Here is a 72,089-nt window from a genome sequence, read left to right as displayed (position 1 = left end):
TTTTACTTGTTTTATACTCGACGAAGCTCAGAAGTTCATTCCACAAACACGGGGTCTCTCCTGTAAAAGACGGGTTCCTTGGTGGAACGAACAGTGCAGACTCGCACGAAAGAAACAAAACAAAGCGTGGGGTTTGCTGCGTCGCTCCCCGACTGCAGAAAACCTCATTGAATTTAAACTGGCCAATTCGCAAGGAAGGCGCACCCGGAGACAGGCAAGGAGGGCTATCTGGGAGAGGTTTCTCTCGAGCATCACATCCTACACACAAGAGTCTAAAGTTTGGAATGGTGTACGAAAGCTAAAGGGGCAGCACATCCACCCATTGCCCTTAGTTGACTCCCAAGGAACTACCTTGGAAGACCACGCCAACGCTTTGGGCGAACACTTCGAGTATGTATCAAGTTCCACACACTACACAAGATCCTTCCTGAAGTATAAACAAATAGCTGAACTTAAGACACCTGATCGTAAATGCCGTCCGGATGAACCATATAACCGTCCTTTTAATATTGCCGAGCTTAAAGCTGCATTGAGCACATGCAGAAGCTCTGCACCAGGAGCTGATAGAATCATCTATGACATGATTAAGAACTTACACGAAGACACAAAAATGACACTTCTGGCACTTTTCAACTCCACCTGGGCGGCCGGGTACCTTCCATCCTCATGGAAGGAAGCTATTGTTATTCCTGTCTTGAAGCTGGGTAATGACCCTTCCTTGGCGGCAAGTTATCGCCCGATAGCTCTTACAAGTTGTCTTTGTAGGCTATTCGAAAAAATGATTAATCGTAGACTAAGACATTTTCTTGAACTGGAAAAGTTGCTTGATCCCTATCAGTGTGGCTTTAGAGAAGGGCGGTCCACGACTGATCATCTTGTACGTATTGAAGCATTTGTGATGCATTTGTACATAAACAGTTCTTCTTACCGATATTCCTTGATATGGAAAAGGCATATGACACAACGTGGCGATATGGGATCCTGCGGGACTTATCGCGAATGGGCATCCGTGGAAATATGTTGAACATACTAGAAAGCTATCTGTCTGAACGTACATTCCGCGTGAAAATCGGCAATATATTGTCGCGACCTTTTATACAAGAAACTGGGGTACCCCAAGGAAGTGTGCTTAGCTGCACGCTCTTTATTGTGAAAATGAACACCCTTCGTGTTGCATTACCGCCAGCGATCTTCTATTCCGTTTACGTCGACGACGTACAAATAGGTTTCAAATCCTGCAACCTTGCAGTGTGTGAGAGGCAAGTACAACAGGGTCTAAACAAAGTGTCCAAATGGGCAGACGAAAACGGATTTAAAGTGAATCCGAACAAAAGTTATTGTGTGCTTTTCACAAGAAAGAGAGGGCTCGTTGCAGATCCCGATATCGAAATGTATGGCCAGCAAATCCCTGTGAACAAAGAGCACAAGTTCTTAGGTATCATACTTGACTATAAACTAACATTTATTCCACACATAAAGTATCTCAAGGTCAAATGCTCAAAAACAATGAACTTACTTAAAGTGTTATCCCACACAATATGGGGCAGCGACAGGAAATGTTTAATGAATCTTTACAAGAGCCTCATTCGATCACGATTGGACAATGGTGCCGTGGTCTATCATTCTGCCGCCCCAAGCGCGCTAAAGATGCTAGATCCGGTTCACCATCTAGGAATCCGACTGGCCACGGGCGCTTTCAGAACAAGTCCCATTGAAAGTCTATATGTAGAATCAAATGAGTGGCCACTCCATCTGCAGAGAACATACATCAGCCAAACATACTTTCTAAAGGTTCGCTCTAATCCTCAACATCCGTGCTTTAATACTGTTAATGATATAACAGATGCTACACTCTTTCGCAATCGTCCCACTATAAGACAGCCCTTTTCACTGCGTGTGAGGGAGTTTAGCGCTGAAATGGATGTCCCACTCCTCAGACATTGCCTAATGCCTCCAGCTAAGCTGCTACCTCCTTGGGAGTGGCAGATGATACAATGCGATATATCTTTCATGCAAGTTACAAAGCACGCTCCAGAGATTGAAATCCAAATGTATTTCCTGGAACTCCAGCATAAGCATTCCTGCACGGAATTCTACACAGACGCATCAAAGTCGCACGACGGGGTGGCCTATGCAGCCGTCGGTCCATCCTTCTCAGAATCCGATTTACTGCATCCGGAAACTAGTATCTTCACGGCTGAGGCCTACGCAATGTTGTCGACCATGAAGCATATAAGGAAATCAAAACTCAAGAAATCAGTTATATATACGGACTCCCTAAGTGTTGTGAAGTCATTGATATCGTTCTGTAAGCACAAAAATCCTATAATAATTGAACTTTATTCCGTCTTATGTAAAGCATATGTATCTAACCAGCATGTGATTATATGCTGGGTGCCTGGCCATAGGGGCATCCAAGGTAACGTTCTAGCGGACCAGATGGCCACATCAATTGCATCACACACTGTTAATTCTACCGCTGCAGTCCCTGTCACAGACCTCAAGCCTTTCTTAAGAAGGAAACTGCGAAACTACTGGCAACGCTTGTGGGACCAGGAAACAAATAATAAGCTGCATGTAATAAAGCCACAATTAGGTTTCTGGCCTCCTGTAACAATATCACGCCCGACAGATGTCCTATTCTGTCGTCTAAGAATAGGACACACACTTGGCACGCATAACTTTTTACTCACTGGAAATGAGCCTCCAACCTGTGGGAGATGTGGGGAGAGGCTGACCGTCGTCCACGTCCTCCTGGAGTGTCGGGAAGCCGAATATGAAAGAAAGAAACATTTTCCCTTAGCATACCGGCAGCACATCCCCCTTCATCCTGTTATGTTACTCGGTGCAGAACCGCTCTTTGATACCAGCGCAGTCCTAGGTTTCCTGAAAGATGTTGTATTACATGTAATTAGCCCATACGTTCGTAGCGCCTCCTCTCTATAGAGGATAGCGCTGTGATAGTTGTTTCGTATAGCACATGCCTCTCGTCCCTTGGGTTCAAGGGCTCTGGCGAGGTAGTAGTGCTCTTAGAAAATTTTAGCATGTTATATATTTTGGACATTGCATCATTTTTCCCAATTTATTCTAGTGTTCATAGTACACGTCATTAATCATTGCCATAATTTTATTACGCGTAGATTTTATGCCATCTGCAGCAACGTCTTTTAGGCCCCTTTACAGCCACGTCACACTAGCATCACAGATCCCATTAGACCACTACAAATTCATTAACACTATATTGGCGCTCTTTGGCCATACCTGGCCCTTGCGCCATTAAACATCAAACATTCATTCATTCTTACTGTTACTGTATATATTTATTGACGAAGGTTAATAAGCAGGTTGAAGAAAGCGAAAATCTGCATTCGAATTTCGGTAATAATAATGTACTTCTGGAAGACATCGACTATTGTCTGCTCACGCTCGGCCGTGGCCACCCGCCTAAGAATTAAACTTTCGCCACCCTGTTTACATTGACGTCGCAGCCATGGGGTCTCGCTAATTTCGACTAGTTTTGAACGCTCAACTAGCTTTGAACGAAGCGAAACTTATGCTCAGACTACACGCACGCCTGCAAGAGCGCTCTCACTCCGGACCGCTCCTGGTTAGACGCCTTGGCAGACTTGTTGATAGCGCTTCAAGATGCGCAAGGTGGATGTGGTTACTATCCGTCGGTCAAGCTGGCGGAGGACAAAGCGAGTCCTCACCATGTATCACGGTCAGACTGGAGTATTTGAGCGCAAGTACGCACTCAAGCCATGTCGTGTACAAAGAAAACGATGTGCATACGCACTAAGTTGCATGTAGCCGCAGTTTGCTACGTAGTATAGATACCGCGGCTACCACGGGGTGCCGCGACAAATCCAATCGTTAAGCGCAGTGCGGCTAGCTGAGGACAACCGCGTTTGATTTACGTTTAGCGCGCAATTGGAAGTAGTGGTGTCTGCCTTAACGTCCAAAATCAAATTTGAACGGTGCCCCACTGTGACGTTTAGTAAGTGAAGCGTTGGGGGCACGCCCCGCTCAACCGTAGCCTTCACAGCACAAGGCATTGAAGAAGGAGCGGAAGCACCGCGAAGGGCGTTTTTGATTGCCAATAACTCCTCTTTTGCAGAACGCATTGGAGTACTTTTTGCGAGAAAGCATTGCTAAAATAGCCTTTTTTACCTTCAAATTCATTTCTCCACTTCGATGAAAAGCGGTTCACGGCCACTTTAATGTGCAGAAAGTAAAGGTAATGTTGAATAGCCCAGCAAGGGAACAAGAATTCACAATCGCCAGTCGGCCTCTACAACATGTGCTAGAGTACGTTTATCTAGGTCCCCGAGGAGCCCTAGATAAACGCACACCAGAGGAGACCATCGCGTTATCGACCTGGGCAAGCTGTAGGTCCTAATGAGAGCTCTCTGGCTTTAATTTCGCACGTCCAGCAGAAGGTAGTTGAATCGGCATCGACAGATCTCTCCGAACCCTATTGCTTCAAGCGAGCCGCGCAAGCCCGGCACATCCGCGCAAGCGTTGATGTGTCACTTCTGACTGATGATTTCATTTTCAGGCGGTTTATAGAAAGAGCAATACTATTACTTGTTCCCCGGCGGGAGCAAAAATAGCAGATATTTTGTTTTTAAAAAAAATGATGGCCACTTTTGGTGACGTGCACCGGAAATTTGCACTGTGTAGGATAAAAAAATTTAATATGGGATTTTACGTGCCGAAACCACGACCTGATTATGAAGCACGCCGTAGGGGGGGACTTGAGAAATTTGGACCCCCTGGGGTTCCTTAACGTGCACCTAAATCTGAGTACACAGCTGCTCTCGCATTTCGCCCCCATCGAAACGCAGCCGCCGTGACAGGGATTCTATCCCGCGACCTCGTGCTTAGCAGCCCGACACCATAGCCACTAAGCTACCACGGCGGGTACTATTTAAGTTGCTTGTGGGCTCTGAAAAGTTACTGCATAGTCACTTTCTCTCAATTTGATGGCGAAAGCCTTCAGTGGCTCATACGCCCGACGGTCTATAAAACGCGGCGTGCGGCCCAGAAAGTCATGTGAGCTGGCCTCGCGCAGACACGAGCTCGTGCCCACTGCTCTCGTGTTCGTCGTCGTCTCTTCCCCTGCTGGCTCCGATGCTGCTCATCATGCCAAAAAGAGGCTAAGTTAATTGGGATATACTTAATTAAGTAACACCAATCCACGACCTTTGGTGCGAGTCGCACCCTCGACCTCTGGTGAGAGCGGAACCCACTACTTTTGGTGTTTATTAGGGCGAAGGTAAGTAATGTACAGTTAATTTATGCCGCCTTAATTAAGGCACTCAGACACACGACTTCTGGTGAGAGAGAGAAAGGAATAGGAAGTAACAACGCATCCACATGAGAATGTGAAGTAATGTAATGAATTTCTCTTGAGCGCGCAGGGTTTCCCCGTCTTTGGTATTGTTAAGAACGGCCAGCTGCAGTGCAAGTTTGCCAGCCAGTTACGCCTGCGGTGGTACACCTCATCTTGCAACGCCGCCGCCAACCTCTAGCCTCGTCGCTGTTGCGAGTGAAGGAGTTCGACGAAGCAGGCTTTGTGCTGAAACCGCCACCCGGGACGGTGCAGAGTTCTCCGAAGCCCCTCTGACGTCGGCTCCGGACCATTACACCTGTGTGTGTGTGCAACACGAGTATGTGAGCCCGCCTCTTCCAAAAGGGCGGGTCATCTACGGTGACGTCGAACGATGGCTGGACGAACGTTTCCGTCCGCTTGGAATCAAGGAGGGGACCAAGTTCTTATAAGCAGCGTATGCCGGCTGCTAGGGTGTGCTCGTCGTGTGCTCGTTGTCATGCTTGAAATGTACTCGTGAGCTGTGTGCTCGTAAGCTGTTTACTGCATGTTAGACTTGCGGGATCCAAATGGGAGTTACGCTAGGCTGTCGATATACGTCTTGTCTAAGATGTAAATAATGTAAATAAATCCTGCTCGCCTAGTCCTGTCGCCCCAAGGTCCTCCCAAGGTCCTCCCAGCGACTACGACCGCTCCAATCTCGACAACTGAATGGCAGCGGTGAGATCGGAATACGGCTCCTAAATCGGCCTACGGCTCCTAAATCGGCCTACGACTCGGAGACAGCAACTGCAGCTGACGGACGTTGGCAAATGGTGACCGACCGGTGTCCTGATCAAGTTGGAGGCGACTTGGAATTGACCACCTCTTGCAACTGACTGGATACGGCGGAGAAGGACTGACAATATGGTGTTGCTTCAGTGCGTAAGCGTTTGGTTTTGGCTGTGAGATTTACCAGGCTTCAATTTCTCTGTGTTTTTGGATTTGATTCGCTGGAATCTTTTACTTGTATTCTGATTTGCGTGGGTATCGCAACAAGTATTGTGTGACAGCAGAGCCAAAGCTTAAGATAGCGACCATGGTCCTAATGTGTTTGACGAGAGCTGACCTGTTGTGGTTGTGTGAAGAGATCGAGGTAAACGTAGAGGAGGACTTGACGGAAGCAGAGATTCGTAAAACCATTCTCGAAAGTAACAATGATTTGAAATTAATAGAACAAATTGGTAACCGAATTCTAAGCAAAAAACGGGAACTGGAAGCTATTAGGCAAGACCAGGAAGAATTTAGGCAAGCACAGAAAAAAGCTAGGCAGGAACTAAAAAGTATTTCGCAGGAAGAACGCCTAACAGAAGTAACAAGGCAGTACATTGATACATTGAACGAAGAGATTCAAGGTTTAGAGCAGGCAATCGAGCAAAGTCAACAACGGCTTGAGAAATCTGTAGGCTGGACGCAGCGAAAATGGCAGGAAGTAGACAGCAGATTTCAGTTGAAAGCCGAGAGAAGTAGCCGCACCTGCGAGATTAGAAGCACGTTCATAAGTGAACTCGAAGTGCTAGCAGCTAACAATGCCTTAGTGGCAGCAGAGGCCGTTAAAGGCCAGAGTGAGAGCGACGAGGTGCTGTGCCAACAGAGGACTGTAGAGACAGCTAGGCCAGCTGCGAACAAATTGGCACAGTTACCGCGCGTGTGCGTCGCTTGTAATGTTAGCGAGGTTGCTAGCGAATTGAAGAGTACTGTTGACCCGACAGGCGCGAGGACCCATGTCGAGCCAGATCTGCGTGCCGAAGAGAAGTGCCAGCTGGACGATGCGGCTGAGAGTAGTTCTCGGGATGGCGAGCTCCGTAGCTCACGAGAGAACAACTGCATTGTTCAGGGATCGGTGCGGCTCTCCGCCAGCCTAGGTAGCCAAGAGAGGTATGATTTAGTTCAGGATCATTCAGACTGTGCGGGTAAGAGACCGATCCGGGCCGACGAGATGTGTAACGGCCAGCACGAGGCGCGAGATGACGGCATGAAAGAGAGTTCGAAGAGAAAGCGCCGCAGAAAGAAGCGCGCTAAAGGTAGGAATGCGGTGACTATTGTAGCGCAGCCAGAGGCTGCGACAGTCGCAAGAAGGCCAGGCGCGAGGAAAAGAAAGATGCGGTCGTCGTTGACGATGTTGACGCATTAAACACGTTCGAGCCACCGGTCAAAGGGGGACAGAGAAGCATGTTCTGCACGGACGCGGACAAAGGGCACGGGGCAGTTAAATTCCTCGTCGTTCCGTCGTTCTTTTCGAAGCTCAGCGTGTAGTACAAAGAAGCGCAAGGTGGCAAGACGAGACCAGGTGGGGAGTAGCGATGCGGTCAATCGAGGTCGTGATGAAAGAGGGGCGCCTGGACGCAAATTGGCAGGCGACTGGAACGTCTTGGGGGAGCTGATAGTGAGTCAGCCTTTTTGTTGTTCCTCGGTAGCCAGAGTAGCTTTCGGACCGCGACCACCTCGAGTACGGCTCAAAGTATGAGTCAGACGTAGACGTTTGGCACGGGAGGCCAAGAGAGCTTCCGTAGAAGGAAAACGTGTTGGTTTTTCTTTTTGAGCATTTGAAAATTTTCGCGATTTGAGACTAGGATTTCTTTCAATAAGTAAAAGTATGAGCTTTGTTTGGGTTTTGTTTGAGAAGCTCGGAGATTTGAAAGACGCGTTTTTTGTAAACATGTAGTATCGCGAGGTGTTCATTAATAAGTAGATAGGCTTTCTTTTTTTTTGAGTGTGTGAGTAACCTGAGTGTCAAGGTTATCATTGAGAGGCCTATGGTAACGCGAGTGTGTTTTAGTTAACCTTCTTTTTTTATGTGTTTTTTTATTTTCTAAGGTTAAGCGCGTAGGTTTTCAGTGAGTTCCTGATTTGCACTAAGAGCTTTAGGTCCATTAGCGCGTGTCCTGTGTGGACGGAAGGAAGCAGATTTATGGCTGGGTTGCTCGTGTGTGTTGAGCGCAGCCGTATTCTGACTTCGGTAGTTAGCGTGCAGGGAACGAGTTATTAGAAGACACATTTGTTTGAAGTTTCCTTTGTGTTGCGTAAGTTACGCAACTTTGGTTGTTCGTTTAAGGAACGCGTCCTGTGTGGACTAAAGGAACAAATGTGAGTAAGCGTGATAAAAACTTTGTGTATGACGCAAGCCCGTGTTCGGAATAGGGACCACAAAGCTAGCGCGATTGTGATTACGTACCTGTGGAGTTGGCCAGACTGTTCAGTGGCAACAGTACGTGAGATAAGTACGCCACTGCGATAAGGTAAGAACAGGCTGTTCGTGAAGTTAGGCTGCTTACGTTATGTTCGGGTATTGGTGGTTAAGAGCCTTCAGTTTGATTCTGCGTAAACCTTTACTCTTGTGCAGCACGACAGTCAGATCTGGTTAAACTCAGGGGGAACGTGAACGCTCGCTTTGGCGGCACAAAATTTTGGGGCAAAATTTGGGGTTCCCAGTTGAGTGACTTGCATTGGAATTTTGATAGGAAGCCTGGCAGGTTAACAGCTAATTCCGGGCGTTTGAACGCTGAGTGGTATTGTGTTGCCGGGTCGACTCTTCTGTGCCAGTTGCTGTGAGTTGGTTGAAGGCATTCCAAGTGCGCAGGGGTTGCAGAGAGCAAAGCCATCGTCTTGCTCGCCAGCCATTCTCTTCCTGCCAAGCGGTTGCCAACACTGGACAGTCGAGATTTCCCGGGCCATGGAGGCGCTGTTAAGAACGGCCAGCTGCAGTGCAAGTTTGCCAACCAGTTACGCCCGCGGTGGTAACCTCATCTTGGAACGCCGCCGCCAACCTCTAGCCTCGTCGCCGTTGCGAGTGAAGGAGTTCGACGAAGCAGGCTTTGTGCTGAAACCGCCACCCGGGACGGAGCAGAGTTCTACGAAGCCCCTTTGACGTCGGCTCCGTACCATAACACCTGTGTGTGTGTGCACCACGAGTATGTGAGCCCGCCTCCTCCAAAAGGGCGGGTCATCTACGGTGACGTCGAACGGTGACGTCGAACGATGACTGGACGAACGTTTTCGTCCGCTTGGAATCAAGGGGGGGACCAAGTGCTTATAAGCAGCGTTTGCCGGCTGCTAGGGTGTGTTCGTCGTTGCTCGTTGTGTGCTCGTCGTAGTGAGCTGTGTGCTCGTCGTAGTGAGCTGAGTGCTCGTTGTCATGCTCGAAATGTACTAGTGAGCTGTGTGCTCGTAAGCTGTATGCTGTATGTTAGTCTTGCGGGCTCCATATGGGAGTCACGCTAGACTGTCGATATATGTCTTGTCTAAGATGCAAATAATGTAAATAAATGCTGCTCGCCTAGTCCTGTCGCCCCAAGGTCCTCCCAAGGTCCTCCCAACTACTACGACTGCTCCAATCTCGATAGTATACGCTAAAGTGACTGACAATTTTTATGTGTTTTACATGGCATTTTGTTTTTGTTTCGGTTTGTTTGCCGTAACCACGACCTGATTATGAGGCTCACCATAGTGGAGGACTCCGGAAATTTGAACCCCCTGCGGTTCTTTAACATGCACCTAAATCTAAGTACACGGGTGTTTTCGCATTTTACCCCCATCAAACTGCGGCCGCCGTGGCAGGGATTCAATCCCGCGACCTCGTGCATGGTATTTAGTCGTTTCCCCCGCATCCTCGGTACAATATGTGGTGCACGGTGCTTATATTTATTCGAAGTACGAAGCAACGTTCTGAGTGACCAGCGACATACGTTTATTCAGTGAAGGTTCATTACAGCCTTTTTAGAAAGTTACTCATTGAAGCGTTCCAGGGCGTCGTGCTGCCGCTAATCGAAATGTTTCCCAGACTGCTAAAACAAGAACACAAGAGACGGTTGAAATCCCGTGAAAGAAAGAAATTTTAAACGCGATGCGTTGCGAAACTTTCACTTTGCTGCTTTAAATGCAAGTGTTGCAGATAATTACTAAAGCACCCTTTTGCCATGTGTTTTCGTACATCATACGAGATTCGTAGTTTGTTTCACTGGTGTCTTCTGTGAGACAAACAAGGCATCGTGTTTATATGAAGGGAAAATTAAGGGAATGGTATGGTCAATGTCTAGGCAATGTTCCTGATGGGTGGGTTAAATGAGAAGTTTTCATTAGAATACGTTTGAAAATGGTCCATGGTGTTGTTAGTATGGTTTACGAGCGGTGTAAAAATTAGACGGTATCGCTGGCCTGATTACAACTACAACTGAGGTCACATTTTGCGAACCTAAGGGGAACAATACGCCAAGTTTATGTGCGATGGTAAATGCGTGTTGACCAAATACGGCATTAAAAATATCGTAAGCAAGTGTTCCGTAGTATCACGTTGCCGCTATTATATAGGTTTCCCAATAACTCTCCGTTTCTGTTATTTTACACTTTGAAAGATTAGCCAGCATTTTAAGTGCAATGTATCCTGTAATTTTAACGTTTATGCCGTATTTAGAAGCTATATGAATAATTAACTTTTTCATGCGTGATGTATTATATTCGCCTGGTGCCCTCATTGAACTAAAGGAGACCCGCCGTGGTTGCTCAGTGGCTATGGTGTTAGGCTGCTGAGCACGAGGTCGCGGGATCGAATCCCGGCCACGGCGGCCGCGTTTCGATGGGGGCGAAATGCGAAAACACCCGTGTACTTAGATTTAGGTGCACGTTAAAGAACCCCAGGTGGTCGAAATTTCCGGAGTCCTCCACTATGGTGAGCCTCATAATCAGGTCGTGGTTACGGCAAACAAACCAAAACAAGAACAAAATGCCATGTAAAACACATAAAAATTGTCAGTCACTTTAGCGTATATTGTCGAGATTGGAGCTGTCGAGATTACATGCGGGAAAGCTTCCAAACGGAACAGTTATAGATACGGGCAACTTTTTAACGCATGTGATCTAACTACAAAGAACTGAAATCTTTGCTACAACTGTTCGAAGGGAACAGCTTCGCTGGAAATTGGGTTGTAAGTCTCCAAGGTCACTCACATTTGCTGTCTTCCTTTCTTGTGAATATTGCAAGTAATTTATGTTGACTGTACTTCGTTGCTTGTAGCATCAACAATACTATTATGTAAGCTATCGATGCACTTAATTCTGTAGACGTAAACATCAAGTACAATTCTTTGTTTAATTATTAAAATTGTTTGTAACGAATATGCATTTCTTGTGTGTTGTACTGCTGTTACTGGGCGCGTGATACGGGGCCTCTGTGAGGCATTCATTGGATCTTGCCCCGGCATCATCTTGAAATTTTATAAAATTGCAATAAATCCCAATTCAAATAATTTTTCGGTCCCCCTAATGTTCGCCATGTGTGAATGATAAGTAGGTCTATGTCTGTTAAATACTGACAAGAGTAGTATATATATATATATATATATATGTATATATATATATAGAAGAGAGGAAGAGAGAGAGAGAGGTCAGATCGCTTGCGGTTTGCCCCCCACTCGAGAAATAGTTGGTACACTACTGGTTGCAGGCTTTTTTTCACGAGCCCACTGGCACAGATCCGCACACGATTGGATGGGCTACCCTTCATCAAAGGTTAAAGCACGAGACACGTATCTCGTTCAATGTCTTTCAGTTCAATACGTGGCTGCCACCGACGTCACAGATAGGAATCTTGCGATAGCAGTTCTCCATCGTGGTTTACCGTCACGGTACCGACTGCTGTTGCGCTTCATCTTTGATTGTCGGGACGGTCAAGGTTTTTTATGTGCCTCCGTTCCACACCATGGTTATGTGTGCTGTTGTTGACTGCCCAGTGGCAGTTCTAAAGGAAAGGCGAAATTGACGAATACCCGCCGTGGTTGCTCAGGGCCTATGGTGTTGGGCTGCTGAGCACGAGGTTGCGGGATCGAATCCCGGCCACGGCGGCCGCATTTCGATGGGGGCGAAATGCGAAAACACCCGTGTACTTAGATTTAGGTGCACGTTAAAGAACCCCAGGTGGTCGAAATTTCCGGAGTCCTCCACTACGGGGTGCCTCATAATCAGAAAGTGGTTTTGGCACGTAAAACCCCATAATTTTTTTAAATTGACGAACGCAAACTTGTTTCGTATCCCGAAGGGGATCAAGGGACAATGCGAGCGTACTTAGACGCTCAGCATGGATCGGTGCAGACTGTGGCCGACACTTATTAATCGCACTGATATCAACGCCGACAATCCGAACGTTCGTGTGTGCGGAGGTCACGTTACAGCAGGTAAGCTTACGGTGATTGCCACCATCGAAAATGTATACACGAACGCCGATAATACGAATTCCACTTTTTAACGTAATGCCTTTGCATTTGTAGGTATTACGTCGAAGTTGTTCGATAAGACGAATCGAAATATTGGTCCCAGAATCTTCTTTTGGGCCACGCCGCCAAGGGAGCTACTTCCGCTCACCACGACAGAACTAAGACTCTGCGCAATATAAAGCGGCTAGCTGAAACTGAAGGAGCAGCAGCAGCCGCGGCGACGCCGTAATACGAATTGATAAATCACGGCACCACGTGTTTGTTATGGGCCTGGTTAGTGCCGCGCAGCTCGGAGGTAAGTGAATAAAGCATCGTGAAGAAGCTAATGTGTTTTAACTCGCCTGTTTCTAGAGCTATGTAGCCCCTAGGTAAGCGCAGAAAGCTTCCTGGGTAGGCTATTCCTGTTTGTAATAACCTGTATAGAGGTGCGGTTGTGCGAATGGAAGCCCCGAAAGCTTTGCGAGCAGGCTACTTGGTATGCATATTGAGATTTAGGCAGGGCTGTGAAAACAAGGACTAGATTAGATGAAACTGCAATCCGCGGCATTGCAGGCTATCCGTGCCCCATCATGTTGATACTAAGCAAACTTTTCCTTTCTTTTTGCAGGAGTTTTTGCGCAGACCGAGAATACTGCAAAAGCCATAAAGACTGTGGAGGATGAATGTGCAAGGCCCAATGCCTTCCGGTACACTCTAAAAGTAGGGAGAGTGTCGCAGGAGTAAAGGGGCCGATTTACTCTTCAAAGCATTGTTTTACTCTCACAAAATGTCGAGTGGAGTGAAACGCATTGTTCCCTCCGTCAGCAAGGAGAGAGTGAAATGTTCTTTTCACTCAGCCCTTCTGAGAGAGAGTAAATTCCCGTTCAACTCTTGCGGCAATAGAGGACAAAACGTAGCGTAAGCTCCTGCTTCAACTGTAGGAGGCTGGCCCTCAACATGTCAGTGTATCACTGACGCACGCTGAGCAAAGAGCACTCCGTTTTGCTTCTAAGAGAACAGGCAGCCACAGTACAAAGGAAAGCGGAGCCAGTGCGCTACTTTTTCACTCGGAGTTGCCCCACCGTGCCGGCACTCAACATCGCGCAACAGCACAGCACCGGAGATAGGTGATGCGTCCAGCGAGCAACAACGAAGGTCACAAAACACAGAACGCAGAATTTCACCGTCTTCAAAGCATCGAGACCCTTCATAAGTATACTGAAAGCTGATACTTGTTTTCCCATATATGCATACACCGCCACCTGAAGATTCTTTGTTTATGTAGGCCAGATTATATCCATCAATATGCACAATATAAGTATCGTTGGGGGTTCAAGTAGAAAATTGAAACTAAAATTCGTTCTGAAAATTCCACAATTCACCTTCTTTAGAACGGGCTGACGGTATGTTCAAATGCAGGAAACTCAGAGTCGGCAGACGCTGATCCGCAACAAACGTACTTAATTCAGAGGGGCTAGTACACTTGAGAGCCATCTTAAAGCGCAATTCTTAGCAAAAACAAAAGACAGTCATTGCAGTGTAGAAGTAGCGCTGTTAGCATAGAGTCCAATAAAAATGCTAAAACGCTATACATGCAAGGCGAACTGCTGAAAAGAACAATTAGGGGAAATTTAATTTGCATGCGGGTGATGCCCTCAACAGCAACACTGTAGCAGAGATGAACGAACGAGTGCAACACTGATGTACTATAGACTGTAAAGTACACAATATTGGTCAAAAGGGTACCGTTCACAAATGGAACTTGTGTTTCCTACAGTAGTTCAGGGCTCAGATACATAAAGACACTATCAGGTGCATTTGCTAGGTATAAAAGCACATCGGTTCGGAAAATGTTTGTGGTTGTCTGAAGAAACATGCCTATAACTTTCTTCGAAAATATCGAGAGAGAGAGAGAATGAAGAGGAAAGGCAGGGAGGTTAACCAGATATGAGTCTCCGGTTTGCTACCCTATACTGGGGATGGGGGATAGGGGTTAGAAAGATGACAGAGAGGAAAACGCTAAAAAAAAGGGGGAAAAAAACACGCACACATGGAGGCACACACACAAAAGGCGTTAAATATCGAGAAAACCAAGAACAACTATAGGCTCTTCGAATGTTTTTCAGCCATTCTGTCTATGGACACCACGACATAAGTGGTGTCGAGTATGGAACTTGCGGGTAACTTAACGCACAGTGTACAGGCCTGAGTAACAGGGAACATGTAGGACAGGCGATTTTTCAGACTTGCGCATTAGAATCTTTCCCTGTGACATACAAACTTCGATTCTTTTTCTCGCCTGAGTTGTCAAGCTTTACCCAACAGACGCTCATTCGCAATGCACAGATGCTAATTGATATACAAAGGATTACTCTCTTCAAAGCTCGCGCAACAGAGAGCACTCGGTCTCGTGCTAACCTAGTCGAAAACTTTATGATGACATTTGGTTTGTTCCTTTCTTTAGAAGGAACACGATGTACTACATCAAAGTCATCATCCGTGACGCTTTTGCCTATACATGTGGCAATTTGTCCAAGGCTTTTTTGTGATATCTTCATTTCCAGCTAACGGTAGTCCTTTAACCTCGAGGTTTATGTTCCTGTAGTATTGTTTCAACTAACTACTTCTCTCTTTGCTTTCTTGAGCTCGTTACTGAGTTGCTCATTTTCTATTTTACGTTGCTGATTTTCAGCTGCCACTGTAGTGAGACCACGATGGAATGCGTCAAAATCTTTCTTGAATTGTTCGAAACTATCATTCATAAAGCCAATGGAGTTACGAATGGCTCAATGTTCCCTACGAATCTCTATTTTAATTAGCAACACTACCGACGACATCTCTCATGTCCGTCACAAACGCCTCAAGCTTAGCTGTCAGGTCTACCAACACTTTTGTGATTTCGGTAATATTACCTGGCAGCTTATCAGCAAGCGACATTGCGACATCGCGCAGGCTCCCAGAGCGAGAACCTTCCATAGCTTAGAGGTGGCGCTGACATGGCATATACAACACTCTAATGAACGGTCATGATAAGGTGAGAGCACTACAGCACTCTTGGCAGCAACAGCGACGACAGGAGAGGAACTATGCTACAGCACAAAATAATAAATGTCACCAACCTGCAAAAGTCAAGACAAGTTGATTAAGTGACGTGCGTACGTCACCGCTGCCGCTGTCAGAGTGAAACCAGCTCTCCAGTGAAACACCGCCCCCAAGACAGAAGCGACAGAAGGCCGTGGTTACAGCACAGTCAGTTAGATTGCGGGACACACAGAACAGACCTGGTGCTGCTAAAGCCAAATAGAACAAAGGTGAGTTGCTCACGTAGCCTGTTTTCTTGAAAAACAAAACAGGCTGCCATGGAGCAGTCCGGAGCCGCTTACAGGTATCAGATGAAGCGCCTGCCTCTGCAAAAATCCCTTCAAGTTGATTAAATGACGTGCGTACGTCGCCGCTGTCGCTGCCAGGCGAAGCCAGCTCTCGAGTGAGACACCGCCACCAAGACCGAAGCGACAGAAGGTCCTGATTACAGTACACCCAGGCAGATGGCGGGACATGAACTGCCCTGGTCAGGTATCAGATAATGCTCCAGCCTCCGCAAAAATCCGGACAAGTTGATTAAATCACGTGCGTACGTCGCCGCTGCCGCTGCCCAGAGTGGCAGGAATGGCCTTTACAAAAAACTCTCGTGCAGCACCAAAAATATTATTGGAAAACTTGTCGTTCCGGAAGACGCGCTCTCTGTGCTAGAACTTTGGTGCCCTGATGACAAACTCACAAAATTCAATGTTGCAGACAGTCTTCGGCGTCTTTATTTGATAATAGTAGGCGTGCTCCATGTGAAACTTCAGTGCACTATTGGAATTAGTGAGACATGTACATGTTCACTCCAGTAATCTCCTTGGCATCCTTGAGAAGATAGTGGCACTTAAACTCCATAACACCCTTGCCAAAGCACAAACCCGAGACAAGGGTACCTGGTGTCTCCTCAACGTATCGGTGCATAGAACACACCTGCAGCCCTGACCTTATATATTAAAAATTTTGGCGCATTGCTGCTTTCTTGGACTTATAGGCACTGAAAGCATCTGCCTCATGTGCCAAGCCCCAGTGGACGGCAGCAGTCGCAATTGTCTGCTTTTCAGGGTAACATATTGTTCTGAGTAATGACACACTCGGGTTGTCGACATTAATAGGAGGCACACTTCTAATTACAGATGCCGTTACCCTGCCCGCTCCGTAACGAAGCCAGTCCAGGCGGTCGGCCTGTTATGTTAAGGATTCCGGCAAATTAACGGTGGCCTCAATGATGTAGGTGGTCATAAACTCGCTGGCCTTTGTGTAAGTACCTCTAAGCGATCTGCCAGCATCTCTTCATTGTAAAGGTGGGGTGACCGTGCTCGTACGGGCTCGTCAAACTTTTCACTGTACTCTGGTAGAAGAAAAAAATAAATGTGGAACGGCTGAGCTATTCTCAAGTTTGGCAATGAAGTCTCTTTGCTCGCCTGGTGATGGTCTTGCAATTTCACTCCGCTTGCTCTGCAGCACTACCAGTGGGCTGTTCGCAATATCCCGCTCCGCCCGCAGCTTGTTTCCTTTCAAGGAGGTAAATACAATGTTTCCCATCCGTTTGAACTCGACCTTTTCATCGTAAGCAGGAAACCAAACGTTCTGCTTCTCTGCACAGGTTTTCTCTTTCTGCATTTGGACGCCTGTACTGACAGCAAACAGGCAAGCACAATGTGGGAACAGGCTTCGCCTGTTCCTTTTATACACTTACAATGGACCGCAAGGAGGGTTTCATTTTTGTGGCATAGGGTTTACACTTGAATGGGTCGATCTCTCATGCCCTGAGAGTGATCCACCTCAAACATAGCAGAAAAAGAAGTAAAATATCTGATTGTAGCAACTGCCCCACAATCCAGCCAAGTGGCTGTATATCTCGCTGGGTTTCTTTTTAATCTTTGTTGAAACAAACACAATGTCAGTTTATCATGAAAGCTTTAAAAGCGAGCAAAGATGCTTTTGACAATCATGCTACAGTGGCTGCTTAGAAATATGCGCATGTTCAAGCGTACACACGCCGTGACGCGCGCGTGAGAGGTCAGATAAATGTATGTGTACGCTCGAGCGTATACTCGAGGCGTCGCGAAAAGTAGTAAATGACCGCATGAAAATTTTCGCTGCACCCTCCCAGCAGCTAAGCGTAATCACTGGTGCATGCTGCCTCATCCGGGACACTAGGGCCGTTAGCAGAGTTTGACTGCGTGTGCCTGAATCAAACAGGAACCTGCCACTAAGAAAGCCCTTTCGCCTACCTTTCCGAGCAGGATAATCTTGTTGCTGTCTAGTTCCTTGGCAGACAGGGTCTTCACCCAGCCACTGGTGAAGTAGCTGTTCGCCTCTAGTGCCTTGTACGCTTTCATTTGCCTGAGTGCAAAAAAACTGGCCCTGAACACGAAATAGTTCACTAGACCACCATGTGAAACATCCGGAAACACAGAAGCATCCGTTATTGTGTCCGTTTCTGGCCGTACTGTGTACGGGTTGACATCACTGCAGAGACGCAACTTCTCCTCGTATCGCACATGCACTGGTCCGACCAACTAGGAAAATTATGCAGCATTGAACGCCTGACTGCTGCTATGCGGTGGCATGGAGCGCGAAACACTGCTCCTGTTATCGAGGGTGCCTGTATCCGTGCCAGTGTGTTGCACCACAGTCAAAACGGTCCTCACGGTCCGCGAGTCTTTCCGTATGTCGGAGGAGCTGGTACACCCGGGCCGCGTGGATAAGCGAGATGGCTTCCGCGGCAGTCCCGCAGCATAGGTGACGTCACGTGCAAGCCATGTATACACAATTAGGAGGAACTTCTGTGCGAACACGAACAGTAGCGTTTATGTTTATTCTCTTTATTTTATGTATACAGAGATAAGACGGGAGATGTGTAAGGCTGGTTATCTCAAACGCGCTACTCACGCAAGAAAAGAAAAAGAAGCTAAATCGAAAAAAACACCAACATGCAATAGACATATGAGGAAAACCTGTCACAATGAGGAGCGCGAAATTAAATTTTAAGAGACAGATGCTAGTATATAAAAGTTAGGTTTAACATATTATATGTAATTTGCCAAATGATCATGCACTTACTAAGATAAGCTATACAAGTCTCTTAGCAGAATTCGCCACCTGTAATACTCGGAAAAAGGAGAGTTAGTGGCGAGAAATGAAAAAAAAGAAAGCGTGCAGCACCCGGGGGACCAACGAAGAAGTTTATAGAAAAGAGTAAACAAGCTACCGTTTTGAGAATGACAGCGCCAGTCATGACGTACCCACACTCTAAAAACAGTTGCACCCTTTGGGGTGTATATTTGTCCCACAACAACAATCGTCATCTGTCTTGCCCGCGTTTCCTTTCTTTAACGCTGCGAGACCGGTACTTCCCAGTCACGAACGGCATGCGCGTTATCAGTGTGACGCAGCATTCTCGACAGGAAAGTAGCGAGCGCCAAGTTTTCAAGAAAGGAAACGCAAGCAAGGCAGATGACGATTATTGTTGTGGGACAAATATACACTCCAAAGGGTGCAAACTGTTTTTAGAGTGCACGCTTTTAGCAGCGGAAGACCACCGAACGTATGCAGCAACGTCGCCAACTGCTTGGTCCTATTCAAGCCTCGGCCATGCCCCACGATTCTGCCGCAGATTATAGTAGATATTCGTTCGGAGAAAACGTGGAACCGGCGGGAATTTCGATTACTTTATTAGCGACAATTCCTGTTGAAGGATACTTGTTGACCAAATTTAGGGGATCAAGCCTTTCCTTGTTTCTTCTTCTTTTCTTTTTCGACTTAGCATCCTAGTATTTTCATGCTTATTACCACTTGAAAGCACAAGCATTGCTTCCCTCTGTAGCAACGGAATTATGCGAAGATTGTCAAGTTCGCCCATCAGGCCGCTACAATGGTTTTGTTTGGCTGAGGAGGAATTCCATTTTTGAAGGGTGTGTCTCCATCTTAAAGACGGCCTGTTGTTAGTACAAGTACAAAATTACACAGATCCAGCGGCGATTTTATTCTCTACGTTAATGGAATCTTTCCTGAGATGTATAAACAAATCCTTTACGTTAGCCCATTTCAGTCCTGCGTCTTAGGCACAAAGGTAACTCCCGCGCGCTCATGTGCTCTCGCGCTATAAAGTACACGTGCGATTGCGAACTAATTGTGCGCTGGGGGACCGAGGTTAAATGCAGCCATCTCGCACGTAGTTTAATCTATTTAAAGTGTTATCTATTCGGCAACACGGCAGCAGCATCCAGCAGCGGCCAGCTGCCATGGTCAGGAAAGTCCGGGAGGTATTACAAAAAAAAAAGCTTCGTTTTATTAATGTCTGTTCTCAGTATAATTGGATTTAGGACCTCGTCTTTGTTGCCGATTTTTGTTCTAATGTTGTCTTCTGCTTGGCTTGCCAGAATTATCTCGCCTGAAGTTGCGCTGTACAACTGCTGATTATATCATACAGTATAGATAACAAGTTGCGAGTCGGGGACTTTGCAAGATTGCGGTGTTGCTTTCTGGGTGTTTTTAGCCCTAGTAGCGTTTAATTAAGAGGAAGCTTTAGCTCGGACCAAACTCCGACGCCGTCTATTGAAATACATGTAAAACGCAAAAAACGCTTTTCTGATATAAGCCCTGGACGGATTTTAATGAAATTTGTTGCATTTGAGAAAGAAAGGTAAATTCTAGTGACTTTTGGAAACTAATTTTTGATTTAGCGCCAGAATTTTCTAAAATAACTTGCAAATTTTCGGAAGTTCTAAAGAAATATAAGCACAAAGCTTACAAATTCATAGCTCTCCATCAAGAACAGATATCGCAGTTCTGCAAACGACATCCATTAGATCATTCAGAGACGACAAATTCAATATGTCAATTTATATCTTACGTGAATTTGTTACGTTGTCTACCAGGGTTCTGCAAAAGTTGCATTTCCATATTACTGAATTTTTTTTAGATTAATGTGCAACATATCATTGTTGTCCGCTTTAGATGTGCGATCAGATGCAATTTACAAAATTGTGATGTCAATTTTGCTTGCTGAGCTAGGGTCTTAAACTTGATAGTCTCGTTTTCTTAATCTTTTTTTTATTTTTGCCAATATTTAATAAAGATTGACGCTCTAAATTCAAAATTCGAAACCAAACGTCACTAGATTTTTAGTTTTTCTTTGAAATGCACCAAACCTCGTCAAATTTTGTGCAGTGGATGCCTAGAAAAACGAATTCTCCTTTTACATGTACTTAGATAGGAGCACGCGAGCTAAAACTTCCTCATACCTCTTAATGAGACGCTGATTTCCATATACACTCGCACAAAAGAGCTGTTGTCTTGACCTCATAAATTTCGACACTGCTCAGGCGGCGATTCCTATGCCTGAGCCCTATCCCGAGTTGCGAAATGTGAAAACCGCTGCAGTTAATAGCTATTTGCCATGCATAGATAACAGGCAGTTGTGAACGAGCCCTTCTAGACACCTTAAAAGCAGGGACGTCGCAAACATTTTCTCCGGTGGGGATACGCATTGACCACGACGAGTCCGTTTGTACATTGCATATTTATAGTGATTGTACGCAGATAGGAAAAAGTAATTCCGGGAGTCACAACTCCATTTGAGCGCGACGCAACGCGAAGCATTGTGGTTAGGTTAAAAGGGTTTTCACGCATCGTGCTAACTTACAGTAGTGAAATGGTGAACGCAGATGTAACTTGTATGCTATTAAATGGTGCAATGCAAATTGCGCAGTGGTTGTTGGAGATGAATTGCATTGTTACGTTGAAGTTCACTCCGTTTGGGCGGCGCAGCGTTCACGTTGGACGATCCGTTTTCGTGCCAGTATAGGGCAGAGCGGGACTCGGGCGTCTGAGCCGCATGACGAGGACGAGCGTTCTCAGCGCGCTTGCACTTATGCTCTTTGAACTGGCCTAGGGTGTCACATTTCTCGGGTCAAGGCATGTCGGCGAGAAACGGTCCTGCAGAGCGACGCGGAAACTGCCCAGAGCCCAGGGCCCAGTAAAGCCTTGAAGGAGCAAGCCTTTGTTTCATAGAGGGACTTGACATCACTAAAACGCCCCTAGGGCGCCCAGCGTCACTCGCCATTTAGATTCCCAGACGCCTCAAGAGAATGTAGATAGGTTATCCAGTTAGCGTATGACGTTACACTTGTGGAAAGGGAAAATAAAAAAGGGGAAAGGAGGGAGAAACTGAACACTTTCGCCGACATGCACGTCAGCAGCAATGTAGCCATTAACATATAATGGCTCTTTTTATTTGAGGCCAACACTTACCAACAAAACAAATACACAAACAAGAAACCGACCAACCGACCGACTGACTCAACGAACGAATGAACGAAGAAGCAAAGAAACAAAGAAACAAAGAAACAAACGCAAAAGCAAAAAAAAATTTATGGGGTTTTACGTGCCAAAACCCCTTTCTGATTATGAGGCATGCCGTAGTGAAGGACTCCGGAAATTTCGACCACCTGGGGTCTTTTAGCGTGGACCTAAATCTAAGTACACGGGTGTTTTCGCATTTCTCCCCCATCGAAATGCGGCCGCCGTGGCCGGGATTCGTTTCCGCTACCTCGTGCTCAGCAGCCTAACACCATAGCCGCTGAGCAACCACGGCGGGTTCAAAACCAAACAAGTAAACAAACAAACAAACCAGCAAACAAACCGTTTCTGGCATTTTGTGGTGTCGAAAACTGCCGCCAGGTGCCAATGCGGCAGAGAATTGAACGTACGGTCATGTGCTCAACAGAGAAATGACGCAGCCACTCAGCCACTGCGGCGATAGAAGCGACAAGGAGCCGGGGAAAGGTTTCAAGACGAAAACACCAACAAAATGTTCACTGTGCAGTATAACGATTTATTATAAGATACTAACATCTGACATAATCGTGGTCGCACCGGTACTACACGAACGTTGGCCGTGCTCACAGCGACAGATTCAAGAGCGTTTTCAGCGTCCTCTTCTTCACTACAACTGTATTATGGTGGTGACTTAAAAGGGCATCGAGGCATGTCGAAGCCAAAGTTGGTTCTCTTTGTTTGAATAACATTCGGTTTGATTTCAATCATTCTATAGCATTAGTCGCAACGCGCAACGAGAAACCAGAACACGAATGTTTCCGCATTTCACTCGCGTCACATTGCAGTCCCCATGACGAAGAATCCACAGTGATCTCAAACACGAATGTGGCTGTGGTCGTCATCTGTGTTTATCGGCACGTATGATATTGACACGTGTATTTGTTTATCTTTCTCGGTGCACCGGTTTTCGCCAGCTAACGACTGTTAAACGTTATCGCTCCTCGCAGGACGCGCCTTCATGTATCAGAAGTTCCTCGAGTGTTATCGACGGTGCTAACCGTTGTCTGTCGTCACTGAACCTGGTGTAACCTGATTTGTGCGCTAAGCACTTGGCCTTATAGCAGTAGTGCTTATTTTAGAAAACTTATGATCCGAAGTAACTTGAATTGATAGTCAGTTCTGTCGCAGAAAAAATTCAAGGTGTACAATAACCACAAATACTACGAGGAACTTAATGCCCTTTCAGTAAACATAGTTTCCACACAATGTACGGGCAATACAGCAAAAAGAACAAAAAGCAGACAAAAGGCTACAAGCCCAACTCTATGAGAGACTGCAGCTCAATTGGGTAGTCACAACCAAACTGGATTGTTTACCTCACAGAATTATGTGAACTTTTTTCACGTGATCATCAACATAATCAGCCAATTCTTATGTCCACTCCAGGACGAAGGCCTCTCCCTCCGACCTCCAATTCCCTGTGGCTTGCGCTGGCTGATTACCCATCAATAGTCTTCTGCCGTCCTCGGATGCGCTTCCCTTCTCTGGGTTCCCCTTCTGTAACTGTAGTGACCCACCCGCCATCAACCCTATGCATTTATTACATGGCCTGTTCGGCTCTATTCTTTTCTTAATGTCCACTAGAATATAGGCTATCCCCGTTTGCTCTCTGGTCCACACCTCTCTCCTCCTCTCTTAACGTTACACCTAACATTTCTCTTTCCGTCGTTCTTTGCGCGGTCACTAGCTTGTTCTTGAGCTTCATTGTTAACCTCCATGTTTATGCCCCACATGTTAGCACTGGCTGAATGCAATGACGGTATACCTTTATATTCAAGGACAGCGTAAAGCTGCTAGTCAGGATTTCGCTATGCCTGCCGTATGCACCCCAACCCATTTTTATTCTGAATTATTGTTTCCTTGCCGGGCTATTAAACTTTATCTTTGTCTTCTGCATAATAATCTTCGACCACATTCTTACACGTTACATGTTGAACGTTTTCATGTACAAGTGTTTAATATAAATGGTACCCCCTTCTCCAAGTATCAGGTAAAGAATGCGAAATGTAGAGCAGAGAAAAACCGTTGAGCGTGTAATATTGCTTTTCTTGCGGAAGCCGCACGATTTACTTTGGTATCAACACATTCTTCACGATTTGAATAATATTTCTGCTACGTCCAATTATATGCTTGCTTTTCAGCATTTATTTTATCATTTAAACTCTCAACCTTGGCTTCTTCCCAAGTTCTCGTATTGGATTTCCACCATTATTTATTGAGAAAGCCAAGCAGGCAAGGGATCAAGCCAGTTTCTTCTTTAAGTTTTCTTTTACTCGCTATTCAGTGTCATATCACTTCAACTGCTTTATCTTCTGAATCCTTTGCTAGAGCGGCTTCTTATCTGGCATTGTTTAGTACCTCACTGCTAATTTTGTTTCAGTTAGCTTAACTGCTGAAATATGTGCGATATTTGCTTTCCGACATGTTTCTTTTGCATGTTTTATCTTTCCCAATGAATTCACATGACAGAACAAATTGCGCTGGCGAACGTGACGTGGGTGAGCGGCGGCGAATTGCACCGGCAGCGGCTTATCTACTTCGCTCTTGTGTGCGGCGTGATTGGGGGGCACTGAGCCACGTAGTGTTCGTCCGCGAATATTGCTCCGCCTTGTGGATACCCGTTAAAGTACTCCCTTCGAGAAGAATGGTGAAGAGAGCAAGTTGGGTGCGTGCCTTGTATTATACCCAGTGCCCAAACGAACGAAAACGACTCTTAAACGCAGGCAAGCGGCCGTCCTGTGACTTTAAAGAATAGTCTTCGTATGTTAGCGCGCTGCATATAATACGCTATTTGGAAAAAAAAGTTCTGATATGCTTCCGGTAATTGATCATATCACAAGGTAATTGACGATTCGGAAACCGAAGCGGTTCCTTGGTCATTATGCAACAGTGATAAAATCGTGGCCAGTTTAGCTTAACTCAGTTTAAATGACGACGACCTTGTGTGTACTGTGTTGTCAGCAAGGAACACGCACACGCTCCGAAACCTCAATTAAGTTTCGACTGTGTCGCTGACCAGAAGCCTTTGTGTGTGTTTTTTTTTTCTTCTAACATATGGTACCTAACCAGAAGAAATTTCGTCGAACTCTCGGTCAAGAGCGCTTACTCGTCTGACGTTCCCTCCTGCCAGCCGTCTCGGGATGCCCAAAGTGAGTGCGTGCCATAGTTGGAGATTATCATCATCAGAATTTCTGGCGTGTGTCGGATTAAGCCCTCGACATCGGCCGCCGCCCCGACTGCGAGCAGGTGGAGCCCTGGCTTCGCAGCAGGAAATACGTATGCGGCGCGCCGTGCACCGGCGTCAGAGCCAGGGCATGGTGATCCGGCCGCCGACCCTGCGCGAGACGTCGGAGCCGCCGCTGCCCGAGGTGGACGAGAACTTCGATCTGCACCCGAGCCGCTTCGAGGTGTTCCGCTGGCGGCTCAACGAGTTCCTCAACCAGGGTCACATGATGCTGCTCGTGCTGAGGACGCACGTGCACGACTGCAACCCGCACTACGCGACCGAGTTCGAGCACGCCGTGCTCTACTACTCCATGATCAAGGTGAGTCGCATTCTCTCTCGCGCGCAACGGCCCCGAAGGAATGTCGAGGGCTACGGAGCTAGCTAGCCAGCGCGTGCCGTTGCAGGCTGGCCGTGGGCAAGATTAGCATAGAGTTGGCCTCTTCATTTCCATTGACCTTTTTTTTTTGGCCAGCAAATCACGAGCGCCCCCCTCTAGGGAAGCACTCTTGTGCGGCAGCAAACCTTTGTATAGGTCTTGGACGCACGTAGGAGAGTGAGTCTGGCACGTTCGGGCACGTCTGTGGTTGGAAGCCTGAGCGACGTTCCACGACCGCGTGCTTACCTTTGTGGCCTTGTCGAAGAAAACATAGCCTGCTAAACCCGAAGCTCTATCTGTTAAGACTAGATCCAAGTCTGGGCCCTTGCCTGTGCTTACGCCGACGAAGACAACATAGCATTTTCTTACAGACTACACAAAGTTGTATGACGTAAGGGCTGGCTTGCAGAGTAACGCTAAATATGTAGCCATTTGTACTTATTAAAAAAAAAGGAGGTCATCGACATTTCCCGTAAAAGCTTATGGATTGCAGCAATTTAACGAGGATGGGGGGCGAAATGCGAAAACACCCGTGTACTTAGATTTAGGTGCACGTTTAAGATCCCCAAGTTGTCGAAATTTCCGGTGTCGTCCACTACGGCGTGCCTCATAATCAGAAAGTGGTTTTGGCACGTAAAACCCCATAATTAAAAAGAAAATTAACGAAAAATGGCGTTCCATTTTAACGTTTCACGTGAAAAAACAAAAAAGAAGACAAATTGTCTGCAATTATACATGAGTCAACGAAGCGAAGTTCTTGTCTCGCGTTAGTAAGTAAGTTTGCTGGTGGTAAGATGTCGGATGCGAAAAAAATAATAAAGGAACTTGCCATAGAAATACATCGTGTTAACGCAGTAACGCTGAAAATGACTTGGTAAACGAATTTCACCTGTAATAACAATAGGCTAATGCAGCGTTAAAAAAAAGAACGAAACGCAAACAGCTCGAGTGAATGAACGAGGAAAAGAAAAAGTGACGCGGCAATCGCCCGAGAATAAAGCTTATTGCACCCTTCGTGTGCAATTTCCGTTCCACCTTACTTGTAGCAACAACGTGTGTCATTTTCTTTATTATTTTTCACTTGTTGCCTTAATTTTGATGTCCAAGCTTAAGCAAATTATTTGTTGAATAATGCGTTGCCTCATTGCATGGCTATTCATTGCATGCAATTCCCTCTTGTTGATGTGTCACCCATAACGTCTCTTCACGCCGTTACAAGAGAAATGGGTCACGAGGGAGGATAAAACTAGTAAATAAATGGACAGAGTGATTCAACTAGGACATCTACGTGTATAGGAAAAATAATAAAATTAATTAAATGGGTGTCAACTACTCGCAGCTCGTACAGTGCTATATGAGGGCTTTTGTAGTTGATGAACGACTATGAAGGATCATGTTGAATTCTTTAGGGCGTACCGAAAACATGGTACAGAGCACTTTTACGGTGAAGCTGTTAATGGCTAGGGTTTCGTACATTTTTCGTGTCCGTCAGCAAATCTGTGTGAGCAACAACTATTATCATCAGCAATGGATCGCGCCACTGTTCGCGATTCGGTCGTGGTCTTCTACCACAGCTGACTCGTTGGCGCCCCTCGGCTATAGTGAGTGTGTTCCAATACTAGTCATAGGCGGCAAAGCAGACGGCCAAGCGGACAGCGGCCATCTTAATTATCATTCCAATTCTCCCGAAGTCAAAGTAGACAGCTTCGCGAAGGCAGCATCATAGTCAAAAACGATGCCGGCCACTTTCCTGTCCAAACAACATGTCGGCTGAGAAAGACGCTTGAAAAGGGAAGTTTGCCTGCGCACAAGGAAAGGTTGACACGCTATCCTACGGCCTTAATGTAAGCTACATGGTGTTTTTCATAGGTTTGCAGGTGCCAAAACTTAAAATACAGAAATAATGTGTGCATTTCGCAACGTTTTCTTGTAGCCGCGCGGTGGCGGCACGTCGCAGAAACGTCTTCCGTACGCCTTCCAGGCGCCTAGAAAGGCGCTCCATTACATGCGCTGGAAGCTGTCTCGGCTGTCTACGTAAGGTCTCTCTGATGCTGGCCAAAATTGGAACACACCCAGTGTACCATATAGACTACATTGAGGCGTAACCGTGCGAACGTGCTCATTTCACTGCTTGCGCATTCGTCGTCGTCTTCTTCCACAGCTGGCTCCGTTGGCGCTCGTCATTCTAGCGTTCCCATAGTGCCCCTCCCTCTGCGAAAGCGCTGACGGCACTGGCCCACTGCCAGTCGGTGCGGTGATTTCAGTGTGAAATTCTTTGCCTCAGTATAGACCTTTTCATCGGGCGAGGAGGATAGGGCGCGTGGAGAGCCTTTCCTCCTCTCTGGCTTGGGCGATCCGGCGCGGCGCTTCTTGAAAGTATTGCTGTCGCGTGCTGCGGAATGATTTCGATATGTTTTAGATGGTACTTTGTGAAATTAACGCCATGTACGTTCATATAAGCTCGTCAGGGAAGCTTTTCGGTGCATCGGTATCTACAGTAGGGGGAAATATCTCTTGGGGGCGCAAAAATGTGACAGGCTTTATCAGCCGTGGTGTACGCACATTATCAGCCACGGTGTGTGTATGTGTCGTGAACTATTTTGCTTATATCGGTTTTAATTCAACAAAGAAAACCGGTGTCTCTGTATTAGCAGCATGAAACGGTAAATCTGCTCACTATCTGATCGCTTGGCGTAGGGAGTCAAACATGAAGCATAGGAGCACATGCTCGTGCACGGCCCAACATAAGGCAACCACAACATATCTAAGCGGCAGGCGCTATCAAATATTTGTGATGCACCGACATCGTTCTCACGCATTTCAAGCCTAGTAGGCTTCAAATTACCATATGTCTACGCTAGCCTTCCTGCATGAAGCCGATGGCGCTGCTCAACAAAGCGATCACTGCGTTTGGTGAACAGCACGATACATATGTAAGCTGTGCGCTTCGACATTGCCTGTTTGGCCTGTATACAGCCATAATATATGAGAGGGATCGCATAAAAGAATGCGATGCCTATTTTTGAGGACAAAATTTTTGTGATACGTGTGAGTGTGTCGCAGAGAACGGAACGAACACAACCGAAAAAAGAATTCGGTTATCATCCTCTTTTTTGAAAAAGCAAGGGAAAACGGGCTAACGCCGCAATACGACCTCGCATAGTCACGCCCCACAACGTTTATAAATATGTAACCGCTGATGCCGTATGCTTGGACTATGCGGTATATAGAACAAAGATATCTGTAATCCAGCACCTACCACTGCTTAGGACGCTCGCGCAGTTCGTAAGGAGTCCCTTTGCTGGACAACCTGAATTCAGACTGTAAGGTATGCTATTGTTGCTTGCCAAAACTATTTTATTCAGGGGCGGAAACCTCATCCATCGAACCAAGTAGTCGCGCAATGTAACCTGCAGCGAACAGTTTGAACGCTTGTCAAAGTATAACGTCACAGCTCCTATCGTAGCATAACGGTGCCCACGCTGTTACGATGGTCGAGTATGTTTCATGGCTCCTAAACCGCAGCTTAGAAATAGAGGATAATACTGCAATAAGGTCACATTAGTGATTGGAACACTCAGGAATACACAATTGATCTCCGAGGCTGATTGTAGGCTCAAATAAGCGCGCACACATCGCGCTGCGTGTTCCGTCCACCTCAACGCCAGCAGAAATTCCGGCCACGACGCATTAAACCCCTTCAGCACGTCTCACATAACCGTTTACCCCGTAGAAGACGCACGTCATACTAAACAGACCGTACGACCGCGAAAACAAACGCCAGTACCTACCGCCGAGCGTATACTTGCCATGCAAAACACCGCTTTCACCCAAGCCAGTAAATAGGGCGCTGCTCATAGGCGGCGCCACTGCGTTCACAATATGGCGGCGCCTACGAAAGAACGGTCTATAAACCCGGTATGTATAGGCTGCCTCTAGGCAACAATGTCGGTAAGGATACACAAATTATTATGCGTAGGGTGGCCGACTTGCCTCATATAAGGCGTCGAGGCTGAGACTGTCGGTAAAGGCTTTGTGGCGCAATGCGTACATGACAGTGAAATTTCGACATCGGGATAACTGGCATAGAGCGGCATCCGTCAAAGGGTTTTGCCCGTGCTCTCCTGCAGAACCTACAGAGCCACGCTTCAAACGAGTTTATGAGCCCATTGCGGCTTTCCCAGTCGCACATAATAGCCGAAAACTTGAAGCTCGAAGTAAAGGCAGGAACGACCGAATGGAAATAGCAAAGTGCTAATTTCTGGCTGTTTTATTCTGAAGATGCAGAAATATATACTCAGGTAAAAACACACAAACACAAAACAACTAAAAAAATAGACCTGTCATCGCTGTTTCTCCTTTGCGCTTCACGTTGACTAGTGGTGTAAGACCAACTAACCCACTCTAATGTCTCGCAAATGATAGACAGAGAACAAACCACGGGGGCATCGAGTTTCAGGAAGAGATGTCAAGGCGCCACCGTGCACCTACTATGTTTCAGGAAAGTTTCGCGAGGCTGGCGTGGTCCGATGGCCAAGATGAGAACATGAAAACTTTCGGTGGATGCGCGGTTATGTTGACTTTCTGTGTTTAGATTTCCTACATCGTTTGCAGAGTGGCATGCTAATGGAACAGGACTGCTAGCAAGGAAGGAAAAAGGATGGTTGTCAGGGGGAAGGAGTCGTTACCAATGTTGAAGGAACGCTCTGCTGTGGCCACCGTAAGTATCTCTGGGGAGGCGGAATAAGCTCAACTATTCCTCTCCAGAGAAAAAGAAAAAGCCAACAGCATTCGGCATTGTCAGGTGGCCTGCTTCCCAAGACTGACTGAGCCAAATGCTGCTTAGCTACGCTTGTCTACGTTACCACTATGCTTCTTTTTTCTGAACAACAACAACAAATAGACGAGTTGGTGCCGTCGAGGCGCCAAATTAAAGCGGTAATTTGTTTTGCGTGGCAGTAGTCGACGCTTCTGTCTTTGTTACTCGATGGTATACTCTGCTTGGAGTTTAAAAACGTCGGAATTTTAAGGTCAGTAACATGTATGTATATGTAAACTGATAACATATTATACTAGGCAAAGCCTATGGGCTTGATTAGGTTTACGCATTAAATTGTATGCTGTATACAGGATGTCCATGATTTACACTCAGCGACGCAAAGAAGACCGACAAGCGGGCAAGTAGTCCATAAGACGTCTGTCTACAGGTAGTCTGCAGAGTGTGCTAACCTCTCCTAGAAAGCAACAACCTAGCCAGATCCAAGGTGAACAGCACGATATTCACATGCCCTATGTAGACAATAAGCGGCAGAGTGCGTACGAGTCTAATTAATGCCGATCAAGTTTCACGTGCCCAATCTCTTTCGCAGATCGAACTGGACGACTACTTCGACACCGTGGTGCACTACAGTATGAAGGCCTTCAACCAGCGCGACATCAAGTGGTGGCCGGACACGCTCTTCAAGCGCGTCGCCATCGTCATCTTCGCCGTGCTCGACAAGGTGGAGGTGCAGACGCTCGACTACTACGTCAACAAGGACAACCTCAAGGAGCTGTTCCGGCACTTGCAGTGGGAGAACTACCTCTTCAACTGGAAGATCGCCCTCGACCCGTCGCCCTCGCCTAGCACCACCTTCGTACCGTAGGGACTGAGCGCGCCTCCTTTCCCCCGAGCCTTCGCAGTAAAAATGCGCAAACGACGAGACTCCGCTGAACTAGCGTATTGTTGCAGTCTGCCGCTGCTGAGCAAACTTGCAAGCCACTATCACTTAGCGGCACGGCAAGCGACGCATCAAGTTCAGACACAATTTTTTTCCCTGTGCATCAGTGACGCGTAGCGAAGCAAGGAAAATGAGAGTTCTGATTTATTCTTCGTAAAAGAACGCAGATTATAGTTGTGAGAAGATTCAGACTTAGATATAGGAGTGACGGACCATCTATACTGGTAGCCTAATTGGACACTGGATAGAAAAATAATCGTTCCTATATTAAAAAATTACCCTTCTACAACGCCAAAATAAGTCTTACCGTAAGAAGAGGCTTGGAAAACCCCAAAAGTTGCGAGAACAAGAGTGGGTGGCGCCGCCATCTTCAAGTTCCCGCACGATCTCGCTGTGACATCATAGATTTTGACTGAGATTGTTGGGGTCTTGTTTACCATCTATTGATAAAGATGTTCTAAATTTATGGATAGAAAAATAATCTTTTCTATATTAAATAATTAGCCTTATACAACGCCAAAAAAAGTCTTACCGTAAGAAGAGGCTTGGAAAACCCCAAAAGGTGCGAGAACAAGAGTGGGTGGCTTCGCCATTTTCAAATTCCCGCACGATCTCGCTTTGGCGTCATATATTTTTACTAAGATTGCAGGGGCCTAGTTTACCATCTATCGATAAAGATGTTCTAAATTTCATTCTAAAAGAACCAAAGGCTATAAACTAAGTTTCAAGAACTGCTACTAAGCCACAACGGGAAGAATTCGAGAATTAAAAATTTGACAATCACGATGTCACATTGGCGCACTGGCAGTGGGGTCCCAGGGAGAAATTAAAAAAGAAACATTATCTTTTACCTGCATTTTCTCTTGTATTGTCAAACCCGTAACAGCGAAATTACCGAACTAGAGTTCTAACAGTATACTTCATCAGTCTTGGCTGATTTAATGTTCCACTCTATTGTCTCTCGAGACCTTGCATCTACGTCAGTAGCACTCTTTCCTTATCCTCATGTGTGCTGGAGCGATGTGCCTAATTTTGGGCGTCTGTACGAGACACCTACACTCTCAGACAAAGGTACAACCTTTGCGGTGTATATCTGCCACACAACAATAATCGTCATCTGCCTTGCTTACGTTTCCTCACTCGAAAACGCCGCGCCCACTACTTTCCTGTCGAGAAAGCTGTGTCACGCTGATAACGCGCATGCCGTTCGTTACTGGTAAGTACCGGGCTCGCAGCGTTAAAGAAAGGAAAGGCGGACAAGATAACGTATTTTTTTTTTAAATTATGGGGTTTTACGTGCCGAAACCACTTTCTGATTATGAGGCACGCCGTAGTGGAGGACTCCGGAAATTTCGACCACCTGGGGTTCTTTAACGTGCACCTAAATCTAAGTACACGGGTGTTTTCGCATTTCGCCCCCATCGAAATGCGGCCGCCGTGGTCGGGATTCGATCCTGCAACCTCGTGCTCAGCAGCCTAACATCATAGCCACTGAGCAACCACGGCGGGTAAATAACGTTTGTTGTTGTGTGGCAAGAAACAACCCAAAGAGTGTAATTTTGTTTTAGAGCGTATAGCACACGTAACCAAGCTCTCCGAATATACTTTCTGAGTCATTCGTTCGTGGGAACAGTTAGCGAGTAAGCCGTCTGCCTACGTCATCATATAATTTATTATATACTGTTACTACTGGTCAGCAGAATATTTTACAACGGCTACTGCGTGCGAGTGGCTTTTCTTATTCACATCCTTGTTAGGCTTTTTTACGAGCCTCTGGGCAATCACTAACCGTGGTTATTTCTTGTTCAGCTGAGAACTTTACAGCCAGATACTAAAACAAGGTGGGAAGAGGACCCAGAGAAATTCAGGGAGACTGTGGGCGGGCATTGGCGGTCAGAGTGGGAGGTTCAGAAACGAAGGTTGAACGTAGCTTGCTTCGAGATTAAATTCCACTGTCTGCTTTTGCTAGAATCGCAGATAATTGCGCATTGTCAGACACTTTGCGAAGTTAAAGCGGGGCTGCGGACTATCAGAGTCTTGTAAAGGCATACAGAAAAGCTGTTAACGGGAAAAAAAGGGCATAATTATAACACACGTGCCTATATGTTAAACGTGAATATTAAAATGGTAATACGTACGCATTTTGTTCGCACCGAAATTCATGAAGGCTGCCTTCAGTTTTACAGAAATGTGCATAAAATGAGCACACGCACACACCAGCGAAGAAGAACGATTGCGGTAAAGAGCAAACCGTATGTACGTTAAACGTCTTTTATGTACTCATTATCACTGTAGTAGTGTTTTAATACTGGACACAATACCGGCACAGACTATGCTAGCTTCTCTCGTATACCATGCCTTGTTGATATAGCACGGCTTTGTAGACGGGAAGAGCTCGCTGCACTTTGTTGTTTTGGGGGCCCGGGTACACGTGCCAGGTCACCGTAATATAACAAGACGAAAACAGAATCCTTTTACTTTCATTTAAAAGTTAATTTAAGCTCTGCCGCAAGCATCTCGCAAGGGAAAGGATCAAGCTTGGCAAACGCGAAGATTTCGAAACTTTTATGCTACGTTTAATTTTATTTCAATGCTAAATGTTTCTCGAAATGCTGTCCTCGGCGTCACTGATATTGTCGTGGGGCCATCACCCAAGCTCATATTCGCTCCACTCCTACAGCAATGAGACTAGGTACAAACGGCTAGCTCATTTTACATCTGAAGAGTACTGCGCGGGTTATTCTATAGTTATGTTCGCATCTGACAGCCGCAGCGATCACGGCAACGAAGGGCGCGCCGGTGCATCTTCTCTTCGAGACGCACATACCCTTTGGATAGGAAAAACCGAAAGTGGTCGGTGGGAACGAGCGTTACAGTAATTATTTTGACCGATGTGGTATTCGCTACTATCTTTTCGGCGGTTTGGGGGGGGGGGGGGGGGGGTTAAAACTGGGGCTTAGCGCTGAAACTAACCGTTCAAGAATATAACGCACGAAAGTAAAAGAAGTATTCTAATATCATGAGGATGACGTAAACATTGAAAGCCTCGACGTTGGGACTCCTTGGCCAGACATGGACACTGGCTTTAATAAAGCTGTAGCAAGGACCAAGACATGACGCAACACGGGGCTCGCAAGTTTCAAGATATCGCAGAAAGGCAGTGCTGGAAGACGGGAAAACCACAAGAAGCAGCGCACGGGCATCATTGTATCCTGTGTTCCAAAGCCGAATTTCTGTAATCACGAATCATCTAGCGCGCCAGTACATTTTCATTAGCTTCGAGAAACCGGCGAACGAAAAAATAAAATAAAAATGGTGCACACTTAGACGAGGCCAAAGAGAGGCGGACACATGGGATACTTATCCCAGAGGGTTAAGCATAAAGTTGTTTAGAGGAAACAGTTGCACACGCAGTATGTACAATGCGGTACACTATTAAAGGGAACAGACGAGTGTGATCAGCACGTGTGATGTTTTCCTTCCAGAAAGTGCTTGCAATTGCCTGATTTTGCAGGAGATGACACGTAGCTGGTGGCAGTAACACATTTCTGTGAACCTGTGGAGTGCGTTGACTAGGGGACAGCCATAACTTGCAGATAGGGTGCTATGCAAAGTGAAAGCCAAATTGCGGTGGTTACATTATGGTGGAACACACGAAGGCGTTCCCTTTAATAGTGGACCGCACTATATATCGACAGCAGTCATATGTCACTACATATGGTTGGCACCCCGCAACTCGAATCGATATTATCACGTTGAAATGACAGTGAGGAACCAGTTTTCTCCCTCAAGAAGAGGCGCACCGACCAGGCGTGCACCACATAATCACTTAAAAAAACAAGAAGAAAAAAACTTCATTGCCCATGGGTAGACGCACTGAAAACAGAGCCTTTAACTATTCCTTCTTTCAGTTATTAGTTCAGTTTACTTTTCTTTAGTGTCTCTTCACAAGAAATAATCTTAGAAATAAGAATGCAGATGGAACACACCGTTAGAACCTACGTGAAGCTAAGCTTTAGTAAAACGGTTATTTAAATTCTTTTGAACTAACGGCGACGCATACAATTTAGTTTACTTTCATTACCTGGAAATGGTAGTCAGATGAGATGTTTATGGTTATCCACCACAATGGTAAAAACTTTATTGTCGCGCAATTTAGGTCTACACGTCATAGCGCTCACAAGCTATGCCGAAGTGCAAGCATCAAATCAGGCGGAAGCTTATACGTGCCTCGGCGATACCACGTGAAGGGCTGCAGTGACTAACCGACAGCTGCAGCAGGGAGTGCCCTTCGTTGACGCTGTCAGTGCTTTCTGAACTATGTAATCTCCCAACCAGTAAATTTCAGCGCCAAAGGACGGGAATTCTGGTGAGTTGGTGTAGCTGTAATTCTTTTTTAAAACAAAAGTGCCAAAAGACAAGACACAAAGTCGAGAAAGGAAACGGGAAAAGCGCTCTTTGCGCTGTTGCTAAAACAAGTTTCAGTGGCTATATACTGAAAGAAATGAAGAATTGAGAGTTCCTACGTAAGATTAATCGCACTTTTTGTCTATAGGAGCTTCGCTTAAATCCAATGACTTCGTGTAGTGCACAAGTTGAACAAAGGATGGTGGTCCAGCGACACGGACGCCCTCTATCCAATTTATATACTACAGTAAGTCAGTCAAACACCGACCAGCTTAAGCCTGTGCGCTGTTGCTGTATGTCCGCTGACTGGTTTACTTAGTTGGTGGCACTGTTCCCTATAGTCGATGGTTTGTAATTTAAATCGTGCAGTATAAACGTTTAAAAAGAAAGGGGGGGGGGGGGGGGGGCGTAGGCACAGTAGGCTCCAGGCTATTGTGACCACAGTGTTTTTGTTTGTTTTGTTTTTTGACGGGTGCCTGAATCTAAGTGCAGGAGCGGGTTCGCACTTCGCCTCAGCCAAATGTGGTCGCACTACCGGTGGGAACCGGACTCTTGAGCTTAGGCTCTGTAGGCAAAGGGCCATAACCCTTGGGTCAACAAGGTGGGTTTTGTGGACTCGAGGACAAGACTTACGCCGGGGCGTGGCTGTGGATGCGCGGCTTCGAAGCCCCTAAAGTGCGAGTTTAAAATATTGAAAAACAAACGAAATGAGTGAAAGCCCGTTGAAGGCGTGTCAAAGCAGTTGAAAAGAGAAAAAGGCAGTTTTAATAGATGTAGGATGTAAAATAACCTTAGCAGGCGTGATATTGTTAAAGAAATGTGGAAAATTGTCAGACGCCAGTCGAAAGATATGGATGGCCCATGGAAGAATGTCGGATGCATTCAAACCCCACAACGCTGATGAAATACGTCGGAAGAAAGAAAGTAAATTGTTGGCCTCTTGTCTCTTCGTTCTACCGCTCATTACATTTGAAGCATTCGTAGATTTTCCTTGTGCTTGTTGTACTTGTTAGGGTAAATACAATTCCTTTCCTGAAGTTTCCTAATTACTCAATTTCCAAAGAAAGCGAGTGCGTTAACTGGAGGCTGCACGATAATTCCAACGCTACTGTAAACGCGCGAGGAGGCTCGAAGACAGTCGTTCAAAGACGTGTACCTTAGAGCACACGGTTGCGACACCGAGATCTCGGTCCGGCATAAATTTTTTAACACCAAGAGTGACCCACTAAACGGAACCGCACTTGAAGCAGCACGGTTGTAAGCGTGCAGTCAATAAAAAATAACGTGTCCCCTGGGATTTCGAGCACACGATTCCAGCCTTTCTTATGACGTCATAGCACCTAGTCATGGCCGATGTTACCGGGAACGGCGTTGAAGGTGCAAACATTTTTTTTTTTTACAACGCGTGGTGACCTGCCCTGTAGTGACAATGGATCCGCATCACAGCATCTATATCCCCCTGAGATACCCTGCACATTATATTGTGCATTGCTTTGTATCCTTCTGAAACGTAATTATGAAGCAATTATGTACTCAAATATAGACCCCGCATTTATTGTCAGATGCATGCGGACCTGTGTGAAGTGGTTTATTCATGTTCCTGCCTCCATCCTTCCGGAAGAATGGGCGCTAATTTGGTTTAGGTCGCTGTGTCGTCATAGACGACGAAAGAAACAATGAAGTCCGCTTCAAATACCACTACACACAGAATACGAATACCTCACCTCTACGCGCACGCACGAACACACGCACAAGCACATACATACACACACAAACACACACAAATACACAACCGAAGCACGCACACACTGCATACATACCTCTACGACGCGATTGGCTTTCCACACCTCACTCACAGATACTTTCTTCCACTTTAGCCTTCCTAGTGCTAACTCATTAAAGATCATTATTTACTATATGTAGCAAAGATAAGATACACACGAAAATGTTGCTGATGGCATCTAAGAGTAGCGTGGGAATAACGAATATGGTTTTCCCTTTGGGCAACATGCCAATTAGTAATAGCACCGAATTGGCAAGCCATTACTTCCCCGAGCTACCTTAGGGTCTCAGGGTAAGGGATGCTGTTGGTTGAGCTAGATATCCAGTTACTGCGCGCGGCATGACATGCGGCACTACTCATGCGTTTGCCAAGGCAGGGAGCGCTTTTTAACACACCAGTGTTCTATGCCGGGCTACATCGAAAATCTGTCCCATGTTAGTACATCACGCAATCAGCAACACGCAAATCCGCGAGATGGCGACACTGCCGTTTTGTGCCTACCTAACGGCATACAAGTTGGAAATGCTTGCTTTATAAAGAAATTGTGTTCTTGATGACATATATTTGTTGCAGTGAGGATATCTACATATGATTCGTTTTATCACCGAGTAATTTTGTAGGCAACGTGACGGGCACCAAGTCAGCTTCCACCGGTAACGGCGTTCCTGGCTTGTTCCTGGCGGTTTTCCTAAGGTAATTTCCGGTAACAGGTGATAAATATGATTTATTCTCATCTTTTTGAAACTGGCCGGTAACAAATAGTTCCTTAACAAACTTGAGCTAATGAGTGGTGTTATACATGCCTAGTCTAGCGTTTTGCCTACATTGGATTGGAAAAACGTTAATAAAGTCCTGCAGGACGCACGTCAGCGCGCAGTGGGCGTCTCCCACGCAGGGACCGACAGCGAGTAGCTGGCGGCCGCTGCGCGAGCCTGCTGGACGGCCCATTGCTGGTCTTGTAGGAGCGGGCTTCGCATAGTCTTCTCCCACTTGTCGGAGGTAGAATCGAGCGGAGCGTTTCTGCACTCCCAGAGCACGTGTGCGAGTGTCGCCGTGACCCTACACGAAGGGCACACATCGTTGGGGTAAACGTCCGGGTAGATGATCATTTCTCTGTGCCTTAAAACCTCCATATTTACCTTGTACAGTTACCTATGCCTGTAACGGATGCTGTCCTATCAATGACTTCCCTGCATGACGCCCCCCCCCCCCCCCCCCTATAGTATAAACTTACCTTTCTTACCTACACTGCTGACAGGTTAATGCTTCCATCCTCTATAAATACCAACGCTTCAGGAAGGTGGACGTTACCTACTGGTCTCGCTGGGTGAATACTTTCGCGTTCCATTAGGATGCGCTGAGTGGTCTCCGGATTTCTGCTGCAGCAGACACATGCCTCATCCTATTGTGAATAATTGTTCCGGTATTTTGTTGTCTTTATGCAAACATCTCGGGACTGAAGTTGCAAGGCACTACCCATTAAGTTGCACAGATTTCTCGTTGTAATTTATTTCTTTCCATTCTTGTAAATAATAATGGTCTTAATAGTTTGCACTCTTTGCGTCCAATTCAAAGCTCTGTTTCTCTCAATTTCTTTTTGATGACTTCTGGTTGGCCATTTACACTTTCAATCACCCTGTACCTTGTTGCTAACTTTCTTGACCTCTTTCTTCATTGTGCGTCCATGCTCTTGAGGTACAGATATTTGTGCCGTTTAGCCCATTTATTTTCATTCATATTCCCAATTCTTTCTTCAAAACTAATTTTGCTCTGCGTTTCTCTAATTTCAATAGAGGCACAATCCATGTCACCCTGCACTGCCTCATTTGTGGTTTTTACCATGGCCACCAACACCATCCGGCCTGCCGACTTTTGGTTAGCTTCCAACTCCGACAAGATGTCTGGTTTTAAGTACGCAATGGCATTTGCGAATGCTAGCACTTCCACAATTACTCCTTTCCAGATTTCACGCACCACTTCATATTTTCTTGCGGCCCCAAAATGCTCCATGTTTCATCAAGGCTGCATTGCGCTTCCCCTTTATCTTCAGATTATCTTCGTGGGTGCACGATTTTCTTAGAGTTTTCCTTCTTTTATGTACACGCCGAGGTATTTATATTGCTGAACTATCGGTACAGCTTGCTGTTCAATTGTAACCGTGCCGTTGCTTGTCTCCTCGCTAGTTATCATAATTTCCGAATTCGCTGTGCTAAACTTAAGGCCCAGATCTTTCGCTGCATAGCCGCACATATACGCAAGTATCTGTAATTTTGTCTCATTGTCCGCTAGTGGCAGCATGTCATCCGCATGCGTCGGCTCAGGGACCTTCTGTTTCCCCATTACGACTGCAACATGAATAAAAATCTAATTCACTGTTTCTTCAGCGTTCTTTTATTCCCTTAACGTAAAGCATGAACAATAATGGAGACAGAGGACAGAGCGAAGGTTGACTCGCTAATTTTGCTTCACACGTAGGAGAACAGACCGTATTGCGAAAAGTAGGAATGGTCAAGTTACGCATGCGCACCGGGATGGTAAATGCCTAGACAGACGTGGCGTGCACTGTTTTATTACACTACTTCTAATTTGCCCTATAGCGTTAATGAAACCTTAATATTAAGCCTTCTGCCATGGGATTTTGTTTCTGCTTGCTTGATATGTGTGCACCGGTTCCTCTGCACAGCTGCGTAGCGCTGAACGGCTGGCCTCCCCTCGGGACGCTGAGGCAATGGTCGAGCAAAGCTTTGAAGGACTCTGCGTGCACTACCAGTTAATTAAATTCTCGCCTGTGAACACAATTGGACTCGGCCCGAAAAAGTCCTGTGTAGCTTTAGCGCAGGTGAAACTTACAGCAAGTTTTCGGGTTTCAGCAAAGCTGGCGCCGAGATGGAAACTTTACCTCTCAGAGAAAAAAAAGAACTAGATAAACTAAACATAGGATAGCTCAGGAGACGCTGCCACGATATTACGCCTCCTCTACGTTTATCGTGGAACCGGTAAGCACGTCGGCGCAAGCGAATGCAGACCGACATTTCAGGCAATCTCCGGCGCATTGGAAACATCGAGAACTTTCTCACTGAAATTTTCTCCGTGAAGAGACAGGCGTGACGTTCAAAACATAGGACAGCTTAGAGGGGCTCAGGTGAGTGAACCGCGAAACTCTAGCAATAGACTTGGTCCAATCTGTCTCCGCCGGATGAAGCCTAAACTACAGCCATAGCTTAATCCCACAATACAGAGTTGTCGACACTAAAGCCTCTTTTAGAAGGCACATCCAGGAATTACGTGGCAAGTAAGGGCAATTGTGTAAAAACGGTGCGCATTAATTAATTTAGGAAGAGGACAATAGACGACGCATGCGAGCCACGCGAGCCCTCCAATACGCGCTGCTTACCATAATGCAGACTCGTACAAGGCTACACCTTACCGCGGATTAGCGGGATCTTAATTTAAGGTGCTGTTGCGAAGCGATTCTGGTATCCAGCGTCGGCGCAACGTGCAGGAGGAGGTCACCTCTTGTCGCTAATCCTCGGCGTTTTTCCAAGATAGCTTTTCAAAAGAAGCCAACAAACACTGAGACCAAGGACAACATAGGGGAAATTACTTGCGCTTAATAAATGAAATAAAGAAACGATAAATTAATGGAAATGAAAGTGGATGACAAAACAACTTGCCGCAAGTGGGGACTGAACCCACAACCTTCGGGTTCGGTGCCCACCTGCGGCAAGTTGTTTTTTCATCCACTTTCATTTCCATTAATTTATCGGTTCTTTATTTCATTAATAAGCACAAGTAATTTCCCGTATTTTGTCCTTGGTGTAAATGTTTGTTGGGTTCTTATGATATGACAATAAAAAAAAATCGGGCCCCTCGGTTAATCCCCTTTCTTCCCGTTTACTACTGTTTTCCAGATACTCAATGAGTAGAATTTCTTTTGCATCCCAAAAATACGTCGCCATCACTTTCCTCACTGAGAGTTGGATGTTGAACTTCTTTTTCTGGGCAGGAGACCCCGAATGCCTCCACTGCATAGACTGCTGTTTTGTTACTGGGTCACACTGATACAGCCACCTCTCAGCCCCAGTGACACGGCGGGAGAGAAAATCTCCTGGGTCACTTGAATAAAGATGAAAAAGTTCCCTTGATGAATGCTCGCGGTGGTGTCGATGTTGCGCTGAGAGGTTCCGTGGCACCCATCGTGCCGAGACCTTCGAGATACCCAAGACATCGTCGATGATAGTGAAAGCACTGCCATAAGAAATGTTCAATTGTCCGGCAACTTCGGACACATTCATTCTGCGATTATTCACGATAAGGCCCTCTCCTGAGGCTGAATTGTCCAAATCGGTTGAAGTGGTCGGCCGCCCTGACCTTGGGTCGTCTTCCACGTGCACACGGCACCTCTAAACCCATTGAACCACCGAGTCACTGTAAAATATGAAGGACATTCAGTGCCATACACATTGCCGATCCTACTGTGGATTTCTTTGGCGGAACTTCCATCTTTGCGCAAAAAATTGATGACGCTCCGGTACTCTAGCTTGAAATGGTGGCAGGACGCCATGTTTGACTGACCGATGCAGACAAAGTAGCTTGCAGACTGACCGATGCAGACAAAGCCGACAAAGGCTTGATATTCAGACCTTGCTAGGCTACAGAGACGACCTCAACAAAAGGTAGAGGGAGATCACTGTCAGACATTTGGTTATAACCAAGTTGCAAAACTTTTCGATCTCCCCTCGTAGATTGGGCAGGTGAGAAACGCGTTGTGGTTACTAATCCAAACATGTGCTTTACAGAAGGGTTAGCCAGATAGTGCATGGTTGAGTCAGAAAGCATTTCTTTAAGCACTGCCTTGCAATAAAGTAAGATGCATGCCAAAAACGCTAATGGTAAAAATTTCTTGCGCATACAAAAAAAGCGCTCCAGGTTTCGAAGTGCTCAACTGGTAGCTTAACTAAATGAAAAAGAAAAACGTTTCTAATTGTGTCCAGCATTTCCTTTATGCCACTGGAAGTAACGAATACGAGTGCGTTTCACATTGTTATGGCCCAATCCATGGCAGTTGTCATTGAACCTATACGACACGTTCTGTCGACGCCGGGCTGCAAGTATAGATAGCCCGCACGCCCTTCGGCACGTGAAACATGGTAATGACGTAGAATACGTATAAAAGCGCATAGTGATATACTCAGGACATTTGCTTTCAATGCGCCCACCCCACCACCATGCTATGTAAGCCGGAATATGCCCTAAACAACTAATATTACTAGAGCATTCGGAATTCACCATGATGCGCCTGGGTGAGCGATGTAACAAATGTGTTCATTCAACCGATGAACATAGTCATCATGGCAGAAAACTAACAGTTCAGGGACGCCCTAACGTAAAGCTATTTCAGTCTGTTTCGATACCATTTCTGAGACTATAGGCCTGCACGATTAGACAGAAAGCTTTAGGGGTGCTCCGACTTTGCTAGTCTTTCACGCAGTCAGGGAAACAGTGGTAACTCCCCATCTGATTTGACGTCTACATGCTGGTTATGCAGGATTAGGCTGGAAAAAAAAGATGGGCAAAAAGAAAACTATTTCCGATCTTGCGCCTTTTTCGTCATTAGCCCTTCTTCTCTGTAAACATTTTTCGCGCGGCACCCCCTTCTCCTGTTTGTCACGTAGCGCCACAAAACCATGAACATTTTCTACGTCAAATTGACGGGTACCTACTAAAGATGAAGTAATGTGCCGGACAAAGTGAGCCTTCTTTTTTTTTTCGAGATAGCGGGAGACTGCCTCTTCTCACAGGATTTAAAAGATGGGTGCCCTGTGATCGCTCTGGCCCTGGCTACTCGGAGCTCCCGGAGCAAATAAAATTCTGCGCGTATAATAAAAAAAAGTTACTGTGTGGGAGTATAACATTGTTGACCTCTTTCCGCACGTATATGTCATCATTCCGGCAACACTTCTTCACTGAGAACCTGTTTTAGAGCCATTTTTTTACTTTTCGTTGAGCGCCACCTCCATTTTTCACCAGCGACTGCAAGCTAAGCAAGACAAAGCGGACCAGTCACAGACGGTGGCCACCGCCCTCATGCGGTTATCTACTTTCACGGCGCTAGCCCGGACCTAGCGAAATCCTCTTCACTTCTGCTCGGCTCGCTTCTCGCCTCTTGTCAGCGTATAAATATTTTTTCAATGTCAAGGTAGGCACTACCATTTGCTTGCAAAGCAAACAAGGAGACTCCATCTGAACGAGAAGAGTGTTTGATTGGGCTGTTCGAACAACGTTGCGGGTCACCGCCTGATGCTTGCCTCGGCGGTTACGTACATTTGACGTCACGAAATTGGAAGAAAATCTGAATGAAAATATTTTCGCGCTCAACGGCCCCAGGAATTGAAAGAATGGAGATCTTTGTAAAAATTGTTAATAATAATAAATTGAAACGGAAGATAAGATGATTTGGAAGCCACAAAAAGGTCGCAGTTTTGACTGAAAGCCGAAGCGTTGATTGCGATCGCAAATTTTTAGCCAGCTACACGAAATAGGGTTAGTAGTTTTATTAGGTGCATTAGTTGCTGGAAACATTCGCTTACTAACCAAATTAACAAGCATGCTATCACGCGTGCACAGGCAAACACGAACACATCCCATTCGATGTCCGCGGAGACTCGCTGTCAGAACGCTGTCGTGATGATGAGTGGCTGAAGCGGCGAGTGAATTCCTCTTCCTACTGCCTCTCACTTCAGTGCGAACTATAGATGCGCGAGAACACAGCGCATACAAAGCCATCAGCTATCTCGGGCCGCGTAGCTTTCGAACCTACCGCAGATTGCCTCCAAGATGAGGCGCTTGCGGCTGTGCTCAGCCGTCGCATGCGCAACTGAAGAGATCAGCACTACGAGCACTAACCTGCACCCTTTCCCCAGTCCCCTTTCTAGCGCGCGCACATCTCCCCAGTCGCCCTGCCCCCTTGCGCACCCTCTTCGCCTCCAACCCCTGCGCGTGCCAGAAGACACCATCGCCTCACGCCATAATCCTTATCGGCTCATGAACCCTCGCAAGCTTTCCCTCGCACCTACAGCACACGGCGAACGGCCACGATCGTACCGCACTTGGACTTCATACGAAACGTCACGGTGACGATGCCGCCGACGGCGGCAGCGGAAGTTCGCATGGAGTGTCCTTACAGTTACTATAAGAAGCCAACAAACATTGACACCAAGGACTACATATGGGAAATTACTTGTGCTTAATAAATGAAATGATGAAATGATAAATTAATGGAAATTACAGGGGATGAAAAAACAGCTTGCCGCAGGTGGGCACCGAACCCACAACCTTCGCATTTCGCGTGCGATGCTCTACCAATTGAGCTACCGCGGCGCTGTTTCCCCATCCACTTTCTTGGGTATTTATGTGTCCTAGCAGAACCCTGGGAGTGTTAGCCAGCGCCACCACTCACTGACCTTGGCGGCAGACGTGGAACGTCTTTTTTGCCGCAGGCGTCACGAGACCGTGAACTTTTTGGGTGAAGGCAACTGGTCAATAAACCCACATATGCTACCTGAAGGCATCAATGTTGCCGGATTCGAGACCCTCGTTATGTAATTAACGAGAAGAAAGGGGGTTAACCGAGGGGCCCGATTTTTATTAGTCATATCATAAGAAGCCAACAAACATTGACACCAAGGACTACATAGGGGAAATTACTTGTGCTTAATGAAATGAAATGATGAAATGATAAATTAATGGAAATTAAAGGGGATGAAAAAACAGCTTGCCGCAGGTGGGCACCGAACCCACAACCTTCGCATTTCGCGTGCGATGCTCTACCAATTGAGCTACCGCGGCGCTGTTTCCCCATCCACTTTCTTGGGTATTTATGTGTCCTAGCAGAACCCTGGGAGTGTTAGCCAGCGCCACCACTCACTGACCTTGGCGGCAGACGTGGAACGTCTTTTTTGCCGCAGGCGTCACGAGACCGTGAACTTTTTGGGTGAAGGCAACTGGTCAATAAACCCACATATGCTACCTGAAGGCATCAATGTTGCCGGATTCGAGACCCTCGTTATGTAATTAACGAGAAGAAAGGGGGTTAACCGAGGGGCCCGATTTTTATTAGTCATATCATAAGAAGCCAACAAACATTGACACCAAGGACTACATAGGGGAAATTACTTGTGCTTAATAAATGAAATGATGAAATGATAAATTAATGGAAATTAAAGGGGATGAAAAAACAGCTTGCCGCAGGTGGGCACCGAACCCACAACCTTCGCATTTCGCGTGCGATGCTCTACCAATTGAGCTACCGCGGCGCTGACAACCTTGGCGGCAGACGTTCCACGTCTGCCGCCAAGGTCAGTGAGTGGTGGCGCTGGCTAAGACTCCCAGGGTTCTGCTAGGACACATAAATACCCAAGAAAGTGGATGGGGAAACAGCGCCGCGGTAGCTCAATTGGTAGAGCATCGCACGCGAAATGCGAAGGTTGTGGGTTCGGTGCCCACCTGCGGCAAGCTGTTTTTTCATCCCCTTTAATTTCCATTAATTTATCATTTCATCATTTCATTTATTAAGCACAAGTAATTTCCCCTATGTAGTCCTTGGTGTCAATGTTTGTTGGCTTCTTATGATATGACTAATAAAAATCGGGCCCCTCGGTTAACCCCCTTTCTTCTCGTTACTTACAGTTACTAGTGTAATAAACGTAAACAGCAACACGACAGCATACCTAAAATATTTCGTAATTTGTCGCAATACCTATAGTTTATCGCAAAATTATATCTTTATTAATTAATATCTAGCTGGACCACCGCTACGTGTGGTCCTTTTTGTTGCGGAAATTGCTTTTTGCATGTCTGCCACTCTTAATACACTGCAAGGTGTAAAAAATCAAATAAGGAAAACATGTCAAAGAAACAAATAAACAAATAAAATTTCCACTGCGTGATATGACTGTTAGAAGAAATGCTAGCGTGCCGTACAGCTTCGGCGGTAAAAGGACGTGGTGCAACTTTCGCGGTACAAAGAAAACGCTAGTGCGCGTAATTGCGGTACAGCTTATGCCTGTGAAAAGCATGAAGCCTCCCTATCTGATGAAACATGTAGTTCGGAAATTGCGGCAATGTATGTTTATAGATGTGTTGTCGGGAAGAAATAAAAAGTGGGGCTCGAAATGTTTTCGATTCCTAGCAGTTACAATTTGTAAAATGCCTCCGTACTTGATCCCTTCACGTAGACTGTATACGACAACTTGTCACACAAGCATACAGGCAGTGAATGCTGAGAAAAGTCGCTCGGCAGAAAATACTGAGCGCACATTCCCTGCGGTGTCCTCATTCTCTACAGCGATAAAAACTACCCTCTGAGATTAGGGGCCTCTTCAGGGTGTTTAGGTTACGTCGTCATTCTTGACCGCACTGCCGGCTGCCTTGAGCTTGAGCAAGACTTCATCTGGTTCTGGATGAGACTTTCCTTAAGACTCTGGAGACAGTGAACAAAAAAGAGAGAAAAAAAAACAAGGGAACAGACAATCAAACAAACAAACCAACAGCTTATGGATACCGACAAAGGCCTATGCCACCGCAGATGCTTTTATGTTTCACTGCAGGCATTTAGACTTCATTTCTCCTCAACAAATATGCAATAATGATCAACTTCAGCCCTTGCCACCTCATGGATGGGAATTACTGTACGCCACTTGTACTTTACCGCCATACATGGGCTGGCTGACCTATCCAGTGTAGTCGGGAAACTGCTATGGAGAATGACAACGCGCCAATTGTTGAATGACATGTTGGTGGGATAGTTGGTGCTTACTCAATGACATGCTGCATGCAAGGGCACCACCATAAAGAGACATACAAAGCACTCATAGGATGTATTAATGTAGCCGCCACAATGTTGGCAATGAGCATGTCCCCATCGGGAAGAGCACAAGGCACAGTGAAAGGAAAAGGAGAGCCACTGTATGAGAAATATACTGCACAAATACGCCTGTGATGTGATCTGTGTCTCTTCTTTCTGCTTGTTAATGTTTTAGCGTAGAATATACAAAAAGCACACAGAGGCACTAACGGGACAAGCGCTATTTCCAACTAACGTTTAGTGCCAGATGTATTTATACAGAAAAAAGCAACAAAAAGAAAAGAAAAAATATAACTAATCACTTGATCATACCAACACGTGTGCGTTACTAAGTGCTTGTTAGCAACCGTCCTCAACAAAATTTATTTCTTTGGCAGAAAAAAGAAAGACAGTGAGCTGATGCACTCATAATCACCACTATTCATTGCTACAGCTTCCACAATCTGGCGCGTGCAACGATATTTGTGCTTGAACAAGACTGCAGTGTTGTCGAGATACGGAGCACACCCACAGTCACGACGAGATGAACACCAGTGTAGCGCTTTCTCGTTCGTGTCTCTGTGTGTTTTTGTACATTCTGCGCTGAAAGATTAATAAGTATGGATTATCAACTGGCCCGGACCAAAGCTTTGCTCTTCTTTGTGGTTGAGCCATTGCGCTGCATCATGTCATTAAGTAGGCACCAACATGCCCTTCCACAGTAGACTTGTCATACAGTGGGTGCTCCATGTACGTTATTTTTTCCTTGTGCTCTTCCCAATGTGGACACTCTTATGGCCAACATTGTGGCGGCAACGTTAGGAGCGCCCGTTTCCTTTTTGGTAGGTCTCTTTGTGGTTGTGCCCTTGCACTACATCATGTAATTAACTAAGTGTTGGCGGGTTGTGGCCATCAAGTTGTACGACACGCTAACGATCCCGACGCGCCTGCGTGCCCACAGAGCACCCTCCCCCTCCATCCCCTCTCTCCACACACACACACACACACACACACACACACACACACACACACACACACACACACACACACACACACACACACACACACACACACACACACACACACTCTCTCTCTCTCTCTCTCTCTCTCTCTCTCTCTGTGCTTGATTTCCGCTGGCATGAACCTCATGGCTGGAACAATATGTGGCCGTGGAGTCAGCACAAGCCTCTTGCGCATTGCTCTCGTACTATACATTGAAACAGTACTGCGGCCGCATGCACGGTAACCTGGCAGCAACCGTTCAGACAACCCAACAGCAAAACCTACCCAGAAAGTAGACACTGAATTTGACTAGATAACGCAACGTGGCATATTTGCCTTTGATTAGAGTACAAGACTTAATGTAAAAAGTTAACGTTGGCTGCCTGCCTTAACAGCTGTTGCGAAAATGCTAGTCAGTGGTGCTGCACGATCCGATGTCACAGCAGACAATTAACACACGTAAGCGAGTTATTTGTTTTATTTGACGAAGAATGTTTGCGGTGTAATACAACACTAATTGAATAAACTCAGACGTGCTCGAAACTAAAGATAATTGAACACGGCTCTCCTGTTCTGTCCATGCTTTCTGCCTTTCTTTTAGGACGGTCTGAACTAAATTGTTTTGGTCTCGCCGAGGTAATCTTTATTACTATTTAACGCATCCTGCTATGCTATGGCTAGTATTACTCGATATTAAGATTGCATTGCGCTCTTCTATTGCGCATTTGTGCATGTTACAAAGTTTCATATGAACTCTGAAAAGACAAGCGATTTGCGGCTGTACTTAGTAAAAGTCGACTTACTATAACGTGCTGTTATGAGAATAAAGGTAAATTGTTCAACTTATGGAGCAATGAGTTAAATAAAAGGGCACTTAAGAATTACTTGGTCTGTGGAATGAACAAAATATGGAAAGTTGGAAAGCGATTCAACGTCTTGTTAATGCCGGTTATCGACATTACCTAGACGTTGAATCGTCTTCCCTGGGCGAGTTGGGCGTGACAATGGGGTGTATTAACCGTATGATTTACTGAGAGTCGCGATGGCTGGGGGCGAAGTGCGAGAGGAGGGAGATGGAATGTTTCATCGAGGTCCACAGGAGGTTCAATCACCCCCCAACTTTTAATGCGTTCGCATTCTTAGGATATTTCACGAAATTTTCCGGGGCGATCTATCTATCTCTCTAAGCATCTAGGCATGGTTGTATGCGACGGTTTCGCTGACAACCTGAGTCACTGTGTAGTCCATGGTCGAATGGTCCGAGCATCGGGATGCTGGGCTCAGGGAGCAGGGTTAGAAAGCACCCGTCGGACCAACTTGAGTCAGTGAGTATGTGGCAATGTGAACATATGTGCGGTTGTTCAACGAACCTATTTACCGCCGACATGGCTCACTGCAGATGCGGGAGTTGGTATGTATCGCTCGTATAGGATACTCTTTGATACCGAATTGGAGCACTGGCTATGTACTAGGAGGTGTGCGCCGCTTTACAGTGATAAAAAAAGATCTTTTAAATTTCTCCGATGCTGAGTGGAATTGAACCGACATCACACGGTTTTCTTAGGATAGCAACGCGACGCTTCAGCAGGCTGTGCCTCAAATGCCCTGAGTATGTGCACCTCTTCAATGAACGTCTCACCAACTTCGGTCACTGTATACATGCCACTGGATATGCGGCAAGCGAGGGAAAAATAGTTTGCGTTCGCCCGCATGGGCGCGCCACACTTCTCGTATCGGAAGGCCCACGCGGGCTTCTCGGCAGCCTCACTAGATGGCGCAGCACGTTTAGAAAGAAGCGCGAGAGGAGTAGGCCGGCTGCCGCATGGTGCACTTCTCAGCGCTCGCTCACATCCGCGCGCCACGCATCTCAGAGGCCATGGGCAGGCTTCAGTACGGCGCCTCTAGATGGCGCCGAGAGTTCATAACAAAGCGCGAAAGGGGAGTCCCGCTGCAGTGAACGCCTCATACAGAACTCTGCAGACGGCTGCAATATGTTTCGTCGCTATATTGATTAAATGCTAAATGCAGTACCTTTGACAGTCATTGTGAGATAGGCTTTCGACTGTTGACCCAAGAGCTTCGGCAGAGCAACTAATTGACTCTAAGGGAACTACTTCAAAGAAATGAGTAACGACTTATGGTTGTGCATTTAAATTTGCCGCACGCACTGCACCACCTGGGGTTCCTTAACGTGCACCTAAATCTAAGTACACGGGTGTTTTCGCATTTCGCTCCCATCGAAATGCGGCCACCGTGACCGGGATTCGATCCCGCGACCACGTGCTCAGCAGCCCAACACCATATTAAAAATATTCGAATGCCACATAGCTGGACAGAACAAAGCTAATGTTGTTTGCCGTCGCTTGGAGGTACTCAAATTGTGTCCATCATTCGGCCTAATTAGATAATTAGTCATAATTAATCTTTCACTTTCTCAAATATTATAATTAGATTAAAGGTATGAATGAGAAAATTGTAAAGCGACATGAAAAACTCCCGATACTGATTTCTGTTGCTCAATATGTGCTACATAAAAGTGTTTTTTCGAGCCGGAAAGATTCCCGCAAATGCACGCAAGATTGCCGCGCGGCTTGCCTCTCGAGGCACTTTGTGTTTATTCGCGTGCTTCTTTCACGCTCGGAAAAACACATTTATGTAGCACGTATTGAGCAACAGAAAGCTGTAGCGGGAGTTTTTCATGTTGCTCTACAATTTTATGATTGACACTTGTTATATATATATCATAATATTGTTATATTTGAGAAGTTGATTAAATAATTAGGACTAATTTTCTTATTGGGCAGAATGAAAAAATTAATTTCAGTATTTCCAAATGACGGCAAACATTACCCTGGTTCTGTCCAGCTACATGGCATCTGCATATTTTTAAACTCTGGCTAAAGCTAGCTGGGACCCCCTGTATACGAAACACCCTTCGCAGGACATCCCTTGTTCAAAGCCTATTGGTCATTTCAAGTGTCCACCTTCTTGGTTGTGACCAAGATGGCGCTGCCATCACGTGCGACTAACATGATCTGGTTCGAGAGGAGGGAGCTGGACAGCAGCGTATCCCACTGCTCTTGGAGTGGGGGTTAGGGTGTAAAGGAGTAGAGGGTAGAGGAGACAAGACTGGATTTTGTTTGCAATCTATGACGATGTGCCGGCGGGTTCCTATAGCTATTCGCACTATTTACATTGTTTTTCATATTGAGTAGGGCACACGAGATGATGCCTCCTTGGGTGTGGGAACGTGTTGGTTTGCAACAATCCGAGTGTTGTCTCTTGCGTCTTCGTGAGCGGTAGATGCGGTGATGGGTTTGTTATGCGATTGAGTCTGTGTGTTGAGTGATTTCTTGGTATGTTATCATTATATTGAGCTCTTCCGTGTCCTCCGGGGCCTGGTCGATAAGTTCTCGGGCCTCCGAGTGGGCGAATCTGTTGCCCTCCAGGGAGGCGTGAGCGGGTGTCCACACTATTTTGACATTTCTTTCTGGTAGCTTGGCTGTTAGTACGCGTTGAGCCGTTTGTGCCACCCAGCCCGACATGAAGCTCCTGCACACTTGGGAATCAATTATGAGTGTTGCCGTAATCTTTGTGAGGGACAATGCCATGGCTAGATGAGGCAAGAAGGTGAGCGTCCTGCTATTTCCCAAGTACCCTTGTCGAAAAGTTAGTTCCAGAGGCCTCCCTTGTTCAATTACTCTTTATCCCTCATTATTCGATGTATTGAGCCCACTCAACTCATCCAATGACTTCTTCCAACTGCAGTGCTCTTAAAACAGCTTTGGTCCGGTGCATTTCCACCACGCACGAACGTTCTCGAGTGACAGCGTTCGCTTGTTTGTTTCAGACATTATGTACCTCTTCGCCAGGGAAATACACAAAGGCAGTGAACCTAGCATTAACAGCTTCGAGTACTAGAAAAGTGTTTTCATCTGCGGCCGTCAATTACCTCATGTCCAATAAGCGTAGTGGCCGTGGGGGCTTGCTTAGTGTGCTTGCTTCCTTTTGTACACCAACTTTGTGTTCTTTAACCCTAAAACAAGCTGGCCGACGAAACCAGAACTTCATTACCTAGGTAGCTACCGAACTCGTTAATGAGTTCGCTTGCGTCCGTATAACTACGTTTGTTTACGAAACACCTCAAGCTTTGGGCGTGAGCCGAAGCGTGAGCAACAGGCGACATCTTGTGGCTCTGAGTTCAACCGCGGTACGCGTTACTATTATTGCAGTTAGCAGCAGTTATGTTCTACATACCACAAGGGGTAATAGCTTCGGTCGCCCTATAACATTTACGACTTTTATCGATTTATTTTCATTCGCAAGAATTCTCACGCAAAAAAAGAAAACACTGTTTTAACGCACTGTCGTAAAGTACGTGGCCAGAAGATGTCGCCACAGCCGCTGCTGCTCCCGCCTATGTCATCGCCATTCGGGTGCACCATTAACGGCAATTCGTACACGAACAAGCTATTACTCTTTATTTGACCGTTTATCTTGATACCGCTTACCGTTTAGCTTTGAAGCAAACGATACACAGGGAGGAAACAAATATACGAGTCAGTTGAGTGAGTTGTTCAGTTCTTTTAAAAGACTTCAGACGAATCGGTGATTTAATTTCATTTGTGCAGGGTACGCAGCTGTAAAGCGAAAGAACTGCTTCATCGAGAGCGTTGACTGGATCTCTTTCTTGGGAATGGAGAAATGTGGAAGAGTGTACCTGCGATTTTATCCAAGTAAAACTGCAACGCAACGTTTAGCGGAATATTATTCGAGCAGAGATAACAGCATTAGGTTAGGTTAGATTATGTGTTAAGGTCACCTAATATTTTGGAGCCCACATTGTCAATATTTTGCCCGTAGGGGCGTCGCGAATTCGGGTCCAAATTATTTTATTCGGGGACAAGAATTCATGGGCTAGTCATAACATCATAAGTTCATTACGGAAGCCTGTGTTTATTCAGACACAAGATTTTGCACATTAGCGATTTACACCACAAATTCAACTTGCATGCAAGCGAGGCTCGAGCATTTGGCATACTTAGTAGGAGAGTAGTAGTTAGTAGGAAGTAGTGAGGTTGCACAGACCGACGATAAGATGAAATTAGGAAGAGAGTGTCTAAGACGCAGGCATTTTAGCCGCTGCAGTGCTTGATGGTGTAAGTGAGAAAGTGTGAAAGTATGACGCACCTGGATACCTTCAAAGCCCTGCCGCTACGGACGGAGTACCCGGGTACTGTGCGCCCAACGCTGCTTATGTCCCCGGAAGAACCTCACTTTGGCCTAGTTGGTGTTTAATGCATATCATATTGACCGCAAATAAAGACAAGTTACCGCCAGTGCTGCTTATGTGTTCTCCCCCTCCGTCCCCATCTTCATTTGCGGTCAATATGATATGCTATGTCCCCGCAGCTTTGGGTCGCTCGCTCAATAATTTGAACATGATATGTGCAGCAGTATAACGTGATGGTAGAGTTTTCACCACACAACAAATGTGGAAGACATCACGTTCATTACAAGACGAACCAAAAAATGCCGAATGGAGCGGCGACGATGAGTTTGCGACTAGGCGTTTCGGTATAGCCGGATACTCGACCCACTGTAGGGATCTGTGCTCGCGTGGCAACATTTGCCCATGTGCAGTAGGCGAACTGCGCAAGCAGGTCGATCGTCATGCTGCATCGCTAAATAGATACTAAAAAAGTTTCTAAGCTGCGGTAGTATATTCTCCTTCTGCGACACTGGGAAGATAACTGTTACCGTTAGATGAGGTGCGATGAGCAAGAAAATGGGCAAAAACAAAACACGGAAGGCCAAAGTGGCCCTTGAAGTGCTCGCACTAGCTTTTGCAGTGATTTCATGAATTTTGACGGCGCCTGCAGAAGCAGGCCAATTTTTTGCACTGCAAGTGGACTATATTGCGTCCTAAAGGACTGGAAAAGCTAAACATATACATTTTCGAGAACTTACACTGCGCCCAAACGGCCCAAATGCGAGAAGAAAGAAAAAAAAAGGATAAATAAGAAACTTCAGATTCATGACGTCATAGTGACACACCGGCTATGCAGTATCGGTGCGAAATTAAAAAGAAGCCTAGCTTTCGTTTCCATGTAACCTTTTGTAATCAACCTCTTACCCTAGACTTTACGAGAATATGATCTTAAATGAGCATGTTATCAGTCAAAACAGATTTAGTGTCTTATTGCGAAATACAGAGCGACGACTGAGCACTGGGCAAGACACAAACACAAGAAAAGCGCACAAGGGCGCTTCGTTGAGTATCTCTCTTGTGCGCTGTGTCGCCCCGTCTTGCATCTCATGAAGTTTTCATGTTTATCCACCACAAATGTGGGAGCTTAACTCTCATGCAAAATTTTTATGTCTACGCACTGCACCGGTCACAAGCTGTGCCAAAATGCAAGCAGAAAATCAGGCGTATGCACAGTGTGACAAGTGTACGCAGTAATGTCACCAGGATGAAGGTGGTGTATGATCCTCGTCAAAGAAAGAATGCTTGGCGGGTGTACGCAGAGAGAAGTACGACACATACCTAACTACATTTTAAGGAATACGTATCTTTTGTGCCACAGTGGCTCGTACAAATCCTGCAGGATTGGGCAAGAATGGGCACACACCCTTATGTTCAGACTCATAAGGAGTTTATTATTTTTTTATTACGAAGAACACAAGTGCACTTACTGGCACTATTTTGTCGGCCAGAGTACTGGTGGGCAGCATGTTGGGAATCTTATTCAGCGCACCTATAAGATTCGCATATTCAATTCGCATATTCGCAAAAATATATGCGCCGAAATACCAACCGATCCAGCAGAAGCAGAAGATAAGCAAATAAAAGCAAGCAAGCAAGCAAGCAAGCAAGCAAGCAAGCAAGCAAGCAAGCAAGCAAGCAAGCAAGCAAGCAAGCGAGCAAGCGAGCGAGCAAGCAAGCGAGCAAGCAAGCGAGCAAGCGAGCAAGCGAGCGAGCAAGCAAGCAAGCAAGCAAGCAAGCAAGCAAGCAAGCAAGCAAGCAAGCAAGCAAGCAAGCAAGCAAGCAAGCAAGCAAGCAAGCAAGTACACAAAGCAACACCAAGCTAAGCCAAGAAAAGCAAAACAAGGCAAAGCAAAGCAAAAGAAGCAATGCAAGCAATCTAGCATAGAGTTTCATACAATAATACTACAGGGAACTCTAGCGCTGCGATCGCTCAGCCACCGTGGGAAGAATGGCAAGTACATGGATTTGTCTGATCTTTTTACTTACGGATTATGACAGTCTTTTGACTGTGTTTATTATGCTTTATATGTCTCCAGTGTCCTAAGCTTGAAAGCGATCTATATTTTTCTAAGTGCCGCATACTCACACGCACAATCGCTACTAATTGCAGTAACTCAACCTGTCGAGGTGGTCAAATTGAAACCCGCCAAGCGTATAAACGAAGGAGGTTTTAAAAAAATTATATTTTCAACCTCCTTGGTTTCAACACGCTGACTTCCACGCGATAAATTAATGAGCACGTTTTATGTCAGTTGTCAATGTATGCTTCCATGGCGTAATGGTTTAAATATCTAACTTCTGTGCTAGACGCCTCGTGTTCGAATCCTGCCATCTGACAATTTTAATAACGTTGATTTAATTATTTATTCCACATCACCTTGCTGAAACGACGAAGTTACGAAGTCGTGGAGCCGTTTGAAGCCAGAAGGCCGCAGTTTAGGCAAATCGATGTACTTCCCCTAATTCCTATGCTGAATGCTCCACTCCGATTGCAGTTCCCGTAGACACCAGCGCCAGAGTTCCCTGGAGTATTAATTATACGAAATCTTATGCAAGCACGCAAGTAAGCCAGCAAGCCCGCCTGCAGCAGCAGCAGTAGCCACAACTTTCATGAAGGCTCCCTACTGCGCAATTGTACTTTTAAAGGGAAGCGTTATTTGCCTCCCATATCGCTTTCAGGGATGCCGCTGCCTGGGCGCAGCCACCGCCGACCCGCCAATCCCGATAGGGCAGGCAAATAACACTTCCCTTTCAAGGTATTATTGAGTCGTGGGCAGCCTACATGAAACCTCCTTATTTTGCAGCTTATCGGCACAACATCTAGCGGCGAGCAATTTGAGCTCACCTGATTGCGGCGAGCGCGACACCTCTCTCTTGATTCCTCAGCTCCGTGGCGGGAACAACAGAGAATGTCCCGCGCGGTCACCGTAGTCCTACTGCTGTGGGCGGTTGTAAATAAACTCGTAGACAACGACGAGGGCGCACAGCACCATGACCGCGTAGGTGACCCCGATGACGAGCAGGAAGAGCTTCTTGTTGGGCAAGTCGGACTGCTCGCCCTCCGGCTCCTGGGCGAGGTGCTTGTCTGAGCGGTACGGGTCGACCCAGTGACCGAGCAGTCCCATCTGCTCACCGGCCTCCATTGTTGTGCACTCACACTTGCTGCTGTTGTTGTCCTCCAGGATATTCGTGGCGCATACCCACAGTAGGGGATCGACCGCGAATCGGGTGGTTTCGCAGAAACGGAAAAGCATGACGTGGAATAAGGACTGTAGAGATGTTACTTAAAGATAAAAGGCAATCATGTGGGAAAACATTTGAAAGGGAAGTAATACCAACACGTACGCCAAATTTATGAAAATATTCATTGGCCATTTACCGGTAAAGGCGAGAGAAATGCGTTACCATTACGTCGCATTTACCTTTTTGATGACCCGAATCCATGATTTAAACCACGTTGAACATATTGCAAAGTGTTGTTCAGGAGCCAACACGCCTTGCCTAAGAGTCAAGTGCAAATGAATGCCATCCGGACCAAACCACCGTCCGTTGCACTATATATACATGTCATAAGAAGCCAACAAACAAATACACGAAGGACCACATAGGGGACGTGAGTTGTACTTACTAATTGAATTAAAGAAAATTATGAATTAATAGAAATGAAAATTGAAAAAAAAAATGTCCGTAGGTGGGGAACGACCAGACGTACCCACGGCGCCGTTTCCCCATCTACTTTCTGGTGTATTTATGTTTTCGCTACTAGGAATAACACTGACGGTACCTGCCATGGTTGCTTAGTGGCTATAGTGTTGGGCTGCTAAGCACGAGGTCGTGGGATGGCATCCCGGCCACAACGGCCGCATTTAGATGGGGGCGAAATGCGGAAAAAACCCGTGCACCTAGATTTAGGTGCCCGTTAAAGAACCCCAGGTGGTACAAATTTCGGGAGTCCCCTACTACGCCGTGCCTCATAATCAGGTTGGGGTTTTGGCACGTAAAATCCCATTGTTTAATTCAATTTGAACCCTGGGTGGGTTAACCACGTTCCAGAGAGCCGTCAACATCAGCGTGGTGTATATATATACATATACGTATATATATATATATATATATATATATATATATATATATATATATATATATATATATATATATATATATATATATATATATATATATATATATATATATATTATATATTATATTATATATTATATTATTATATATATTATATTATATATTATATATTATATATTATATATATTATATATATATATATATATATATATATATATATATATATATATATAATTTAGTGAAGCATAAAATCACAGGATCCGGCATAGTTCAAGAAACAGAGAAACGTAGGAAAAGTAACAGTATTTTATCGACATTTCGGTCGGGGTAAGACCTTCATCAAGAGTACATACATACATACATACATACATACATACATACATACATACATACATACATACATACATACATACATACATACATACATACATACATACATACATACATACATACATGCATACATACATACATACATACATACATACATACATACATACATACATACATACATACATACATACATACATGCTTTTTCAAGCTCTCTCAGCCTCTACCACGGGACCAGCTTCCCGCATTTAACGTTCTTGCACATTGGCTGTCCTCATGCTAACGAATTAAAAGAAAAAGGTGGACGAAGAATAATCACCCCCTTGCAAGTCGTGAGGGTGACATCCCCAAGGGCTTTGAGACAGTCGAACGGAAAAAAACCACTTACCTATATACCGCTAGTGGACCTTTAGTCCGACTTGGAGAGCGAAGTGTACGTAGAGCTGGACGACGGAATGTCTCTGCGATCGCGGTTAAGGAGTACCATCAACAAACTTGAAAGCTCCAATTCGAAGACAGCGTGCCGTCAGTTCAGGGCCCTCCTTGGTCCGAAAATTCTGTTCAATATGTGGATATGTCACCAGCTTGTGACGAGACTGAAGGTTCGAGCGCTGCTGGCCTGCTTGGTCCCGAGTGGCGGCGGGAAGAGAGACAACGTGTTTGTCTTTAGCGATACAGGGAAGTCCCTCTACTGCCGACATGGCAGCCAGGAGCAGCTTGTCGCACTGGCTGATGTCATACAGACCCTTGTCTCGTTTATTGGCATTTCTGGCGCGCAACGGCGCTACATCCGGGTAAGAAGTCTGCAACTTGGCTTAGCCGTTGCAGCTCCCGCTCATTTTTGTGCGGCCACCAGGCTGTCCTTCCTCCTGTAGCGGTTGAAGCAAGATCTTGTATATGCTCATGCTGTGATCGTGTTGGTGGGGACGGCCAGCGAACTGGAGCGAGTGTTCATTCAGCGGTGCAATAACTGACCTGCGGTGGCTTCTGGCCGCGGCGGAACACATCCTCGATCGCTCGTGCGGCCTGATGGCGTGCTACCCGAGCTTCCGGCTCGGGCAGTCCGCTATCGGCCCTTGGCGCCTGCTCTTCGCGACCACATCACCCAGGCGATGCTCAAGCACTGCGCCAAGCACAAGAAGCTGGTGTTTGGCCTGCTGCTGGCGGAACATTAGCTGGTGGCCCTGGTGGGAACATGCAAGTACCAGCCGCGCCATGTCGACCTGCATGTTGTTGAACCTTGTGCACGCCTCTGTGTCGCTCAAAGCAGCCGAGGGCTGAACTTCCGTCTTCCTGCACAAGCTTGGCCCCAGTGCGTTCCTACGCACTGACGTGTTGTATAGGTCACAGAGGACAATGCCACATGTCTGCTGCTGCTCGCCGTGGACCATGACTGTTTATTTCTCCTCCAAGATCACTCGGGTAGGAAGACACTCTGCAAAACTTTCCTCAATATGTCCATTGTCATTGCTTATTGCTGTCTAGGATGCAGATAATCGACCAGGCAAAGTGGCTCCAGCCCCAAGTAGGAGGACACCTGGCTGCCATACATGCATATGTGACAGTTGCTGAGAAGCATGCCTACTCGGCACATTCTCCGCATAACCTGCAAGAAAAGCTTTAGTTTCTTGTTTTTATTTTGTTTTTGGAGTCCAGAGAAGCAAACTGCGAGGTTATCCTTCCGGATCCCCATTCCAAGCATTGACTCTCAGCGCTGATAACAGCATTGAACTGCTCTTCCATGCTTGTGAGTCGCGTATCCCTGCAAGGCATCTTAAGAAGTGGTCGCAGTGGATATGCACGGTCTGCGTATATCAAGAAATCTTCTTCTGAGACTAGCAGCTCCAGTTTCACATGGAACTTGCTCTCCCTCTGAATCCCTGAAAGGGCAGCGTATTAGAAATCAGTGCCTCAGGCACTGTTAACAAAAGTATGATAATGATAAATGTATAGATAATGATGAGAAAATGTAGTTGAGCAAGGAGTCAATAAACTAGGCTAAAGAGGGTACTGATGTGGTGCCTGTTTCCTGAGATCGAGATTCCTGATTACGGCGCCATTAAAGGGGATCAGTCAGTATAATATCAAAGAAAAAAATCTCAGTGCCTTTCCACTCTGTGAAGAAGGATGACCAGCGAATGTGTATGTGGGCCCCTTAATGGCGAACTGAACCTCCGCCGTGGGTCGGTGTCGCATTGCACTATCTTCGGGATCGGCCCACGTATGGGGAGTGCCTAACGCCTGCTTCCCTTCCGCCGTGGGTCGGCCCGCCAGCGCACCATCTTCGGCATCGGCCCACGTATGGCAAATTTTTCGCTTACCACGCCAACGACACGAAAATTTCCTAGGACGGTAGAGGTATACAGCTTCGCTGTAAAAGCACTGTGAGGGCAGCAGTCTATGAACTCTCTCCTAGCGTTGTTTACTGAGGTCATCAGTGAGAGCTCGCACATATATCGGAAGCATGAGAGTACCTCTCAATGTATAACCCGAGTCCTTCCCAGCATCGCACCTGCACCCTGGTAGGGGCGTAGCCAGAGGGAGGGGGCTTATGGGGCTGTCATACACCTCCGACCCAAAACAAACCCCGGCGCCGGAAATCATTCTGGATTTTGTCTAGAATGTCTATTTCACGCTCGAAAAGACCTGTCAGTAGACATGTCAGGGCTGGATTTCGTAGCAATGCCCATTCATCGGGAGCCACATAGCGCAAGGAGCCGCATCCAAGCACAAAGTTTCAAGAGAGTTTTAATGGCGAGCGGGCTTGTCGCGGCATCTGGCGATGGCCGCGGAATCTGCGGAGCACATGGATTTCAATTCCGAAACTTCATGGGTACAAAGTTCTCATAAACTCTTGATGCGAAAGGTGCCCTGACATTTCCAAAATCATGCTTTGGACTTTTGATTCCGGAACTTTGTGGGTCTAATGTTATAAATATTTGACGTCAGAGGTGCACTGACTTTCCTAAAGTCGTACATCGGACCATACAAGGAGACAAACCAAATCAACACATCATCAGACAAGCTGACAAAGCACGCAGCGAGGTGCGATGAGGCAAAACGTTGTGGTGGTTCATTTCTGCCGTTATGCCACAGAAAAGAATATCAACATTTTTATCATCTGCGCGAAGGCATCCATTTCAAGTCACTAAAGTCAACAATTCAATTCAGTCTTTATTTTTCTCTTCGATAGAGAAGGAGACAGGACTAAAAGCTAGTAAGCTTGACAGAGGTCCTGCCCCCTTTATCGACTTGGCAATACAGTCCACAGGCAGAGATTTTCAATTTTCTAAATAAACAGTGAAAGAAAATAACAAAACACTTCGTAAAAAGCAGCGCTATGCATTGCAGCACAAACAGCACAAGAAAAGGTAACTACGTTCTCATTTATTTTTCTACTTCCACTTTTATTCGCGCCGACCACATTGAGCCTCTTCAATTTTCTTGTTCTCGATACCCGCGGGCCGCCAGAGCCAGCCAGAGCTCATGCGTTTTTCTCGTGTTGCCCCGACCACGGTGCGCGTTCGTTTTTGTGTGGACGAGTAGATTTTTGCCTTAGAGAGTTTTGGACACTTTCTGGCTCGCAGAGGACTGAAAAAAACAATGGTCTCTCGCCGCCATCATTGTGGGCACTCGATGGATTGCAACGCGTTCGCTTGAGCGCAACCTCTCCGGAAAGTCTTGTCTCGCCGGTGTAGGATACCGAGCAGTATGCGTATGGTTCTCTGTGGACAACCAGTGTCTCACATTTTCTTCGATATTCCTTCAGTAGCCACACTAGGTGCCCAAAGAAGACATTCCATTGGGGCGAGTATGGTTTCCTTCGCGTTTTTTTTTTCATTTCGGTGCCCCCGCCCCACAGAAGAAAAGGAAGTCATTGTTGCGGCGCAGGGAATTGTCGCATGGTGAAAGTTGGATTTTGTTACTTCTTCTCTGTTGCGGAAAATAATGGGCCCCTGGATGCTTCAGTTGCTGGATACTCTTATTATATTATTACGATAGGAATTATATGGACACTCCAGACGCATTCCTACCGTCGCCATTGCCCTCATGTTCCGTATAAAGTCCAGGGGCGATAACATCGTGACTGCACGCAGCATGCTGTATATTCGAGTGAAAGCGTAGGAAGCGGGATGGCATGGGTGAGCCGACGATGGTGGCTCAGTCTTGTATGTGCAAGTGAGAAAAGCGGGGAGGAAGCTCGCCGCCTTCCGTCGCGCGCGATACATCAGGGGGAGTAGAGGAAGGGGGAAGCGGACATTATGATTATGTGATCTGTGAATGTGTGATTGCGCAACAAGTTTATTTGCGTCATTGACGCATAATATGCAGTGCGGTTTTCTTACATCAATCATCATCACCAGCCTATTTTATGCCCACTGCAGGACGAAGGCCTGTCGTTGCGATCTCCAATTACCACTGTCCTGCGCCAACCGATTCCAACTGGTGCCCAAGAATTTCCTAATTCATCACCCCACCAAGTCTTCTGCCGTCCTCGACAGCGCTTCCCTTCTTTTGGCACTCATTCTGTAACCCTAATGGCCCACCGGTTATGTAACCTGCGCATTATATGACCTGTCCAGCTCCACTTTTTTCTCTTAAAAGGAAGGTGAAGCGGTTTTCAATTTCCATGAATTGCTGGGGTTGGGAAGAACAGACCTATTCATTAACGGTTCTGAATTTTTTTTCTTTGTTTTGTTAATATAAGGGGCAGAAATAGCTTTCTAAATCCCCCCCGCGGACACGCCCCCGTCGCTTCCCGGAACGCCGGGTGAGGTGGTTGCCAGAGGAGAGAAGCGGCGAGAGTGACGTCCCTCGCGGGGACCGTACTGCCGGACCGGCGTGCTTGCATGTGCTGGCATGTTTCTTCCCGTCCTGCGCTTTACTAAACGACGCTACGAGAGATATGCCGCCGCTGACGTTTGTTTTCTTTTGCGATTTTCGTGAACTGTGCTTCCTTTCTGTGCTGCGTGAGTGCCTACAGCCAAGGGCGCCTAACCTGCCCTCGTTTCTGTGCACATTCGGCTGTGCGAACACAGGCGGCCGAGACGATGTGGTGTTTCACATGTTCCCGAAGAACAAGAAACTTGCAGCGCAGTGGGTCCGTGCGGTGAGGAGAGATAATTTCGTGCCGACGAAATCAACTGTGCTGTGCTCGGAGCATTTCCGCGACAGTGGTTATCATCGGAGCTTGACAACGATGCGGGCAATCGTTATTCCAATTAAATCGGCGCGACTGAAGCCCGGCGTTGTTCCGTCTGTATTCTCCCACAAGCCAAACACCTCGCCACCTCCAAGAGCGGCCTTCGCCAAGAGGAGAAAGGGTGAGGTAAGGGTTTTAATGTGCACACGGGCAATGTTTTAAACAGATGATCACCTGAGTGTCGAACAAACGGCCTTACAGCGGCATTTGTCGAAGCGAGGTGGAGGCACAGCCGGGAATATGCACATGCGTGGGAAGTGCTTGCCGTTTTCATCCTGTTTTTCCCCTGCTTTGTCACGGAACACTGTACTACGGCTGTTTGTTCGGTGCTGTTTTGATACGGTGAAATAACTGACCGTGGGTACGCTTGTGCATTACGTGATATTTCCTATTCGTCCTACCACGCGGTGCCCGCAGGTTTAGCTGTTCAGCATTCGTGTTCAAATCGCACGACATGAGGCGTTACGGTAATATTTTCATGCTCGCGATACAGTCGTTGAACTCGGCGTGTAAAAACTTCGTTCCGTAGATTTCGCACTCACAGCTTGCTACCAGCAGCGAAATGCCGCAAAAACAAGCGTCAGCACAGCCGCGCCCGTGGCTAGGCGAACGGGCTCAAATAATGAAGTAACGTTGTGAGGTATTGAACTTGTCAGCGTTCGACGTCGTCTAGCCCAATACAGGCATCGCTGCTTTTGTACCTAGAGAACTAGCTATGTATCAGGCATGACAAAATTATTATTTGAAAGTAATTATATTACATTACTCATAACTTTCTTATTACAATCATCGATCTGAATTACATTACCGATTACCGCTTTCAAAAATGGTATTATTTTACGATTGCTTCCAAAACGTTTTCATGCATACAAGAAGCACAAAGCAAAGTTTTAAGGGACGCCAACCTTTCTTCAAGGTAACATACACTTGCCAACATTTCATGCCCTCCCCCCCATGTTCCTCCACGACACCTCACGACACTACCAACGTTCTGGCACCGTACACAACTTACTGGTGCATATTTAACGCAATTAATAAATTACTTCAGCCATGAAATTACAGACACCAAATAATTCACATTGCTAAATCACTAGACAACTAATTTATCACATAAATTACTGAAAAAGTATTTCATTTACTGGAAGTAATCCAACTGTTGTCATGTATACTGATATGCATGATATGCTGAAATTCATGACATCGATGCCTTGCACTCTTTCAGGTTCTAGCAGAGCACCTAGAGAACCGAGCCCCTGATGAACCTGTTCCACTACCATCACCAACCGAAGAGTTTGAAGCAGATAGTGTGACACAGGCAGATGATGTTGAAAAGCTTGAAGTAGCCAAACGCGGCACTTATGTTCGCGATCGTGTATCAACACGCAAAAAACCACGGAACTTTAGACAAGCAGCGGCAAGGTGCTTGACATCGCGTAATTGCACCCGTGTTTACAATCTAATGAGAAGTTAGTGCTTCGGCATTCTTCCAGCAGCAAGTTCCCAGTGACACTTTAGCGCATTTTTTTCTCCCGTCATTGGAACGTGAAGCTACATAAAAAAAAAAAAAAAAACATTGTACCAGCTAAGATTTCCAACGCGCGAGAAGGTGCACACATCGCTCTCGCTGTTGGCACACTCAACATCGTCGTTGCCGCCATCGTTTTCCGTATCGGCTGTCGGTTCGAACATGTACGGCGAAAACACAAGCTGTCCGAGACAGCGAGAACGTTCCATAATGCTTACAACTCAGCCATAGAATAAAGAACAACTTTGACTTAGCTATGAAGCCAGAATAGAACAGCGTGCTACGCTCTGAAACGGCGGCGCCGACCGGCGACTGCCGCGAATGACGTCACAGCGGCCCCGACCAATCACGGGCAACAGCGGCGTTCGCGCGATGCCCTGAGGCACTGGTGCGCGTTTTCTTGGAAAAACAGCCGCTTGCGCTTGTTTCCGCCCTTTTTGAACCAGATACTCGTGTTCAGGGGACTCAAAACTGTAGAATGCCGCAGAGAACTCATTTTTTTTCGAAAAGTATTTCAGCTTCCCTTTAATGGCAATTAGAATATCGGCGATACCCGTTTGGTCTGTTATCCAAATCTCTCTCCTTCTGCCTCTTAACGTTATGCCTAGCATGCTTCGTTCCACCACTCTTTGCGTGGTCCTTAACTTGTTCTCAAGCTTCTCTGTCAGTCTCAAAGTTTCTGCCTCATATGTCAGCAGCAGTGAAATGCACTGATTGTACACCTTCCTTTTAAATGATAATGGTAATCTTCCAGCCAAGAGCTGGAAATTTCTGCCGTATTGGCTACAAACCATTTTTGTTCTTCTGTAAATTTTCTTGTCATGATCATGGTTCCCTGTGAGTAATTGACCGAGGTAAACCTACTTCTTCACAGATTCTATAGGCTGACTGGAGATCCTTAACTCTTGTTCCCTTGCCCGGATATTCATTATTATACTTGCCTTTTGCATAATATTATTCAACCCCACTCCTACACTCTATCTGTTAAGGTCCTCAATCATTTGTTGTAACTCGTCTTCAGTGTTACTGAACAGGACAATGTGATCTGCAAACGGAAGGTTGCTGACGTATACGCGGTTGATCCTTACTCCTAAGCTTGCGCAGTTAAATAGCTTGAATAATTCTTCCAAGCACGCAGGTAATGGCGGTGGAGAGATTGTGTCTCCTTGTATGACCCCTTTCTTTATAGGTATCTTCATACTTTCTTTTGCGGAGAATTAAGGTAGCTGTGGAATCTCTGTAGATATTTTCTAAGATATATACGTAAGCGGCATGTGCTCCTTGATTACGTAATGCCTCTATGACTGCTGGTATTTCTAATATTTCAAATGCATTTACGTAATCTATGAAAGCCATATGGAGAGGCTGATTGTACTCTGCGGGTTTCTCGATTATCTGATTAATGACATGGATGCGATCCATTGTAGAGAATCCCTTCCTGAAGCCAGCCTGTTGCCTTGGTTGACTAGAGTCCAGTGTTGCCCTTATTCTATTGGAAATTATCTTGATGAATATTTTATAGAATACTCGCACTAAGCTAATGGGCCCATAATTTTTCAATTCTTTAACGTCTCTCTTTTTGTGGATTAGTATAATATCTGCATTCTTACAGTTCTCTAGGACCCTTGAAGTTGATAGACACTTAGACACTTCGTATATGGAGCCGCCAATTTTTCACGCATTATGTCTCCTCCATCTTTAAATAAACAGACTGTTATTCCATTTTCTCCTGCCACTTTCCCCCTTTTCATGTCTTGCAAGGCCCTTCTAACCTCACCATTAGATATAGAAGGAATCTCTGGCACCTGTTTATTACTGCTTCGAATAGTGCTATCGTGGTTCCTCTGGGTAATGTACAGGTCAGTATACAATTATTCCGCAGCTTTTATTGTACCTTCAAGATTGCTGATGGTATCACCATGCTTATCTATAAGTGCATACATTTTGGTTTGCCCTCTACCAAGTTTCCTTCTCACTGATTTCATGCCGCGTCCATTTTTTACGGCTTCCTCAGTCTTTCTCACGTTGTAATTTGGGATATCCCTTATTTTCTTCTTGTTGATCAGTTTTCACCGTTCCGCGAATTCTATTTGTTCTCTTGGTTTGGACACTATCATTCTTTGCCGTTTCTTTAACAGGTCCTTTGTTACTTGAGAGAGCTTGCCTACTGGTTGTCTTGGTGCCTCACCTCCCACTTTAGTTGCTGCCTCTGAAGCCAGCCTAGTTTCAGTTCCATTCATTACCTCGATATCATCATTTCACTGTTCTAAGGCTGTATATTTGTTTGAAAATAGCAACCTGAATTTGTCTGCTTTTACCCTTACTGCCTCTAGGTTGACCTATTTCTTCTTGTCTAATTTAATCTATTTCTCTTCAAATTGAGGTCAATCGTAGGCCTCACTAACTTATGATGACTGCACTTTACCGTACCTGTCACTTCTACATCCTGCACAATGCTGGGATCGGCAGAAAATATGAAATCAGTTTCATTTCTTGTTTCACCATTATGGCTTTTCAGGTCCTTTGTCAGCTGATACGCTTCCTGAAAACGCTGTTCATTATTCGCAGCTCATTCCTTTTCGCGAATTCTACCAGCATCTCTCCTCTAGCGTTCCTAGAATCGACGCCGTAGGGGCCTGTTGCTTAGATACATAGATTTAATGGTGGTTTATACGTTTCACTTGTCGATTGGGTGGATGTCTCATTTTCCCTTAATTAATTAATTCTTTATACCTGGCAGGTTTTCTCAGAAATATTACGTCAAACTTATACGTATATAAATATCTTGCTGCGAGGTTTTGTGTATGCGTGCAGTTAACTTTGTTTCCAGTGACACTTTTTTTCCATTTATCTGGCTGTATCTTCGCATTTGTATATTCCTTTGTGTCTTCGCATTTCTAATATACGAGGGCGAATCAAATGAAAGTGAGCCAACCCACACCGTGCAATAATGGATCGGTTCATTATCAGCGAGGCACACGTGCAGCACACAGGCATCTCTTATTTACGGTGAACATTGCATTTCATTGGCTAATGGAAAGCGTTGGAGCAAACGGTTTAAAGAGGGACGTGAAAGTTGCAAAGACGATGCAAGACCGGGTCAAAGCCACGGTGCAATCACTCCCAACACAATTGCAGAGGTCGATGAGCTGATTAGACAAGAACGGAGGATAAGCATCAATGAACTGGCGAAGCATGTGAACAGCAGTCACAGTCCAGTTCACACCATAATTCAATAACATCTCGGTTATCGGCTCTTATGGGCGCAATGGATGCCCATGATTTTGAGCGACCGCCAGATGACAGAGTGGTTGGGCACTGCCTTGACTCATCTGATTCAGTATCACAGTGAGGGTGACGACTTCTTGTCTACAATTTTGACTAGGGACAAATCATGGTGCCACCACTACAAGACTGAAACACGACGGCAAAGCTTACATTGGAAACATTCGAATTCTCCGCCCCCAATGAAATCAAAGGCCGTCATTCCCACCAGAAAGGTGTTGTTGACTTCTTTTCTTACCGTCAGGGGCCATTACTGATCAAACTTGCTAAACCTGGAGATACTATCAATTGTTCCCGATATTGTGAAGCGCCGGACTGGCTGCGTGCCAAAATCGAATAACAAACGACGTGGAAAATTGACAAATGGAGTCATCTTGCTATACGACAATGCCCATCCCCACGTCTCTGATGTGGTTGACACAAAACGGGCAATGTTCAAGCGGGAAACGCTGCAACATCCGCCATACAGCCCGGAATTGTTGACTTACGACATCCACATTTTGGGGCAATTGAAAAAACAGCTCAAGAGAACCAGATTCCTGTCCGACGATGGCGTGAAAGAGTTCCAGACTTACAGAACCCAAGGAGTTCTATGAGACGGAAGTCACGCGACTCCTCAGTCAGGGGGACAAATGTCTGGATGGTCATGGAGACTACTTTTAAATAAAGTACCCCGTTGGTAATATATTCGCAGTGGCTCACTTTCATTTGACTCGCCCTGGTATATTTGTCAGAACTGCTTTTTATATGTGCTCTCTATTGCGACTATAATTCCGGTGCAATCACTCACAATAGACGACCGATGGCAGCTGCTCCTGCGCAATACATTGAGACAAAGGCCAGCGTCATTGAGGTTTGTACAAAAGTGTAAGCAAGCTTTTTGAATTACAAATTTTCTTTATTACATTTGTCCTCCACTTGCTCATTCATGACCTTTACATTTTTCATATCAGCGGCACGCACTGCTTTGCTGGTTTCAAACTGATAGAGTTCTATAGTTCGTGTGATACTTTCTTTACTTTCTAATTAGACACAAAACATGGAAGCATTGATATCAGTTATTTCTCGCACAATTTTTGGGATTTACGAGTATATTCCTTCATGAAAAAATACATATTTTACGTCTTGACAGAGCGTAGCGTTCAAGAATGCGTTTGCAGCATCTTTGGCAATGGCAATGCAGTTATTATTTATGTATTTGATTCCTTGACAAATTCTATTAGGAGGAGGCCGAGCTGCAACATGAGCTGGTCCCAGCGTACGCCCGTCGAGCTCACAGGCGAACCCGTTCGCGCACGTCACTACCTGCTACTTCAATGCGCGGAATCTTTTGTGGCCGGAAGAGTAGACGCGCTGATCATCTATCCGCCGGCATATATATCGCGCAGTGCCATCTGTAAACACCAAGCAGTTATTTAGCGGAGCCCCTTTGATATATACTGTTTGGAAGCAATTGCAAGGTAATGCCAGAGCCGCGTTGCAAAAGTTCAATACGTAGCAAAGGACATTTCCTTTTCATTTGTAATGAAGAAATAGGAAGTGAAAAAGTATAGCACGTCGTTAAACTTACATTGCTCATGTCCCGCAAATCCGCCGGTGTGAGCCAATGGTGGCAGAATAGATCATCGAGCAAAAATACCCATTTTCTTTCAATGCGGAAAATCATTTTGTTCGACACAATTCATACGACGCTGTAGTAGGCCAGACGACTCAAGCACAAACACAGGGCTTTCTGGGCAGACAATCTCCCTTCTTGAGCGCTTGTCACGTAGTCTGGCATTTTCAACGCTTTCACAAAAACAGGGAAGTCTGCCTTTTCAGATCCGAATCGGCGACGGAACATGTGGTCCGGGATGGCATCTATGTTGAGGAGCCCATTCGATCTGGCTGCATACAACCTGGGTAGCGCTTTGCCCTCACGCACCGTAATAGCTTCAATGTGGTTTCACCTTAGAGAAGCGAAGCAAAAAGAGTCCCATGCGGCACTTGAACGCGCCATGAGTTTGTGTGTAGAAACACGACGCGTGACGGAGAACCTGCCGCTAAATCGCTTTCCCGCACACACGCAAACAGATTGGGCACTTCCTGAGTTACATGTGACTCATTTGTAGGTAAGATAGGAGTCGACTGCGTATTTAGGCAAGAGATGGCGCTACGTCCGCTTACGGTTTATGGTACGTTTACTTTCTTGAACGTTTAACTCCTCAAGCGACGCACACCCTAACGTGCCGTAAAGCGTTCACGTTTAATGTATGTAAAACAAGAAAGGATAATCTAAAACTGCTGTAGAAGCTATACGTAGCTAGTAATGGTCACATGGTTGTAGCACCACAGCCAATGTTCTTCCTGTCTCTTACTCAGATGTTTCATTCTATTTTTGACGCTTGTGCTTTGATTAACCAAATAAACGGCCATTTGAAGTTTCGAAACCACCCATGCAAAATTTGCGAAGCGCTTGTCAGTCGGCATTGTAAACGCTGCCTTTGAAAAATATATTGTTCAGCCGTATTTATAAATTTTTGCACACGAGAACAAACGAAAACGTAATTTGAAAGTACGGTCAGATGTATACCAAACTAAAGGGAACAAACTGAAACACTATGTGACGCATGCCATGTGCGCGCACACCTAGGGGCTTTACCGGCCGCCGGTGGCGGCGCCGGCGCCCGGTAAAACTCAAGCAGACGACATCCGCCCGTTGTGATCTATGCCTGAGCACACAAAATTCATGCTATTTCCTCGTTCACTCAGCTTACCGCCGTACGTTTGCTCAGCACTGCGCCATTGCAGCGTTGCACAATGCTCGTCTAGTCAGACGCTGGCGTGTCTTTCCGTGAGATGCACTTTGACAGAAGTTTGCGCAACCAGTGGCTAAGGCAATTTCGAGTCAGAATTAAATGCAACCAAGTTACCCTGTAGTGCTCCGTAGTGTGCAGTCAGCACTTCCAAACTGTGGATTTCAGGAAAGACCTAGGGATGGGCTGTTGAACGGCGTCGACAGCTCGCCGGCGAGATTTGGAAGCACGGGCGAGCCCATGTGAACTAGGGCCGGCCGGCACACGGCAGGCATGGCTTTGGTTACAGAATGGAAAAGAACACACCTTCATTTCTTATTCGGCACGTAGTTTTCATAATACATCGTTGGCCAACTTCCGTCAGAAAGTTCGTTGCCAAGCATGATAATCTTAAACACCTTTGAACGGAATAAGTTTAATGTGCGTGCACGAAGAAATAGTTAACTTCATCCATTCGCGATAGCTGGCTGACTCGGAATACGCACCTTTATTTCATATCCCAGTTTGAGCATGAGTGCCGAATTCCTAGTACGTCGCCGTGCGCTCACTGGGAACAAAACTTTTCGAACATACAGACGATGGCATCAAGTCCTTTCTGTTTATGCTGGCAATACAAAGCGGACGCTTTTCTGCTATCGCACAGGCGGTGTCCAAGAAGTCGCCTCGGATGAAGATGCACTTCACGCTGGCTTCCCATAGTTCTTTCTGCAGCTGAATACTGCAGAGCGGTATCCCGTCGACCTTGAATCATCTGACATCGCAGAAATCACAGAAAGAACAGGTTAGAATCGCACTAATTCGCAATTAAACCGCTACCTTTCCAAGCTGCCGCTTGGGACAAAACGGAATCCGCGCATACCAGTGCGAGGAGGAGAGCGGCGCGGCGCGCTGGTTCGAGTCTACGTTCCCGCTCGCCCATAAAACTGTCTATATACTGTCCACGATCTTCTAAGCACTTTCATTGGTAAGCTCTTGCAAGCTCTCCCACCCCTTCTCTACCTCCCTATAACGTGACCAGTTTCAGAAACTTCACTTACGTGCACTTTTTCCACTTTGACACTCCTAATGCAAACACATTACTAATAACGAAGCAATCAGTGTGACCGAAATGACCCTTGCAATTACAGGCCGATATCCGTGCTCAGTACCATTGATACTATATTTGAAAAAATTCTAACGCATCGGTTCCACAAATTTATTGATAAGTACAAGGTTATGTGCCCACAGCAACATGGCTTTCGTCCGAATCATTCAACTTCG

General features: G+C 46.1%; 1 protein-coding gene across 1 annotated transcript; it reads left to right on the top strand.

The window, feature by feature from the left end:
* The first annotated feature begins 25,014 nt into the window (after positions 1-25,014).
* LOC126540099 (uncharacterized) lies at positions 25,015-31,606 on the top strand. Its single transcript, XM_050186892.3, has 2 exons — positions 25,015-25,529; positions 30,956-31,606. Exons 1-2 carry the CDS (start codon positions 25,125-25,127, stop codon positions 31,229-31,231), a joined length of 681 nt encoding a protein of 226 aa, XP_050042849.2. The 5' UTR covers positions 25,015-25,124; the 3' UTR covers positions 31,232-31,606.
* The last annotated feature ends 40,483 nt before the right edge of the window (positions 31,607-72,089 follow it).

Source organism: Dermacentor andersoni, chromosome 2 (genome assembly GCF_023375885.2).
Source record: "Dermacentor andersoni chromosome 2, qqDerAnde1_hic_scaffold, whole genome shotgun sequence".
Classification (NCBI taxonomy): Eukaryota; Metazoa; Arthropoda; class Arachnida; order Ixodida; family Ixodidae; genus Dermacentor; species Dermacentor andersoni.
This window is presented reverse-complemented; position numbering and strand designations above follow the sequence as displayed.

Excerpts from the sequence above, each read along its gene's own strand:
- LOC126540099 (XM_050186892.3), top strand. The coding sequence starts at position 25,125 with ATGCCCAAAGTGAGTGCGTGCCATAGTTGGAGATTATCATCATCAGAA. Across the intron at positions 25,530-30,955 it reads TCTACTACTCCATGATCAAG|ATCGAACTGGACGACTACTT; the intron begins GTGAGTCGCATT and ends TCTCTTTCGCAG.